This window comes from Chlorocebus sabaeus, chromosome 8 (genome assembly GCF_047675955.1).
Source record: "Chlorocebus sabaeus isolate Y175 chromosome 8, mChlSab1.0.hap1, whole genome shotgun sequence".
Lineage (NCBI taxonomy): Eukaryota > Metazoa > Chordata > Mammalia > Primates > Cercopithecidae > Chlorocebus > Chlorocebus sabaeus.
This window is the reverse complement of record NC_132911.1, coordinates 61141758-61213846: the sequence shown is the minus strand read 5'-3', so window position 1 is coordinate 61213846 and position 72089 is coordinate 61141758. Positions and strand designations below refer to the sequence as shown.

Here is a 72089-nt window from a genome sequence, read left to right as displayed (position 1 = left end):
CTTAGAGCTGCCATTAAAAAATACCAGTCTAGTGAATTAACCTCTCTATCAGCATCTCTCTAAGCTTGCCTGTACTAAAGAGAGTTTAAAAAATGGATTATTAGCAAATTCAGCTATTAACAAATATTTGATTGCTTGTTACAGACCAGATACTACTAGTGTTAAGTATCACAAAGGTAAATAAGAAACGTTCCCATTCCGAAGAGATTACTGGTTTAAAAGGAGAAGAATATTGTCAGAAAAGGGCTTCTTTTTCCCTTCGTACCTTTCACTCGCTGGTAGCAGACCAAGTATTCTAAGCTAGTGCCTCTCAAACTCTAGCAGGGATAAGAATCACCTAAAGTACAAATTCTAATTTAGAAGGTCTGCATTTCTTACCGGCTCCCAAGTGATGCTGATGCTGTTGGGTCTGTGGACCACGCTTGAATAAAAAGTTCTAGGCCGGGCACAGTGGTTCATGCCTGGAATCCCAGCACTTTGGGAGGCCGAGGTGGGTGGATCACGAGGTCAGGAGATCGAGATCATCCTGGTTAACACGGTGAAACGCTGTCTCTACTAAAAATACAAAAAAATATTAGCCGGGTGTGGTGGCAGGTACCTGTAGTTCCAGCTACTCAGGAGGCTGAGGCAGGTGAGTGGCGTGAACCCGGGAGGCAGAGCTTGCAGTGAACCGAGATCACGCCACTGCACTCCAGCCTGGGCTACAGAGTGAGACTCCATCTCAAAAAAAAAAAAAAAAAAATCTAGCAGGTACTCTTTCAAGTTGCGGAGAATTTCTTTGGTATTGTGGTATTCTGATTCAAACATTTTAAAGTGCTCCACTTTAGGAATCTAGTTACATATGTTATATTTTCTAAATTGACAGTTCTGTTTGTTTTATAAAAGTATGTCTGTTAACTTTAACAGTTCACCTATCCAATAGAATCGACAAAATCCACAATTGGATTAACACAATGTGGATTGTGTCAATTTGACTGGATAGGTTAAGACATTTTCTGGAAACTATACTGTTGGCTAACAAATAGCAAGTGATCCTCTCGGCCTCAGAGTATAGTGTGTTTTCCTAATTATAATACAGGCCCAAGCTACAGCAAGTGTTTCAATAGCAACATTCAATAGGAAGGATGTCAGCCATATGCCTAACACATAGAAATGAAAAAAACTGTTTTGTAAAAATTACTCTGTCCATCTTCCTCTCAACTTTTCTGTCTTTCCTTTTTTTTTTTCCTTTTTTGGTAAACCCTTAGAGCCAGAGTGTCTTTTCTTAATGGCCTCTGTTTTAGACTCTTATTCATCCTCCTCCATTTAGTTTACTGGGAAGGAAATGCAGACACTTTAAATCTTATTTGAATTGTTATTCACTTATTTTTAAAAACCTTGCTATAAAACAAAAGCCACATTCAATGTTATTCACTTATGATCATATTATTGTATCAAACCAGAATGTTTATTTTCTGCTTGCCTCTATGCTCAGAATATCCTGGAATTACTTTTTTCCTACACATTTCCTATTGTTTTCCTCTAGGTTAAACCAGCTATTTAGCAGTGAATTTTAGTGACAAATTTGGCTTATGACTCATATTTTTTGGTTAAAATGTAATCTGTATATTCTATTGCATGGAAGGTTAAATTATATGTTAATATGCTTTCAAATGTAAGCTAAGCTATAACAATCACAATGTCTAGTAGGAACTTTCCCAAAGGATGAGTACATCTTCAACAAAAGAGTACTAAATTTGTTTCTATCTAGATTTCTGTAATTTGACTCTGTCCTATATCCATGCAGCATCTATATAAGCATAGTAATAACAAATACATTGAATAAAAGACAGTGTTGCTCCACAAATACAGCAGGACTGAGTGGGGTCTGGCTTTCCTAGGGAAGAGCTCAGATTGATGCAGATTAGAGGAGATGCAGGTCAGAGGATACAAAGGAACAGATATGGAGGATGAACAAGTCTAGAGATCTAATGTATGATTTAAAGGCTTTAGGTAATAAAACTACACAGTTTTAGGTTTCATACTAAATAAGTAGATTTTAACTGTTCTTGCCACACAAACAAAGGGTGACTATGTGAGATGATAATCTGCTCCACTATAATAATGGTTTTAACATCTACATGTAGTCCACAGCATCACATTGTATACCTTAAATATATACAATCAAATGTATTATAAAAAATTAATACAAATTAATGGAAGCCACCTGAGTAATGTATAGTGACTCTAGTTTGTAGCAACTCATAAAAAATTAAGACTTTAGGCTGGATGTGGTAGCTCACACCTGTAATGCCAGCACTTTGGGAGGCCGAGGTAGGAAGATTGCATCCAGGAGTTCAAGACCAGCCTGGGCAACATGGCAAGACCCCTATCTGTACAAAAAATGTAAAAATTAGCCAGGTATGATGGCTTGTGCTTATGGTCCCAGCTACTTGGGAGGCTGAGGTGGGAGGATAACTTGAACCCAGGAGGTTGAGGCTATAGTGAGCTATGATCATGCCACTCTACTCCAGCCTGAATGACAAAGTAAGACTCTGTCTCAAAAAAAATAAATAAAATGGAAAGAATTTTAAGAGAAAATAATTTTCAACCCAATCAAGCTGTTATGTATAAGAGTTCAAAGCTGAAAAAAGCAAGATTAAATACTTCAGTAATTCAGAAATGTTAGAAGTCACCCTTTTATTAAAAGCTACAAAGATTTTATTAAATGAGATAATTTTTCTCAAGTTCTTATTCAAGGTCTAGATATGAAGTAAATGCTCAAAAATGATAGCATTATTTATAACTAGCTAAATGATTTTCTTCCTTTTTCTATTTAGTATTTGTTGTTTTAAGATAATGTATTTTTCATCATATACTTGTTTTTATTATATATGAAATTATAAATATTTAATAAGCATCAGTGGAATTAGACCACATAATTCCCATGAGTCTTAGATTTCTATACATAAGCCTCTTATCTGGCTTTCTTTTTTTAAGAAAAGTAACTCATTAATATAACCTAAGAGCCTGGTAACAAGAAGTAAAAGTAAAGATATAGTCTATAGCAAGAACTAATCTCATGAAGCTCTAACCCAAATCTTTGAGCCATGGCTGTCATGGTGCACATATAATTAAAAAGCGATGAGTGGTAGTGGCTTGAGTGATTTTTTACATTTTGAAGAAACAGCTTCAAAATGGACTATATATCTGTATATCTATCTATTCATCTGTCAATCAATCAAGATATATTCTAGATCCATAACCCATGAGCTTATTCCTTCTGTGTACACACACACAGAGGCACATACACACACACACATATATATAATAGATATATAGTATATATATACACACACACACACATATAGATAAATGTAGATATATGTATCCCAATTCCATCTGAGATTTCATTAGAATGGCCTTTACTGACCATATTTCTATCTGCATTCTGGTGTGACCACTTAACCAATCTCTAAGGAATTCCAAACTTTCCCTAGTCTTCTTGCCTTCTAAGGATCTCTCCAGAACCATCTTTAATGTTCCATTTACAGAAATATAGGCTTTTTCTAGCCTGCTTTCCCAAATTCTTCCAGCCTCACTCCATTATCTGGTTCCAAAGCTGCTTCCATGTTTTGAAGTATTCATTATCATCAACACCACATTTCTCAGTACCAATTTTCTATCTTAGTTTTCTGTCGCTTATAACAGAACATTGAAACAGAATAATTTATAAGGGACAAAATTTATTTATTACAATTCTGCCAGCCCGAAAATCCAAGGTTGAGGGGCTGCACCTGGTAACAGCCTTCTTGCTGGTGGGGACACTCTGCAGTCTTGAGGGGGAGCAGAGCATCACATGGTAAGGAGGATGAGCATGCTAATATGCTAGCTCAGGTCTCTCTTCCTCTACTTTTTTTTTTTTTTTTTTTCAGAATATTTCTTTTTTTTTTAATTTATTTATTATTATTATACTTTAAGTTGTAGGGTACATGTGCACAACGTGCAGGTTTGTTACATATGTATACTTGTGCCATGTTGGTGTGCTGCACCCGTCAACTCGTCATTTACATCAGGTATAACTCCCAATGCAATCCCTCCCCCCTCCCACCTCCCCATGATAGGCCCCGGTGTGTGATGTTCCCCTCCCCGAGTCCAAGTGATCTCATTGTTCAGTTCCCACCTATGAGTGAGAACATGCAGTGTTTGGTTTTCTGTTCTTGTGATAGTTTGCTAAGAATGATGGTTTCCAGCTGCATCCATGTCCCTACAAAGGACACAAACTCATCCTTTTTTATGGCTGCATAGTATTCCATGGTGTATATGTGCCACATTTTCTTAATCCAATCTGTCACTGATGGACATTTGGGTTGATTCCAAGTCTTTGCTATTGTGAATAGTGCTGCAATAAACATACGTGTGCATGTGTCTTTATAGCAGCATAATTTATAATCCTTTGGGTATATACCCAGTAATGGGATGGCTGGGTCATATGGTACATCTAGTTCTAGATCCTTGAGGAATCGCCATACTGTTTTCCATAATGGTTGAACTAGTTTACAATCCCACCAACAGTGTAAAAGTGTTCCTATTTCTCCACATCCTCTCCAGCACCTGTTGTTTCCTGACTTTTGAATGATCGCCATTCTAACTGGTGTGAGATGGTATCTCATTGTGGTTTTGATTTGCATTTCTCTGATGGCCAGTGATGATGAGCATTTTTTCATGTGTCTGTTGGCTGTATCAATGTCTTCTTTTGAGAAATGTCTGTTCATATCCTTTGCCCACTTTTTAATGGGGTTGTTTGTTTTTTTCTTGTAAATTTGTTTGAGTTCTTTGTAGGTTCTGGATATTAGCCCTTTGTCAGATGAGTAGATTGCAAAAATTTTCTCCCATTCTGTAGGTTGCCTGTTCACTCTGATGGTAGTTTCTTTTGCTGTGCAGAAGCTCTTTAGTTTACTGAAATCCCATTTGTCAATTTTGGCTTTTGCTGCCGTTGCTTTTGGTGTTTTAGACATGAAGTCTTTGCCCATGCCTATGTCCTGAATGGTACTACCTAGGTTTTCCTCTAGGATTTTTATGGTATTAGGTCTAACATTTAAGTCTCTAATCCATCTTGAATTAATTTTCGTATAAGGAGTAAGGAAAGGATCCAGTTTCAGCTTTCTACTTATGGCTAGCCAATTTTCCCAGCACCATTTATTAAATAGGGAATCCTTTCCCCATTTCTTGTTTCTCTCAGGTTTGTCAAAGATCAGATGGCTGTAGATGTGTGGTATTATTTCTGAGGACTCTGTTCTGTTCCATTGGTCTATATCTCTGTTTTGGTAACAGTACCATGCTGTTTTGGTTACTGTAGCCTTGTAGTATAGTTTGAAGTCAGGTAGCGTGATGCCTCCAGCTTTGTTCTTTTGACTTAGGATTGTCTTGGAGATGTGGGCTCTTTTTTGGTTCCATATGAACTTTAAAGCAGTTTTTTCCAATTCTGTGAAGAACCTCATTGGTAGCTTGATGGGGATGGCATTGAATCTATAAATTACCTTGGGCAGTATGGCCATTTTCACGATATTGATTCTTCCTATCCATGAGCATGGTATGTTCTTCCATTTGTTTGTGTCCTCTTTGATTTCACTGAGCAGTGGTTTGTAGTTCTCCTTGAAGAGATCCTTTACATCCCTTGTAAGTTGGATTCCTAGGTATTTTATTCTCTTTGAAGCAATTGTGAATGGAAGTTCATTCCTGATTTGGCTCTCTGTTTGTCTGTTACTGGTGTATAAGAATGCTTGTGATTTTTGCACATTAATTTTGTATCCTGAGACTTTGCTGAAGTTGCTTATCAGCTTAAGGAGATTTTGGGCTGAGACAATGGGGTTTTCTAAATATACAATCATGTCATCTGAAAACAGGGACAATTTGACTTCTTCTTTTCCTAACTGAATCCCCTTGATTTCTTTCTCTTGCCTGATTGCCCTAGCCAGAACTTCCAACACTATGTTGAATAGGAGTGGTGAGAGAGGGCATCCCTGTCTTGTGCCAGTTTTCAAAGGGAATTTTTCCAGTTTTTGCCCATTCAGTATGATATTGGCTGTGGGTTTGTCATAAATAGCTCTTATTATTTTGAGGTACGTTCCATCAATACCGAATTTATTGAGCGTTTTTAGCATGAAGGGCTGTTGAATTTTGTCAAAAGCCTTTTCTGCATCTATTGAGATAATGATGTGGTTCTTGTCTTTGGTTCTGTTTATATGCTGGATTATGTTTATTGATTTGCGAATGTTGAACCAGCCTTGCATCCCAGGGATGAAGCCCACTTGATCATGGTGGATAAGCTTTTTGATGTGTTGCTGAATCTGGTTTGCCAGTATTTTATTGAGGATTTTTGCATCGATGTTCATCAGGGATATTGGTCTAAAATTCTCTTTTTTTGTTGTGTCTCTGCCAGGCTTTGGTATCAGGATGATGTTGGCCTCATAAAATGAGTTAGGGAGGATTCCCTCTTTTTCTATTGATTGGAATAGTTTCAGAAGGAATGGTACCAACTCCTCCTTGTACCTCTGGTAGAATTCAGCTGTGAATCCATCTGGTCCTGGACTTTTTTTGGTTGGTAGGCTATTAATTATTGCCTCAATTTCAGAGCCTGCTATTGGTCTATTCAGGGATTCAACTTCTTCCTGGTTTAGTCTTGGAAGAGTGTAAGTGTCCAGGAAATTATCCATTTCTTCTAGATTTTCCAGTGTATTTGCGTAGAGGTGTTTATAGTATTCTCTGATGGTAGTTTGTATTTCTGTGGGGTCGGTGGTGATATCCCCTTTATCATTTTTAATTGCGTCGATTTGATTCTTCTCTCTTTTCTTCTTTATTAGTCTTGCTAGTGGTCTGTCAATTTTGTTGATCTTTTCAAAAAACCAACTCCTGGATTCATTGATTTTTTGGAGGGTTTTTTGTGTCTCTATCTCCTTCAGTTCTGCTCTGATCTTAGTTATTTCTTGCCTTCTGCTAGCTTTCGAATGTGTTTGCTCTTGCTTCTCTAGTTCTTTTAATTGCGATGTTAGAGTGTCAATTTTAGATCTTTCCTGCTTTCTCTTGTGGGCATTTAGTGCTATAAATTTCCCTCTACACACTGCTTTAAATGTGTCCCAGAGATTCTGGTATGTTGTATCTTTGTTCTCATTGGTTTCAAAGAACATCTTTATTTCTGCCTTCATTTCGTTATGTACCCAGTAGTCATTCAGGAGCAGGTTGTTCAGTTTCCATGTAGTTGAGCAGTTTTGATTGAGTTTCTTAGTCCTGAGTTCTAATTTGATTGCACTGTGGTCTGAGAGACAGTTTGTTATAATTTCTATTCTTGTACATTTGCTGAGGAGTGCTTTACTTCCAATTACGTGGTCAATTTTGGAGTAAGTACGATGTGGTGCTGAGAAGAATGTATATTCTGTTGATTTGGGGTGGAGAGTTCTATAGATGTCTATTAGGTCTGCTTGCTGCAGAGATGAGTTCAATTCCTGGATATCCTTGTTAACTTTCTGTCTCGTTGATCTGTCTAATGTTGACAGTGGAGTGTTGAAGTCTCCCATTATTATTGTATGGGAGTCTAAGTCTCTTTGTAAGTCTCTAAGGACTTGCTTTATGAATCTGGGTGCTCCTGTATTGCGTGCATATATATTTAGGATAGTTAGCTCTTCCTGTTGAATTGATCCCTTTACCATTATGTAATGGCCTTCTTTGTCTCTTTTGATCTTTGATGGTTTAAAGTCTGTTTTATCAGAGACTAGTATTGCAACCCCCGCTTTTTTGTGTTCTCCATTTGCTTGGTAAATCTTCCTCCATCCCTTTATTTTGAGCCTATGTATGTCTCTGCGTGTGAGATGGGTCTCCTGAATACAGCAGACTGATGGGTCTTGACTCTTTATCCAGTTTGCCAGTCTGTGTCTTTTAATTGGAGCATTTAGTCCATTTACATTTAAGGTTAAGATTGTTATGTGTGAACTTGATCCTGCCATTATGATATTAACTGGTTATTTTGCTCGTTAGTTGATGCAGTTTCTTCCTAGCCTTGATGGTCTTTACATTTTGGCATGTTTTTGCAATGGCTGGTACCGGTTGTTCCTTTCCATGTTTAGTGCTTCCTTCAGGGTCTCTTGTAAGGCAGGCCTAGTGGTGACAAAATCTCTAAGCATTTGCTTATCTGTAAAGGCTTTTATTTCTCCTTCACTTATGAAACTTAGTTTGGCTGGATATAAAATTCTGGGTTTAAAATTTTTTTCTTTAAGAATGTTGAATATTGGCCCCCACTCTCTTCTGGCTTGAAGAGTTTCTGCCGAGAGATCTGCTGTTAGTCTGATGGGCTTCCCTTTGTGGGTAACCCGACCTTTCTCTCTGGCTGCCCTTAAGATTTTTTCCTTCATTTCAACTTTGGTGAATCTGACAATTATGTGTCTTGGAGTTGCTCTTCTTGAGGAGTATCTTTGTGGCGTTCTCTGTATTTCCTGGATCTGAATGTTGGCCTGCCCTACTAGGTTGGGGAAGTTCTCCTGGATGATATCCCAAAGAGTGTTTTCCAACTTGGTTCCATTTTCCCCCTCACTTTCAGGCACCCCAATCAGACGTAGATTTGGTCTTTTTACATAATCCCATACTTCTTGCAGGCTTTGTTCATTTCTTTTTCTTGTTTTTTCTTTTGGTTTCTCTTCTCGCTTCATTTCATTCATTTGATCTTCAATCGCTGACATTCTTTCTTCCAGTTGATCGAGTCGGTTACTGAAGCTTGTGCATTTGTCACGTATTTCTCGTGTCATGGTTTTCGTCTCTTTCATTTCGTTTATGAGCTTCTCTGCATTAATTACTCTAGCCATCAATTCATCCACTTTTTTTTCAAGATTTTTAGTTTCTTTGCGCTGGGTACGTAATTCTTCCTTTAGCTCTGAGAAATTTGATGGACTGAAGCCTTCTTCTCTCATCTTGTCGAAGTCATTCTCCGTCCAGCTTTGATCCGTTGCTGGCGATGAGCTGCACTCCTTTGCCGGGGCAGATGCGCTCTTATTTTTTGAATTTCCAGCTTTTCTGCCCTGCTGTTTCCCCATCTTTGTGGTTTTATCTGCCTCTGGTCTTTGATGATGGTGATGTACTGATGGGGTTTTGGTGTAGGTGTCCTTCCTGTTTGATAGTTTTCCTTCTAACAGTCAGGACCCTCAGCTGTAGGTCTGTTGGAGATTGCTTGAGGTCCACTCCAGACCCTGTTTGCCTGGGTATCAGCAGCAGAGGCTGCAGAATATAGAATATTTCTGAACAGCGAGTGTACCTGTCTGATTCTTGCTTTGGAAGCTTCCTCTCAGGGGTGTATTCCACCCTGTGAGGTGTGGGGTGTCAGACTGCCCCTAGTGGGGGATGTCTCCCAGTTAGGCTACTCAGGGGTCAGGGACCCACTTGAGCAGGGAGTCTGTCCCTTCTCAGTTCTCAACCTCCGTGTTGGGAGATCCACTGCTCTCTTCAAAGCTGTCAGACAGAGTCGTTTGCGTCTGCAGAGCTTTCTGTTGTTATTGTTTACTGTGCCCTGTCCCCAGAGGTGGAGTCTACAGAGACAGGCAGGTTTCCTTGAGCTGCTGTGAGCTCCACCCAGTTCGAGCTTCCCAGCAGCTTTGTTTACCTACTTAAGCCTCAGCAATGCCGGGCGCCCCTCCCCCAGCCTGGCTGCTGCCTTGCCGGTAGATCACAGACTGCTGTGCTAGCAATGAGGGAGGCTCCGTGGGTGTGGGACCCTCCCGGCCAGGGGTGGGATATGATCTCCTGGTGTGCCTGTTTGCTTAAAGTGTAGTATTGGGGTGGGAGTTACCCGATTTTCCAGGTGTTGTGTGTCTGAGTTCCCCTGGCTAGGAAAAGGGATTCCCTTCCCCCTTGCGCTTTCCAGGTGAGGCAATGCCTCGCCCTGCTTCAGCTCTCGCTGGTCGGGCTGCAGCAGCTGACCAGCACTGATCGTCTGGCACTACCCAGTGAGATGAACCCAGTACCTCAGTTGAAAATGCAGAAATCACCGGTCTTCTGTGTCACTCGCGCTGGGAGTTGGAGACTGGAGCTGTTCCTATTTGGCCATCTTGCTCCGCCCCCTTCTCTTCCTCTTCTTACAAAGCCACGAGCCCTACTCTCATGATAGCCCATTAATCTATTAATTAATTAATTCATAAGTGGATTAATTCATTCGCCCCTTAAAGGCTTCACCACTCAAAACTACCACTTCAACATGAGTTTTTTTTTTTTTTTTTTTGAGACAGAGTCTCGCTCTGTTGCCCAGGCTGGAGTGCAGAGGCCGGATCTCAGCTCACTGCAAGCTCCGCCTCCCAGGTTTACGCCATTCTCCTGCCTCAGCCTCCCGAGTAGCTGGGACTACAGGTGCCCGCCACCTCGCCCGGCTAGTTTTTTGTATTTTTTTTAGTAGAGACGGGGTTTCACCGTGTTAGCCAGGATGGTCTCAATCTCCTGACCTCGTGATCCACCCGTCTCGGCCTCCCAAAGTGCTGGGATTACAGGCTTGAGCCACCGCACCCGGCCTCAACATGAGTTTTGAAGAAGACAAATAGGTGAACCACTGCATTCTGTTTCTTGACTTGATCCCCTTTTTTCCCTCCCTCTTTCTTTTTTATTTTTATTTTTTTACTTTTTCTTTCTTCTAAAAAAATCAGGTTTCTCAAGGTTTCAATTATATACAAAAGTGCACCAATTTTAAGTGGTCAACCCGACAAGTTTTGATACGTGTATAGAGTCAGATAGCTACCTCACAATCATGATGTAGAACACTCCTGCCACTCTAGATGTCCCTTCAGAGGCCCTTGTAGTCAATCCCCTTCTCCTGGCCTTGTCCCTGGGAAACTTGTTTCCTATCTTAAATATGAAGAGGAATGTTGACAGTCTAAAAAACAGCTTGGTAATGTAAATGTTCCCTATGGCATCTTGTTCTTAATCTACAGTGATTGCACGTTGTTGGTCATTTCCTAATTGGCATCTGAAAGAACTGGAAATCATTAAAATCTGCCTACCTTCTGCCCACTTCCAGAGCCACCAGCTGGACTCATTATCTTTGCTGATTTGCTCCATGTATATCAAAGATATACTGGCTCCATGTTTCCAAAGATATGTCATGCTAATTGGCATCTCCTCAGAGGCTGAAAACACAGTCTGTGCTTAAAGAGAAAGAGATGCACAGATGCAATTAAATGTAGTAAACTCCACCTCCTACTTATTTTTCTATTACCCTTGGGCTAGATTTTGATGGAGTTTTGTTTCTGAAAGATTATCATGTTATTAACCTGTGGAAATAGGAAAAGATAAGGAATAATGAGTGAATGAGGCTCAAGCAATGAATCTAGAGGATGGACAATGGTAGCATAAATATGGTGAGATGAATAAAAATGCATTAAAAACCATTTGTTGAGCATGTGTCAAGCACAATTCTGAGATACTAAACCAGAATATGCTGTGAATCTCACCCACAGGCTTACATCCAAGTAGGGGAGACAGCCAGGTAATCAGGCAAAGATGATCAGTGATGCATGCAATGAGAACAGCAACACTATTTACTATGGGAGCACACACACAAAACAGGCTGAGATATTGTGAGAGAATACACTGAAAGTGGATGGAAAGGTGATAGAGACACTGGGGCTGAAGGAGAAGGAAGCTCGGAACCCTGCACAGGATTGCCCAAGCACTAGGACTCATTCCTGGCCCTAAACACCTTCTTTTTTTCTTTTTCCTTTTCCTTTTCCTTTTTCTTTTCAGATGGAGTTTTGCTCTTGTCGCACAGGCTGGAGTGCAATGGTGTGATCTTGGCTCACGGCAACCTCCGCCTCCCGGGTTCAAGCGATTCTCCTATCTCAGCCTCCCAAGTAGCTGGGATTACAGGTGTGTGCCACCATACTTGGCTAATTTTGTATTTTTAGTAGAGACAGGGTTTCACCATGTTGGTCAGGCCAGTCTAGAACTCCTGATCTCAAGTGATACACCTACCTCAGCCTCCCAAAGTGCTGGGATTAGAGGTGTGAGCCACTGCACCTGGCCCCCTAAACAGCTTCTAAGGAAAGGGTAAGTGAAGTAACTGCATTGTGGCTTACTCTCACCATGGACCTTTGGGATCCCAGCTGCAGGAAATCTCACAATACCCATGGACATTTGAGTTGACAGGGGGACCTGCCCAGACAGTCAACAGAGGCAGAGCTTGAGGCTGCACACAACCTAGGAAGTTTGGTGCAGAGACAGCTGCAAAGGAACACAGCCATAGACACCCATTCCCCAAGGCTCTCCATACTCCTCTAGGTGGCTCAGGCCTTTTGTAACTGCCAGACCTAGAAAGATCAGGGCTGTCTTCCCCCTGGAACTAGGGCAAATTGGAGCTACATACCCCCTGTCTACTGGCCCCTCCTAGGGTTCCTGCCTGGCTGCTTGCAATGGAATGAGCACATAGACAGCCTCCACTGCTCTGCTGGTGTTCTGCCAAAGACCACTACTGTAGTGCTTTTACTGATGGCCCCCACCACTCTACTGGAGCACTTTTGTCAACAGCCTCCTGACAGAGTGCCCTCGCTAGCAGTCCTTACCACCCCAGGGAGTGCACCACCAGCAGCCTCTGCTGTCTCCAAAGGAGTGCTTTAGCTGGTGGCCCCCCAATGGAGTGCTTTTACTAGCAGCCAGAGAGCACCTCGGCACCCCTAGCACAGTTGGTGCTTGACTTTGAGGGGCCAGAGAATAAAACCACAAGACTGGTGCCAGCCCCCAGGGTTAGAGAGTGCAGCCTAGGAGTGTCAAGCTGAGCCAGAAACAAAGTCAGTAAACTATACCCAATTTACACCAGTCAAACCCTAGAGAGAAATAAAGAACAGTTTTATTAAAATTGTTTCAAAAATCAAGGAGGAGGGACTCTTCTCTAATGCATTTTATGAAACCAGCATCATTCTGATACTAAAGTTGTACAGAGACACAATGAAAAGAGAAAATTTCCAGTCAATATCCCCGATGAACACAGACACAAAATTCCTTAACAAAATACTAGCAAACTGAATCCAGCAGCACATCAAAAAGCCAATTCAACATGATCAAGCAGGGTTTATTCCTAAAATGGAAAGTTGGTTCAAAATAACAAGTCAATAAATGTGATCACCACATAAACAGAATTAAAACAAAAGCCACATGACCATTTCAGTAGAAGAAGACAAGGGCTTTTGATAAAATTCAACATCATTTCATCTTACAAATTTTCAACAAATTAGGCATCAAAGGAATACACCTCAAAATAATAAGATCCAAACCCACCACCAAGATTATAACTGATGAGCAAAAACTAGAAGTATTATCCCTGAGAACTGGGACAAGACAAGGATGTCCACTCTCACCACTCTTACTCAGCATAGTACTGAAAGTCCTAGCCAGAGCGATCTGGTAAGAGAAAGAAATAAAAGGTATCTAAATAGAAACAGAGGAAGTCAAATCATCTTTCTTCACAGACAATATGAGTCTATACTTAGAAATCCCTAAGCACTCCACTAAAAAGCTCCTTGAATTGACAGATAATTTCAGTAAAGATTTAGGATACAAAATCAACATACACAAATCAGTGGCATTTCTATACACCAGTAATGAGAGAGCTGACAGCCAAATTAAGAACACCACTTACAACAGACACAAAAAGAACAAAGTATCTAGGAATACAGCTAACCAAAGAGGTGAAAGAACTCTATAATGAGAATTACAAGGCACTGCTGAAAGAAATCAGAGATGACAAAAACAAATAGAAAAACATCCCACCATTCCATGCTCATGGATAGAAGAATAAATATTGTTAAAATGGCCATACTGTCCAAAGCAATCTATAGATTCAATGCACTTCCTATTAAATCATAAACATAATTTATCACAGAATTAGAAAAAACTACTCTAAAATTCACATGGAACCAGAAAAGAGTCTGAACAGACAGAGCGATCCTAAGCAAAAAGAACAAACCTGGAGACATCATGCTGCCTGACTTCAAACTATACTGCAAGGCTACAGTAACCAAAACAGTTTGGTACTGGTACAAAAACAGATACATAGACAAATGGAACAGGATATAGAACCCAGAAATAAAGCTACATATCTGCAACTATCTGATCTTCAACAAAGCTGACAATGACAAGCAATGGTGGAAAGGAATCCCTATTCAATAAATGGTGCTGAGGCCAGCTCCGTCAGGGAGACCCTAACCCAGTGGCACTAGAAGAATTAGACACACACACAGAAATATAGCATGTGGAGTGGGAAATCAGGGGACTCACAACCTTCAGAGCTGAGAGCCCAAACAGAGATTTACCCACATATTTATTGACAACAAGCCAGTGATAAGCATTATTTCTACAGACTACAGATTAACTAAAAGTATTCCTTACAGGAAACAAAGGGATGGGCGGAAACAAAGGGATGCCTTCTGGCTAGTTATCTGCAGCAGGAATGTGTCCTTAAGGCAAAGATCGCTCAGCTATTGTTTGTGGCTTAGGAACGCCTTTAAGGGGTTTTCTGCCCTGGGTGGACCAGGGGTTCTCTGCCCTCATTCCAGTAAACCCACAACCTTCAGCGTGGGCATCATGGCCATCATGAACATGTCACAGTGCTGCAGAGATTTTGTTTATGGCCAGTTTGGGGCCAGTTTATGGCCACATTTGGGGGCCTATTCCCAAAAATGGTGTTGAGATAACTGGCTAGCAGATTGAATCTGAACCCCTACCTTTTACTATATATCAACTCGGCAGGGCGCGATGGCTCATGCCTATAATCCAAGCACTTTGGGAGTCTTAGGTGGGTGGATCACCTGCAGTCAGCAGTTCGAGACCAGCCTGACCAACAGGGTAAAACCCTGTCTCTACTAAAAAATACAAAATTTAGCCAGGCATGGTGGCGGGTGCCTATAATCCCAGCTACTTGGGAGGCTGAGGCAGGAGAATTGCTTGAAACTGGGAGGAGGTTGCAGTAAGCCAAGATCGCACCATTGCACTCCAACCTGGGCAACAAAAGCGAGATTCTGTCTCAAAAAAACAAACAAACAAACAAACAAACCAAAAAACTCAACTCAAGATGGATTAAAAACTTAAATGAATTCCTTACACTATAAAAATCCTAGAGAATACCTAGGAAATATGATTCTGGACATTGGCCTTGGCAAAGAATTCATGAGCAGTCACCAAAAGCAGTTGCAACAAAAACGAAAATTGACAAGAGGAATGTATAAACTAAAGAGCTTGTGCACAGCAGAAGAAACTATCAACAGAGTATACAGACAACCTACAGAATGGAAGAAAATATTATCAAACTATGCAGCCAACAAAGATCTAATATCTAGAATCTATAAGGAATTTAAGCAATTCAACAAGCAAAAAACAAGCAGCCCCATTAAAAAATGAGCAAAGGACATGAATAGACACTTTTCAAAAGAAGACATACATGTGGCCAACAAAGGTATGAAAAAGTGCTCAACATCACTAATCATTAGAGAAATGCAAATCAAAATTAGATACCATCTCACACCAGTCAGAATGGCTATTATTAAAAAGTCAAAAAATAACACACACAGGCCAGGTTGCAGAGAAAATGGAATGCTGACACACTGTTGGCAGGAAAGTAAATTAGTCACTTTAATTTAGAGATTTCTCAAAGAACTTAAAACAGAACTACTATTTAACCCTGCAACCCCATTACTGGGTATGTACCCAAAAGAAAATTGTACCACCAAAAGTACACATACACTCCTTTGTTCATTGTAGCACTATCCACAATTACAAAAACAAATCAACCTAGATGCCCATCAGTGGTGGAATGGATAAAGAAAATGTGGTACATATGCACAGTGGAATACCACACAGCCGTAAAAAGAATGAGCCATAAAAAAGAATGAGATAACACTCATTTGTAGCAACATGAGTGGAGCTGGAGGCCATTACACTAAATGGGTTAATGCAGGAACAGAAAACCAAACACTGCATGTTCTCACTTGCAAGCTTTGAGCTAACCATTGAATATACATGGATACAAAGATGGGAACAACAGACACTGGGGACAATTAAAGGAGCTGGGGAGTGCGGGTTGAAAAACTACCTATCAGGTACTATGCTCACTACCTAGGTGACAGTATCATTCATACACCAAATCTCACAAATCTCAGCAATACACAATATTCCCATGTAACAAACCTGTACATGTACCCCTAAAACTAAAAAGTTAAAAGAAACAGAATATGTACCATATTTTAATTTGAAATAAGTATTTTGTTTATTTAAATACCAAAAATGTTACACTGATTGGAGTTTTAAGACCTTTAGAATGCAGGAATGTTTTTATTATATTTTATACAGAATAAAATTTGTATTTACCACACACAAAAGCAAAAGCAAAACACAAAATGGTCTTGTGGTCAAGTAGGCTTCTCAAAGATTGTGATATCTAAAACCAGCCTTGAAAAATATGAGGCATATAAAACTTGAGAATTTGTCAGGGTTGGTCATAGCAATAAGTGACTCATAAAGGAGAAATAGGAGAATATTTAAAATTAAGTTGTATCAATCAAAATCACTCAAGAAGTGAAGAAAAGTAAAAATACAATCTGAATCAAATCATATGGAAGTCAAAAGTGGTTCAAAGAAATTTTAAAAAATGAAAAAAGAAAGAATGAGAAAGAACACCCTGCACCCACTATGGAGCAGGCACCATAGCAGGTGCTGAAAACTTGGGCTCTGCATTTGAGGGGCTAACACACTTACTGTGTTCCCAAGGATATTTGTATCATCCATATCTGGGCATTCGGTGGAAACCATGCTAAATGGGAACTGGGAGACCACGTTTCTCAATTTGGCCTAGCCTTCAGGGAACTCAGTTTACTCACCTATACAATCAAGAGATTGAGCTAAATTATTGCTCTAGCGCTCTAACCTCTAAAATTTTCTGATTTGATGTGCACTCAGCAGGTGTTTGTAACTTTGTCCTGAGGTATAATGACGTTATTTCTTGAGGAACTTTGTTAGAAGGGTTCCTCAAGTGGCCATATCTGCTACAGTCCTCTGCAAAGGAAAGTATCATCAGGCCATTACAATTCTTCAGGTTGCTATGGCTTTTCCCATGTGTGTGGATGTCAAATAAAAATAACCTTGCTACTCTGGCTGAAATGATTTGGCCAGATGCAAGACACCTATGTGAATGTATGTGAGAACTACAGAGTGATAAGGAGCTTGGGGTGAAACATGACCAGTATGAATGACCCAACGGGAGCTCTTCATGCCAGTGTGAACACTGATACATGGAAGAAAAAGGCTGAGCATGGTGGCTCACACCTGTAATCCCAGTACTTTGGGAGGCTGAGGCGGGTGGATCACTTGAGGTCAGGAGTTCAAGGCCAGCCTGACCAATATGGTGAAAGCCCATCTCTATGAAAAATAGAAAAATTAGCTGGGCTGGTGGTGCATGCCTGTAGTTCCAGCTACTTGGGAGCCTGAGGCATGAGAATTGCTTGAATCTGGGAGGCAGATGTTGTAGTGAGCTGAGATGGTGCCACTGCACTCCAGCCTGGGTGACAGAGGGAGATTCCATCTCAAAAAATAAAAAAAAGAAAGAAAGAAAAAGTGGGTCACTAGAATTGCTTTTGTATTCTACATGACTATGAGTCATTCTTAAAGAGCTTCAGGATCTGCTGAACATGACAGTTTTAGAAGCACTGAGAGACAGAATGACTCTACAGTTGCTTGCCTTCCTGGGCTCCTCTTTACTACAGATATTTGTTCACAAACTCCCATCACCCAGAGAAATATGAGTGTGTCTCATCTTTTACAACTGTGAAAACCTCAGGGGCAGGCAGGAGGTATCTCCATCTGAATGGGGCTTATACATGAAGACAGATGAGTAAGCAGCTAGTTCTACGCAAAGAATGGGTTATTCAGGAAGACCTTACAGCATAATACAACTTTTAGCAAGTTGATGTGGCAAAACTATATATTTTCTAGTTGGTTTAGGACTAAGATAAAGAAATAAATTGGGAAAGTTGGTTTTACCACTTAATTAATTTGGGTTGTTTTATTTATTGAATTATGATTAGGATTTTCTTCAAATTCATAAAAGCAAAAAAGATTTTTTTTTTTGCTATTAGAAAGACTGGCTTTATTATTAATCCTTTTTAGGTCAATTTCTGGGCATGCTAACATTAAGTATATGAAATAACATGACAAGGAAAAATTTATAGTTCAACTTTGCTTAAAAGTTATAAGAAGTTATAAAGACTCTTTAAGTCATCTCTGAAAAAGTTTGAATCTTTAAAAAATGTCCCTTTTCATATGATTATCCTTTAATTTTCAAGTTTTCTTTTTAACTTGAGGGTGTAGTGAAATCTCAATGTGGACAAAATTATAATTCTGTATATAAACTACAAGAGTTTTTTCCAAAATGTGGGGATTGTGACTATCAAGAGTGTGAAGGTTCTGAGATTTTACTCTGCTTGCAGCTAACAAGTGAGTCTGCTAGCCACATGGATGCTGACAGAAGTCACTAGACTCTAGGCTCAAGACAAAGCAATTGTGGCATTTACAGTGTCAGCATTTGCACTTGTTCCTCAAGCCCCAATTTCCACAGGGTAACAATAAGAGGGTCTCAACTTGTGAACACACAATTGGATGCATTCCAGGAAAGGAACTCTGAGTTGAGGAACCCTAAATCTTTTATGATTAGCAATAAACCTGCCCTACCTTTGCCCCAGAGCGAGCCATCATTTACATTACAATGTAAATAAAACAACTTGTCCTTTGCTCTAGAGGGAAACACCATCTGCGTCTTCCAAGGCTGTTTCTGTATAAACACCCTTGAAAAGATAACATTCTTGAAAAGGAAGATAGTTCCTCTGAAGGAAAGACATTGAGAAACACAAGAAATCACAGAGATTTGTCTCTCAACAGTGACCCATTAATGGAACTGAGAGAAGAGAGACAGACCCTCCAATATCGTCTTATACTGTTTTATATTCAGAAAAGGAAAGAGAAGCAAAACTAAAGGCAGATAGCCTGGCGCCTAGGAACCAGACCCAAAACTAAGGAACTAGACCCGAAACCAGGCCTGGGCCTGCCTGACCTAAGCCTGGTAGTTAAAATTCGACCCCTGACCTAACAACTGATGTTATCTATAGATTATAGACTGACATTGTGAAACTTCCTGGTCTGTTTCACTCTGACAACTGGTGCATGCAGCCCCGGTCACGTACCCCCTGCTTCCTCAATTGCTCATGACCCTCTCACGTGCACCCCCTTACAGTTGTGAGCCCTTAAAAGGGACAGGAATTGCTCACTTGGGGAGTTGGCTCTTGAGACAGGAGTCTTACTGATGCTCCCGGCCAAATAAACCTCTTCCTTCTTTAACTCAGTGTCTGAGGAGTTTTGTCTGTGACTCGTCCTGCTACAGAACCATCAAATCAGTTTGAAGGGTAAAAAAATATACAATAATATGTCATACATCAGGATAAGTATTGTTTAGTGAAGCCTTTGTTTGCTATGTCTAAATGTAAAACCTATTTTAATTCTCAAAAAGTTTGAGAAACACTTGCTAGGATATCATGGCTGTATTGAGTTCTTACATTCTAGATGACACAATTTGTCTTGTTTTATGTCTAAATCTATGTAATAGCAATATGCATTATGTTGAGAATTTTATGTAATATAAATTATGAACAAAATTCCATAAAGTACATATTCTAATCATGATTGATGAATAGCACTCAAATGCTACTTTCTGCAGATGAGAAAATTTTAGATATTTTTATATATTTTTTTTTAGAGACAGGGTCTTGCTCTGTCACTCAGACTGGAGTGCAGTGGTGGGATCTGGGCACTGCAGCCTCAACCTCTTGGAGTCAAGCAATCCTCCTGCTCAGCCTCCCAAGTAGCTGGGACTATAGGCATGCACCACCACGCCCGGCTAACTTTTGTATTTTTTGTAGAGATGGGGTTTTGCCATGTTGGCCAGCCTGGTCTCAAGCTCCTGAGCTCAGGCAATCTACCTGCCTTGGCCTCCCAAAGTGTTGGTATTACAGGCGTGAGCCATTGTGCCAGGACTATATATTTTTTTAATAAATGAAATTTTAAGATGATAATTTTACCTCAGGTTTTAGATAGGTAGTGAGCAAAATGTATATGTCCAGATCACCTAGAGAATAAAATATGTGGGAAAATTTACATTACTCACTGAATTGATGCTTTGTAAGCAGTAAGATTTAATGAAGAGTACAAACAAAAAAGTTAAGAAATATTTGGTATCTTAAGGATGCCAAAGCAAATAAATAAATATATATATTTAGGCTGATTTGTATGCTGGTGAAACAAATGTTTCGAATAAGCAAAATGAATGTTGGGTCTTTAATGTGTTTGTTAAATTCATTTTTTTTGAGAAACACTTTACAAAATACACAACATTTCATTAAAAAGTAGCTTTTAAAAGTCCAGTTTCATAAATACTTACTGAGTTCTTGCTATATGCATAGGATCTGAGTTAGGTCAGAAGATATAAAGATATGTAAATTACTTACCTGGCTTTATGTCGTGCATATGGATCAGAGTGATTATAATTTCAAAGGGTTGCAACTATTTCCACTTTTCTATTGTATATATAGTGGTCCCTCTCTATCTGTGGGTTCCACATCCATGCATTCAACCAACAAGATCAAAAATATTTGGAAAAAAATACCAGTAAAAATAGCAATGCCATGGTAAAGATAATACAAATAAGCAATACAGTATAACAACTATTTATATACCATTTATATTGTATTAGGTATTATAACTAATCTAGAGTTGATTTAAAGTAAATGAGAGGATGTGTGTAGGCTATATGAAAACACTATATCATTTTTTATAAGGAACTTGAGCATCTCAAATGTTGGTATCTGTGTGGGTCTTGGAACCAAACCCTGCAGATACCAAAGTATGATTATACCTACAGAACTGTCTCCAACAAGAATTCAATATTACTATTGCTAGGATTGGGGCCATAGTAAAATGCTATAATGCTAACAAAATTATTTTACATTAATTTTAAAAGTTACACATTTAATTGTTTATTTCTAAATCTGGGGGAAACAATTTTAAGAATAGATGTAGATCCTGTTTTAGAAAAAGACTATCCACAATCTTGATATATGAAAGCCACTTTTCTGAACTTCAATTATCTGCCAAAGACGGAACTTTAATGGCAGAAGCAAACATTGTATCACTGGATCTATTAAAAAAACAGAATTATTGTTTCTATAGGATAGAATCACTTAAGGAAAGAATATGCAAATAGTAATCTTCTTGGAAGTTTTATATTTTAAACATGTAAAATGCCATCAGTTCATTGTTTTCTTTCTCAGAAAGGTAGTAAAACCACTTTTAATGAGGGTTCAACTAAGCTGAACCTTTCTTTAATTACAATGTACCCCTCCAATGCATATTTAAAGGAAAAAATACAAGGAAACTAACTGGCAGAGATTAATTTTTTTTTTTTTTTAGACAGAGTCTCGGTCTATTGCCTAGACTGGAGTGTAATGGGGCAATCTCGGCTCACTGCAACCTCCACCTCCTGGGTTCAAACAATTCTCCTGCCTCAGCCTCGCAAGTATCTGGGATTACAGGCCTGTGCCACCGTGCCCGGCTAATTTTTGTATATTTAGTAGACACGGCATTTCACCATGTTGGCTAGGCTGGTCTTGAACTCCTGACCTTGTGATCCACCCGCCTTGGCCTCCCAAAGGCGTATGGGTGAGCCACTGCACCCGGCCAAGATTAATTTTTATAAAAATGTTTTTCCAGGGTAAATTTGAAGGTCAGGAGTCATTGAAAGGAACCAAAATGTCCTCAACATCTCAGATGCTAATAATGTTTCATAAATTGATATTATTTATTCTGTACACATGGAGACTATCAGGGAAACTGGTATTTGTAGGAAAGGTAGCAATATGCAGACATTTAGAAGAGGTCCTTTGCCTGAGGTAATCAGAACTAGTGTGAGCCAGTTAACTGAGAAAACTGAATTAAAGTGGGGAATTACAGAAAAAAACTAGTCATCTTAACGATTGAACCTAAAACAAGTAAAAATATATCCATTTGTCTATCTTTTATTTTAAGGCAGGGTTTTTCATTGGGTATAGTTTCTACTTGCAGATTCAAGTTGTCTTACTTGCATCAGCCTACATAATTATTTTGCTTTAATTTAAAAAGTTAACACATTTAATTGTTTATTTCTAAATCTTGGGGAAAACAATTTTAAGAATAGATGTAGATTATGTTTTAGAAACAGACTGTCCACAATCTTAATATATGAAAGCCATATAATTTTCATTTGTATGTATGCATTGTTTGAAGCTTCTGACAACTTGACACTAAAAAAACAAGTTTCTTTCAATCAAATTCCTATAAAGGTTTTATGATATCACTGTACCACATGTAATTAATCAAATGTTTTCTTATTATCATAACTTCTCTTGTTGATTACATGTTATCTGTTAATACCGATTCTCTATGATCAATTACCACTTGAGTGCTAGAACGCTTCTTGGGGCTACAATCTTTAAAGTGACTCCTTCTTTTCACATACCTTCGCATTTTCTCTCTCAAGTCTTAATTCCCTTTTTTGCAGTAGAAATGCTCCAGAGCTTTTAGTATTTGCCTCAGTGGTATACTGTGTATACTGCCACACTGAATGTGACCCTATATTATTCGCCAATATCCTTGGAAAATATTATTCCGTTTATTTTGAGAAACCTCAGTTAGACTTCCCAATGATGCTTTTTAATATTGACATGACTACTATCCAACTCATCTTTTTGTTGCTCTCATAATTTAGGTTGAGGTGGTTCCATTTAACTTAAACCTTTATATTTCAACCCTGATCTTTATCTTTATCTCTGGGATGGGTTTTGAGAATTACTCTGTGACATTCGCTTTCAGATATTTGAAAGCAGCTTTGCTTCATCGCAAAGTTGCTCTCAAAAGCTGACAAGAAGGTAATGCTAGTTCTTTAAGTTCTGGTGCTGTCAATACTCTAGGGATTGTTCTTTCATTGATTTGTATTTGTACTTGATTTTGTGCTGTGATTATTTTTAAGCTACTTAGATTGCTGGCAGGGAAACCAAACAATCAATAGTCAGTGCTTTTGTTGTATCTGTATTATCACATGCAAATTCTACCGATGCCCTGAACTCTAAGTAAGCGGTAAAGGTCAGGCTCTACATGACTTGCTTAGCAATGGATGTTTAGAAGTTTGGTATACTTGTAGTTTTTCAGGTGGTTAATTCTAAAGTCCACTTAAAACCAATGCTGTTTTGCTATGAACAGTAAAACAGGCTACATTTTAAGTTGATTTTATATAGATATTTTAACATTTAAGAACGATACTTAATGTTACAATCTTAAGATTAAAGATAAACTTTTAAGATTAAAGATAAACTTATGAATACTTATGAAGTATTCACTATGATTCTAGCTAAGATCGGTGTTATAGTAGAAGGTAGTTATTTCTGTCAGATTCTTAGAGGGCCTACACTGACTCAAAGATTACATGTTCTAGATTGACCATCTCCAGATAACCTCTATTTTAAGTGGACTCTGTCAAGCAATTCCTTTTCTCCTCAAGCTCTGGTAAGAGAGCCAGGCTCGAGTACCCTTGGAAATGAGAGAAGCCCCTGGTTTGTTTTCTCTCATTATGAAAAACCAGGATCAAGGCATGTTTTTCAGCTGCTTCGAGGATGGTTTATTTTGGCAGGTGGAGGAGGGAAACTCTATACACAAAAAAGCATTTAGGGCACGACAAAGATGTCAAACAGAATAAAGAGCCAAGTACAATTCTTCCCCTCACCGCCCAGTCCCCCGTCCTGCGGGAAAAGCGCGGAGAAGCGACTTAAAGGTACAGGCTGCCTACACCCCCGCTAAAAAAGCTTGCAAATCAATCTTTTAAAATGGTTTATTGTGTTTTCCTCCATTCCTCAATAATCTGAGTAATGAGAAGACTAGACCGTTACTGTGACTTTATTACAGCCATCCATAGTCGTACAATGGAATATTTAATTTAAATATCCACAAGGCACTCAGCACAGCACACTTTCCTGCGTGGATTGCTGCTCGCCACTTCCAGGAATACCTTCCCACCCAGACCAAGTAAGGCAGCTCAGTCCAGCGCCTCTCGTCCCGCCCCGCCCCAAGGGGAGGTGCCCAGCTCTCCCCGCCCCTCGTCCTCGCCCCGCCCCGTCGCGTAACCCGGATACACACCCACGCTCCCCTTTCACCTCGCGGCCGTAGGCTAACGTGGAAGTCGGACCGGCAGGCCGGCGGAAGAGCCTAGCCCGTGCTGCCTGGCGAGTCAGGCGCGCGGGGCGGCGTCCGTGCTCTCGGCGGCGCGGCTCGGCCTTTCCTGGGAGGGAGTGATGGGGCGCACCCGGGCGGGGGAGCGGACGCCGGTGTAGCCCGCGCGGCGCCTGGCCCGGAGCGCTGCAGCGGCGGCGGGCGCGGGGAGGCCTGTGAGAGCCCAGCCCGGAGCGCCCGGCCTCCCGCGCCATGGCCCCCATGGGCATCCGCCTTTCCCCACTGGGGGTGGCCGTGTTTTGCCTGCTGGGGCTCGGCGTGCTCTACCACCTCTACTCGGGCTTCCTGGCTGGCCGCTTCAGCCTCTTCGGCCTGAGCAGCGAGCCTGGCGGCGGCGCGGCGGGACCCGCGGCCGCGGCGGACGGGGGCACCGTGGACTTGCGCGAGATGCTGGCTGTGTCAGTGCTGGCCGCAGTCCGCGGCGGCGACGAGGTGAGGCGAGTCCGCGAGAGCAACGTCCTCCACGAGAAGTCCAAGGGGAAGACGCGCGAGGGAGCCGAGGACAAGATGACCAGCGGCGACGTGCTGTCCAACCGCAAGATGTTCTACCTGCTCAAGACCGCCTTCCCCAGCGTCCAGGTGGGAGCCCACGGGCGGAGCGTCCACCCGAGCCGGGAAGCGCGTCTCGGCCCGTCGACTCTGAACAGTATGGGGTGTGGAGCTTCTGGTTCCCATTTTGTAGATGTGGAAATTGAGACACAGAAGTTAACGTGCACAAGGTCAGACAAACAGCAGAGGAGCTGGGTGAGGTTGCATGTAGTCTGACTCAGGGCCCGTGCCTTTTTGGCTCGTCCTGGGTCGGGTGTGCGCCGTGTGTACTTAGGATCAGGAGGCCTCAAAACGAAAAGGCTGAGAAAGTTAATTGCACCCGCGGCTTCAGGCTCTTCCTTAGAATGAAGGGGTTGGCTAAAATCCCCCAAGACCCTCTATCCTTCCTTGATTTCATCCCTAGAAGGGTCGAAACTGGAGTACACATTTTCTGGCTGGCTGGCCTGTAGCCAGCTGAAAGACGGAGTCTTGTTGCAGAGCTATTAGCGTGCGGGGGTGGGGATGGGGAGGGTGGGGGTGAGTATGCTCATTTCGCTGTCGTTTTGTCTTGACGCTCTTAAGTTTATAGTTTGCGGGCCCTTTAAGGAGGTACTTAGAAATATACCAGCTGTTGATCCTACCTGGCCCTTGATTAAAGATCCATGTTTACTCCAGAGAATAAGAACTAAATAACATTTGCCTTTTCTTTGGGTAGGTTTCTATGAAGGGAGTTGACATTTTCTTAGGGAAATCCAGACCTTTTGGATTTGTTATTAATACTTTTTGAATTCATAATTTCAGTGGAGCTGCTGTTGAGTTGAATAAAGCATTTTTAAAATTTGCAGTTCCAGGAACTGCAAATTTTGTTGAGGAAGAGCTGGACATAGTGTAGTAGCACCTTATTAATGTATATCTTAATCCCCTAACTGTAGTTTTGGCTACTGGGAAGAAAAATTGTCTTTACTGAAATTTTAGATAAACAGTGATGTGCAAACCCAGGCTTCTTTGGAAGGTGACTGACCTTTTACTGCTGATCTTCAAAGAGGAGAATATTGTCATTGTTTAGTTAATGTATTTTGTGTAAGGCTTCTTCCAGTCTGTCGTAATATTGCTTTGGTTTTGCTTTTTATTCTCCTCTCTTCCTCCCCTTTCTTTCGTCTTTTTCTTTTTTTCCGGTGGAAAGGAACATTGGATTTCTTGTCATGAGCTACTGGATACCAGATGTAATTAACGTTAGAATTTTTTTTTTTTTTTCAAATTTCTACCTAAAACCCAGAATATTTCCACTTTTTCTTTTTCCTCTACTCTGTTTTTATCATCACAAATAACACTTATCTTTTTTTGCATCTAGATGTAAGATATGTTTATGAACTATTTTACCGCCTTTCCAAAACATATGTGTTTCCTTCCCCAAGAATGTATAGAGGAAACAGGAGATTCAGAGAAGTTGCTATTTATTAGTTTTAACAGTACTAATAATAACCATTTATTGAATATATTTTACGTGCCCAAATACTGACTACACAGGACTTCATTTGATCGTTACAGCAACTTTAAGAAGTAAATTTTATTTCTGCCTACTTTACAAATGGGAAATCTGAGGCTCATGACACTCCAGCTTATATGAACTATCCAACATTTTAGCTAGATCTTTAGAAGCCTGCTTAAAACTTATAATTTTAGAAGCTTAAAAGCAATAATAGTGAAATGTAGCAAGCAGAGTTGATTTTTTTTTAAGTAAAAACAAAAGTTTCTTAGATGTTGAAAACACATCTGTATGTGTGTGCATTCTCATTTATTAGCAAACAATAAGGGAATGGCTGCCAAGGGTAGTGAGCTGCATTTTATTAAACACAAAAGCTAAGCTTTTGGAATTGCAGATGTTGAAGTCTCTGGCTTCATATAAAACAACTTTTTGTTTTCTTGTGACTATTTGAATGTTTGCATGTGCTTCTGCAGTATTCCTGTTGGGTCATGGCTGAAGGAATAGAGGAGGTTTGTGCTCATTTATACAGTGTCAAAGTGGAGATGGTGTCATGTTGAGCGATCTTATACCCCTGTGTTATAGGCTAGAGGCCAAATATTGTAGCCATCTAAGTGGAGAATCAACCTAAAAGAGTCTTTCTCCTTTTGTGCCTTCCCCTCTCCTAATGCCCAGAAGTACCGTCTTAAATGCCTGGTTGATTTTGAAGCCTCACCCCAAATTTCTTGGTAAGAAACTTAAATTATATTCCACTTACTTTACTTCCTAGTGGAAAAAGACCTTTGAGAAGCATCAGATACTTCTTTCTTTTATCCTAGTGCCCTGTGTAAATATAGAAAGATCTGTTTTCTCCCGTTACTTTCCTATGTAGAGTCTAAAGTCTGAGCTTTCATATCTAGTGTTCACTCCTCAGTAAAAGGATATACCAGGGATTTTTCTGGAGCACTCAGCTGGAGACAGTTTGGTCCCCTAACTGACATTTGACAACATCGGAAGACATTTTTGGTTGTCACAACCAGGGGTGGGATGCTATTGGCATCTAGCAGGTAGAGGGTAAACATCCTATAATGCACATGACAGCCCCCTACAATGAAGACTTATCTGCTCCATTAGTCAATTGGTGCCCAAGTTGAGGAATCATACTCTAGAAAAGTGAGTGCTGTCTTAACAAAACTCAAGTTTCACCTAGGCTCCCTGGGTTTCCTTTTGTCTTCAGTTTTCTTCAGGTTAGAGATCCCAGAGAGTCCTCCAGGCAGCTAGTCTCCTCTTCCTAAACACTTTGGCAATGCTTATTTCATTGTGTCAAAGTAATAATAACTCCAGCCATTTGTATGGCACTGTCTCTTTATCCTTGCAAGTAACAGTGAAAATGAAGGCTGAAGATACTTTTGTGGAGTGACTTCGCAGCCACATAACAGATAAACTTAGATTTATAGTTTTGATTTAATGTACAGGGGACCGTCTGTTTGAGGGGCTCCTGTCCTCAACTTGATTTGTTCAAAGTTCTGACAGTGACTTATTTGAAGGTAAAGCATGGTACTCCAAGCTGGTAGCAGCAACTTGGGTCTTTGTCTTCCTTGACCTATAAGATGGAAGTTATGCTTCTGTCTTTCAACAGAAGTATATCCCAGAAAAGTTTGAGAAGCACTAATATAGTGCACAGAACACTTGCATTGACATCTTGTGCAGTCATCAGCCTAGGTAATACTGGCCAGTCATTTAACTTTTTTGAACCATAGTGTCCTCTTTTGTAAAATTAGAATAACTAGTAGTTGGTGTAGACATAAGCACTGAAAACAGAGGCAAAGAAACTAGTTCAAAGGAACAGGCCCAAGAGAGATAGTAGGACAGCTAATTCATGTAATCTAATGAGTTTGAGTAAAATGCACTTGGGAGAATTATTGTGGAAGAGACTGGGAAGGTAGGTAGGGGCTAGGTCATATTCCAAGCTCAAAGGAATTTGGACCCAATCCATAGTTTACTAGTAGAATACTAAAAGAAGGCCAGATTTAGCTGACTTTTCTTGAGGCCTCAATAAGCCATACTTTGGGCTTTGGGCATTTGGAGGTAGATGGGGACTAGTTAGAGACTGTTAGAACAGGCCATGTGAGAGATGAAGACCAGGACTCAAGCGGTGGGGAAGTTTTGCTGAGCTTGTTTTACTAGCTAACATTTGCATAGCCCTTTGCAAGCCACAAAAATTGAATTAAACTTCTTAATGACATTATTAATTTTATCTTCACAACAATAAAGGAGGTTAAGTACTACAGCCTCTTTTTCAGATAAAGGCTTGGAGAGGCTAAATAATTTGCCAAAGATTGCCCAGCTAGAAAAAAGTCTTTTTTTTTTTTTTTTTTTTTTTTTTGAGATGGAGTCCCACTCTGTTGCCCAGGATGGAATGTAGTGGTGCGATCTCGGCTCACTGCAAGCTCTGCCTCCCAGGTTCACGCCATTCTCCTGCCTCAGCCTGCCGAGTAGCTGGGACTACAGGCACCGCCACCACGCCCGGCTAAGTTTTTGTATTTTTAGTAGAGACGAAGTTTCACCATGAGAATAATCTTAGACTCGCTGAGATTCACTTAATGGTCAGAGAATCATCTCAGGTCTGTTTAATTCTCTATATAAGGCAGTATAATAAATGTAACAGAAGTATACTCTTAACTATAATGTTATAAATGAATGGAAGGACTCAGAGTAGTTGCTTGGAGGATGGTTTGGAGGGGAGGAAAGTAAATACTGGGAGACCAGTTAGGAGGCTTTTTCAGGTGAGAGCTAATATCTTTTGAATTAGGGCTATGGTTGTAGAGAAGATAGATGTAGAAGGAAATGAAATAATTTTTAGGGATATGTTAGAAATAAGTCCTCTATTTATAACTTTCACAACCGGGGTTTTGTTGCTAGTGAAGGGGAGTGGTGGTTAAGTTGGGGGGCAGATTATGAATGCCATTTTAGACTTGCTATGTTAGAGATGCCTTTGATATGTGCAAGGGGAGCTGTCAAAGAGGCAGTTGAATATATGAGTCTGAAGCTCTGAAGAAACATCTGAACTGAAAATACAAATCTGCGAGTCATCTGTGTTGTGATGTTAATTGAAACTGGTTGTGGACAGAATTGGTTAGGGAGGGAATATAACATGAAAGGAGAATATCAGGGCCTAGAACCAAGGATAATGAAGACTGAAAACAATCATTTAACAAGAATAGTAGCAGCCAGCCTTTATTAAAAGCTTACTCTGTGTTAAGCATTGTACTAAGTTTGTTTTACCTTTTCTGTTTCATTCTTCTTAAGAACCTTACAGGGAGATAGATCATTGTCCCTTTTTACCAATGAGGTAATTGTAGCTCAGAAAGGTTAAGTGAGTAGCCTAAATTATTCACATACCCAATAAATTGAAGAGTTGGCATTTGAACTCAGGCAACCTATGATTAGTAGGTGAGGAAATGGAGACAGTGAGTAAAGACAAGTCTTTTGAGAAATTGGGCTTTTGGCTGGGTGTGGTGGCTCACGCCTGTAATCCCAGCACTTTGGGAGGCTGAGGTGGGCGGATCACCTGAGGTCAGGAGATTCAGGCAATCCTGGCTAACATAGTGAAACGCCGTCTCTACTAAAAATACAAAAAAAAATTAGCCGGGTGTGGTGGCGGGCACCTGTAGTCCCAGCTACTCAGGAGGCTGAGACAGGAGAATGGGGTGAACCCGGGAGGCGGAGCTTGCAGTGAGCTGAGATCTCACCACTGCACTCCAGCCTGGGTGGCAGAGCAAGACTCTGTCTCAAAAAACAAACAAACAAACAAAAAAACAGGAATTGGGCTTTTAAGGAAGTTGGCTCAGGTGTTAGGTGTATTATGTTTCCTAAGAGAAGATTCTGTGCTTTCTTTTTGGTATATTTGTTTTTAAGGTACGAGACACTACAGCATGTTTAATTGTTTATAGAGATATATTTGAGAGAGAGTAGTTGATAGTAAAAGGTTTCTGTAAAGGTGAGAAGAGAATAGGACAGGTAGAGGGATGTTTATTTATATGTTTAGAAAATAGTTATTGAGGGCAGGTGTGGTGGCTCACGCCTGTAATCTCAGCACTTTGGGAGGCCAAGGTGGGCGGATCATGAGGTTAGGAGATGGAGACCATTCTGGCTAACACAGTGAAACCCCATCTTTACTGAAAATACAAAAAATTAGCTCAGCATGGTGGCGGGCGCCTGTAGTCCCAGCTACTCGGGAGGCTGAGGCAGGACAATGTCATGAACCTGGGAGGTGAAGCCTGCAGTGAGCCAAGATCACACCACTGCACTCCAGCCTGGGTGACAGAGCAAGACTCTGTCTCAACAAAAAGAAAGAAAGAGAGAAAGAGAGAAAGAGAGAAAGAGAGAAAGAGAGAAAAGAGAAAGAGAGAGAGAGAGAGAGAGGGAGGGAGGGAGGGAGGGAGGGAGGAAGGGAGGAAGGGAAAGAAAGAAAATAGTTATTGAATGCCTACTGTATTGGTCAGGGTTCTGCAAAGAAAGAGAACCAATAGAGATTTATTATAAGGAACTGGCTCGTGATTATGGAGGCTGAGAAGTCCCTTGATCTGTCGGCTAGAAACCTGCAAACTGGAAACCCTGGAAAGCAAGTGATGTGATTCAGTCCAAGTCCAAAGGCCTGAGAACCAGAGAGCTGGTGGTGTTAGTCTCAGTTGGAGGGCGGGAGAAGACTGATGTTTCAGCTCAGCAGTAAGGCAGAAGAAGGGGCAGAGTTTTTCTTCTCCCTCCTTTTGTTCTATTCACACTGTCAAAACATTGAATGCTGCCCACCCACATTAGAGAGGGCAGTCTATTTTATTGAATTCACTGATTCAAATGCTAATCTTATCCAGAAACACACTCACAGATACAACCAGAAATAATGTTTGTCCAAATCTCTGGGTATCCCATAATTCAGTCAAGTTGCCATATAAAATTAACTGTCACACCTATAGTATGATAGGCAGGCACTGTGTGAGGTTAGGATATAATGATTTATGGAGAAATGAAGTAAATGATCGATTCCTTCTTAAGGCATTAACCAAAAGTCCCTTCAAACCCCAAAGTAACTGAACTAGCATAGTAAGGGCATTGATTGTATTTGGGGGCCTTGAACTTTGACAATACCTATGGAGAATAGTTTCCTTCCCCTTTCTGGAATTTAAAAGACACGCCTAAATACACATATATGTGTGTATATGTATGATATCTATATGTATATGTGTGTGTATATGTCCATATAATTAAATAAAATCTTTAAATAGACCAACTTGTCTTAAGAACCTTTGTACAGATGATCCCCAACTTAAGATGGTTCAACTTGGGATTTCTTTACAATGGTACAAAAATGATATGCACCATTCATTGTAAAGAAACCATACTTGTAGTACCCCTACAACCATTCTGTTGTCCAGTTTTAATAGTCAATAAATTACATGAGATAGTTAATATTTTATTATGAATTAGGCTTTGTGTTAGATGATTGTGCCCAACTGTAGGTTAATGTTAGTGTTCTGACTACATTTAATTAAGGTTGGCTTGGCTAAGCTGTGATGTTTGATAGGTTAGATGTGTCAAATGCATTTTTGACTTCAGATATTTTCAACTTATGCGATACAAATGCTTCTCAGTTCACAATGGGTTTATGAGGACGTAACCCCTTCGTAAGTTGAGGAGCATCTGTATTACATAAGCATTTGATTCCTGATCCCTGACTTGGTTGTACTAATTTTAAGGTATTGTTTAGCATATAGATTAAACATTTTCTATCCTCACAATTATGGAACACTCCTACTGTTCTGTACCTGTTCTCCTATCTAATGCTGCCTCCTCCTTTAAGCTGTGCTTTCCCTTCAGATCTGCACCTAGGTATTACTGTTTTATCCCCCAAATTATTTTTCCTATTTCCCCTACCTCCCATCCAGTAACAACAACATTTTTTTTTGTTTGTTTGTTTTGTTTCGTTTTGTTTTCTCAGAGTTTCTGATGCAAGGTTGAGGTTTAAAGGAAGAGACTCAAATTGATTCACACGTGTGAATTTCTTCTGGCGCTTAAACTACTTAGGAGTATTTACTTTTATAAAAGGAACGATGCATTAGTCAGGGAAGACTGAGTAGGCAATGCTGTAGTAATGACATCCTCCAATTCTCAGAAGCCTGACACTCTCCAAAGCAGTTGTCCTCCATGAAGTAACTGTGACCTAGTTGATGTTGATGTGTGATTCTGCCATGTCAACATAGCAGGGAAAGAGAAAAGATAGGAGAATTGGGCAGGAGCTTTGTTTTTATTGCCTAAGCCAGAAAGTGATGTGCATTCACATTTTTGTTCATATTTTGTGCATTTACATTTTTGTCCATATTCTACTGGCCACAATCACTCTCATGTGCCTCTGACTACGAGGCAGATGGGAAGTATAGTCTCCCAGAGGTTCAGGAAGGAAAAGAAAAGTGGACGTTGTGAGTACTAGAAATGCCTACACAGGAGGCAAGTTAACCTAAAGAAATCCATACTTGCTATACATAGAGGCTAACAAAAGGATCCGAGAGTGTTTTGATAGTTGCCAGATGTAGGTGGAGACTGCAAGATGAGCTATTATGTATCAGCATAGACCAAGATCGGTTTAGTGTTTTCTGATTTCTAGAACCTTTTTTAGCTTACCGTTCTAAAATTACAGGTTCTCTAAAAGCTGCATTGTTCATTCCCACCATAATGGGCTTCTTTGGGAGTGATTGGCTGGGTGTTGGGAGGGGGCAGGGATTGGCCAGGGCTGTTCGTAGGTTTGAGTTTTTGGAGCTTGGGTTGATTTCTTATGCTTCCATTCCCCGTTGATGTCTTTGACAGGCAGTAAGGATGAGGAAGGAAGAGTAGGTTGAGTGGAAGAGGATTATGGGGAAGAAATTAAAAAACTACAGTGGCTAAGAATAATATTGTCAGTTAAGGTATATTTATTGAGTACCTACTTTGGTTTAGACAATGGGGATGGAGCTACAGTAATAAAGAAAATTTGTGTCCTTGCACTCACAGAACTTACATTCTAGCTGATCAAGATAGTAAATGTAAACAGGCAACATGGTTTCTGATAAGGGCTTTGAAGAAGAAAAACAGGGTCATGCAGGGAGTGTGTCTGGTGGTCCCGCTTTGTCAATGGTAGTCAGGAAAGGCCACTTTGAGACAGTCTTATTGGAGCCAAGACCTGAGTAAGAACCATGATGTCATGCAGAGATCTGGGAAAGTGTGTACAAGCAGAAGACTGCAGTAAGTACAAAGGCCCTGAGGCTGAGTGATCATAAGAAGACTAGTAAGTGTGGAGTACAGTAAATAAGAGTGCAAATAGAGAGAAATTACTGGATAGCATTTACTACTGTCATTACCCAGATCATCTAGGACTTAACGTTGTAGATTATGATAAGGAGTCTAGATTTTATCTCTGCATAATGAGAAACCATTGGAAGATTGTAAACTAGAGTGCCATGGTCTGATTTGGGAAGATGGCAGTTGCTGGGTTGAGAAGGGAAGCTCTGTAAAAGCAGTGATTTTGTCTGTTTTGTTCATTACTGTATCCCAATGCCTAAAACAGTTTAGAGTATATAGCCATTAGATGTTGAATGAATGGGTGAATGAATACACTGTAGGAGGCAAGAACAATTGAGGATTATTGTAGGAATCCAGGTGAGAGATGGTGGCCTAAACTAAGATTTTCTTGGTAGACATGGTGACATATTTACATATTTAGAATTGGGAGGTAGAATTTCCAGGACTTACTGACTTGATTCGATGTGGCATGTGAAAAAGGATTGAGGAAGACTTTCTGGTGTTGACCATAGCAACTATTGATAAAATTGTTTATATTGGTGGGTAGTAGATTTTTCAAATTTGTAGGTGTGTAGTGTGTGGCAGTTTATAAATAGCAGTTACACAAAAGCAGATTAGGTACTTGTGCTAACGTTCTTGTTCTCCTGCTCTGTTTCTCCCTAACCCGATTCTCAGTGAAGATTTTTTCAAATACTGTTCTATAATGTGTTTGCTCATACTCAGTTGCAAGTATATGGAGAAACTGACTTGAATTCTACAAAAATCAGTGAAGCTCCGTAGTTGCCGGACTTGGCACTGCCATTTTTGTAAGCTACAGTGGTTAAGGCCCATAAACTACTTTGTCTTTTCTAGGAGTCACGTTTCTTTTTTTTTAAAGTTTATTCCTTTTTGCTTGGTGTTACTATTAACCATCATTGATCTGAAGTAGTCTGGCATTGTTGTTAAGAGTTGTTTCTGAAGCCAAAATGCCTCACCAGTGTTACACTGTCTTAATTATTCTGTCATTAAAATAGGTCTTGATATCTGGTAAGGTAAGTCACCACCACACCATGATGGTATTTTTTTTCCCCTCTTCCCAAAATGTGTTGCTTCTTGACTTTTTGTTCTACCAGGTAATTTTCAGAAATGGCTTGTCCAGTTTCCAAGGAGATGATTAAAAAACACCACTATCAACAACAAAAAAACACCTGTGGGGATTTTTATTGGAGTTGCATTTATTTGCAAGTTCTTTTAGATTTTCTCAGTGTTCAATAATCAACTTCATATTACGAATTTGTTTCTTTCTTTCTTTTCTTTTCTTTTTTCTTTTCTTTTCTTTTCTTTTCTTTTCTTTTCTTTCAACTTTGTACCTCCCCACTTGCTCCTCTCCCCCTCCCTTTAGCTTACTGCAATGACTAGGACCCCTCTGCACATTGTTGATAGTTGTTATGATGAAGGGCAACTGGCTCTGTGTTACAGCCTGCAAGGTCCTTCACCATCTGGCTTCCATTACTCTCTGACCTCAACTTTCTCCTTGGCTCAGTCTGCTATAGTCTTGCTGGCCTCCTTGCTGCCTTCTGAACACACCAGGCATATTCCCACCTTAGAATCTTTTCATTTGTTATTTATTGGGCTAGAATGCACTTCTAGCTGCCTGCCAGGCTTATTTTCTTTAGATCTCTTCACTCAAATACCACCTTTTCAGTGAGGGGCTTCTCTAGCTACCTTACCTTTTTTTTTTTAAACAACTTCATTGCAGCGTAGTTTATATGGCATACAATTAGCCTATTTCAAGTATACAATTCAGTAATTTTTAGTAGAACTGCCAAATTGTACAACTATCATCATTAATCCGTTTTAGAACATTTTCACCACCCTAATAATACCCCTGTCCCCATTAACTATTTATTCTTGTTTTTAATCCCTTATCCTGGGCAACCACTAATATGTCTTTCTCTGTAGATTTGCCTTTCTGGACATTTTACATTAATGGAATCAAACAGTATATGGTCTCTTCTGTGTTGATGCTTTCACAAAGCAAGGGGGTTCATCCATGATTTAGTATCTTCAATACTTTATTCCCGTATATGGCTGAGTAACTTTCCATTGTGTGGATATACCAAATATATTTATCCATTCATCAGGATAATGGATAAACTACTAATTGATAGACTTAGTAGTTCTCTGGTTTTAGCTAGTATGAATAATTGCCTAGCCACGCTTTCTTAATCTTATCTACCCTTTTTCTTAAAGAATAACCCTTCCTCTACTCTCTAACAATCCTTTCTCTACTCTCCAGCACTCTTTCTGTCCTTTTTTTTTTTCCTCCTCCTTACCACTATCCAACATACTACATGTTTTTTTCATGTGTCTCGTTGTTTATCTATACTAGAATCTGAGTTCCACAGGGCAGAAATTTTTGTCTCACATTGATCACTGTGGTATCTTTAGGACCTGTAACTGTGTCTGTCATATAATAGGCAATCAATAAACGTTTGCTGAATTAATAAAGACATAAGTGAATAAATTGAATGTTTACTTTGCTCTGTACTAAGAAATATTTAATGATTTGCTAGGCGTGGTGGCTCATGCCTGTAATCCCAGCACTTTGGGAGGCCAAGGCGGGCTGATCATGAAGTCAGGAGATAGAGAGCATCCTGTCCAACACGGTGAAATCTCGTCTCTACTAAAAATACAAAAATTAGCCGGGTGTGTTGGCGGGCGCCTGTAGTCCCAGCTACCCAGAGGCTGAGGCAGGAGAATCGCTTGAACCTGGGAAGCGGAGTTCCCAGTGAGCAGAGATGGCACTGCTGCACTCCAACCTGGAGAGCGAGACTCCATCTCAAAAAAAAAAAGAAAAAAGAAAAAAATAATGATTTAAGTGGTTTGATGTTTCTAGACTATTACTATTTTTAACCTCTCCTGTGATAATTTGGGGTGTTTCAGGGTACCTTCTGAAGATTGCTGATAGTTGTGGTATTTTTTAAAATCATGTCTGTGACTTTCTGAAGACTATTCTAGGAATCCAGGTGAGAGATGGTATATTGACAGAACTCATGTATTGTCAGTGCTGTGATCACTCTGGCACTGTAGCATGGGGTCTAAGCATGGCGTCACATGTAGCATAAACATGACCTATTCTGGAAAGGGAACTTGTCAGAAAGCACAGGACCCAGCAGCCTGTCGTGCTGAGGGTGTAAGTCCCTAACTAAAATCCACATTTTGGGGACATATTTTCTTGTGTGCGTGTGTATTACTATGTGATAGAAGTCTGGTGGTGAGGTGGTATTCAAATAAGATTGATGATCTGTTATTAACTTAATTCTTAACACTCAATTCTTAGATTTAGTCCATTGGTATATGCAAGTTTATAAAAGTAAATGCAGTTCTAAAACATTGTTTTTTATTATTATTACTATTATTTTTTTCTTTTTTTGAGATGAAGTCTTGCTCTGTCGCCAGGCTGGTGGCGTGATCTCAGCTCACTGCAACCTCCACCTCCAGGGTTCAAGCGATTCTCCTGCCTCAGCCTCCCGAGTGGTTGGGACTATAGTCACGCACCACCACGCCTGGCTAATTTTTGTATTTTTAGTAGAGATGGGGTTTTACCATGTTGGCCAGGATGGCCTCTATCTCTTGACCTCCTGATCCACCCACCTTGGCCTCCCAAAGTGCTGGGATTACAGGCATGAGCCACCACACTTGGCCAAAACATTATTTTTAAAACACTGTTTTACAAATTAGACTATATTTTAGCATGCATTAAGAAGTATACTGTTAAAAAGTGTTTTTTTCATAGGATGGGACAGGGGCGTACTTGACAATGTCTGGAGACATTTTTGTTTGTCACACTTGAGGGTGTTGCTGCTGGCATCTAGTGCGTTCTAGTGGCATTTAGCCAGGAATGCTGTTAAACATCCTACAATGCACAGGACAGCCCCACGGCAAAGAAATACAGTCCAAATTTTCATTCGTGCCAAAGTTGAGCAATCTCAATTTAAAGGAATCTGTAATGTATTTGTGAATGCATAGAATACTTATATAAAGTATTATACAAACACATGTATATATAGGTTATATATAGAAATAATATGTAGCATATATAGGGAGAGTATATATATGTAAGGGGGTGTGTGTGTGTGTATACGTATGTAAGGGTGTGGGGTAAGGAGAGAATATATTCCTCTCTTCTCATAACAACCCTTCCTCTACTTATATTTGTCTCCTTACTCCACATCCTTACATATTTGTATGGTAAGTTAAATTTATTTTATGTTTTAATTTTGTTTCTTAGTTTAAAAAAAAAAAAGGTAGACAATTGACTGTACCTCCCTGTTCTGTGATATGTCTGTCTTCTAACTCTAGTTGCTTGTGTTGTGTTCCAGAATATTGTCTATTTTAACACTTTAGAGCTATTCTTTTTCATAAAGCGTTGTTAAGGTTTAAGTAGCTTGTTTCTTTGATGCTCAGTTTCTCTATATTTCTCTATGTCTGAATTATCTGTCTTGATTAGTCAACAAACCAAGTTTGAATATTAGATTGGGAAGCATTTAAAGACCTGATGTCATGGATTTTTTTTTTCCTTTTTCATTTTGCAATATGGAGCATCAAAAGAAATAAAAATAGGGATTTACTTATTTATAATTTGTGTGATTTTTGTCTGTAATACTTTCTCTTTTGTAGTTTATCAAATAGTGATTGTTTTTCTTTCTTTTTTTAACTGTCACCTGTTATTAATGCAGATAAATACTGAGGAACACGTGGATGCAGCTGATCAGGAGGTTATCTTGTGGGATCATAAGATTCCTGAGGATATCCTAAAGGAAGTAACTACTCCTAAAGAGGTACCAGCAGAAAGTGTTACTGTCTGGATTGACCCACTTGATGCTACACAGGAATATACAGGTAATTTTTAAACTGAACTCAAAACATTTGATTGACATTTAGTAGTAGAGAACCAGAACCAAGGCATACTTCCTATAGGTGATAGTGGCTCACTGATTATCAGTAAAGAAGCATTTTTAACAGTAGTAGCAAAATGTTTTATATTGGACACCTATAACTGAAGAAAGTTCTTTAGCCCGAATTTGATATTTACTCAGGATATTAGGAATTTAAGTTTTAATGCATGTACATCTGACTTTGGAATTCAAAAGAGTAAACTTCTAGGTACTCAGAAAGCAAGTAAGTAATAAAACAGAACTACTGCCCCTCCAGTCCCCTTTTTTACCTAGTCCTAGTCAAATTTTATTTTTGTAGATCCCCTCTCAGGCCTTATTTCTTACCCAGAGGTAGCTAATTTCTGCCTTTCGCTCTTCCTTTGGTTTATATGTTAAAGTTAATCTGTTTATCCTGCTAGATGGTAAGTTCCCTAGATGTGGAGGCTTCTACCTTTTTACCTTTGTATTTCAGTGCTTTTGCACTGAACTTGAACCATAACAATCAATATATAACTTTGGAGAACAGGGAGAAGACACTAGATGTATATATCTAATAGTAACTGAAATTACAACATAGAACTTCTCAGGAATAGATAATAGAAATATGGAATATCAAGGAATTTGTTCATAAAAAGTTCTTCCTAAACTGAGATTGGCCTGTTCTTATAATAATAACATTTAGTGAGCACATCCCCTGTGCAGGGATTATTTTAAGTGTCTAATTTGATTTTTTTAATTAAAAGTTATTTTAATTTATACCTAAAGATGAGTGCTTAGTTGTTGTTTATATTATACAGATAAGGAAGCTGAATTTAAGTAATTTACTCAAAGACATTCGGTTAACAAAATGGTGGGCTAGGAGAATAACCCAGGTAGTCTGCCTTTAGAACCAGAACTCTTTTGTTTGTGTGATTTTTATAATATAAAAGAGTTATGACTCTAAATGCAATTGTTTTTAACTTTTATTTTAAGTTCAGGAGTGTAAGTGCAGGTTTGTTACATAGGGTAAACTTGTGTCGTGAGGGTTTGTTGTACAGATTTATTTCAACACCCAAGTATTAAGCCTAGTATCCATTAGTTATGGTTCCTGATTCTCTTCCTCCTCTAACTCTCTATCCTCTGAAAGGCCCCAGTGTGTGTTGTTCCCCTCTACGTGTCCATGTGTTCTCATCGTTTAGCTCCCCGCTTAGAGAACACGTGGTATTTGGTTTTCTGTTCCTGTGTTAGTTTGCTAAGGATAATGGCCTCCAGTCCATCCATGCCCTTACAAAGGACCTGATCCTGTTCTTTTTTATGGCTACATAATATTGCATGGTGTATATGTACCACATCTTTTTTTTTAACCTGGTCTATCATTGATGGGCATTTAAGATGATTCCATGTCTTTGCTATTGTGAGTAGTGCTGCAATGAACATACACATGCATGCGTCTTTGTAATAATAGAATGATTTATATTCTTTTAGACCAGTAATGGGAATGCTGGGTCGAGTAGTATTTCTTTTTTTAGGCCTTTGAGGAATTGCCACACTGTCTTCCACAGTGGCTTAACTAATTTACACTCCCACCAACAGTGTATAAGCATTCCTTTTTCTCCACAACCTCACTCACATCAGTTATTTTTTGACTTTTTAATAATAGCCATTCTGACTGGTGTGAGATGGTATCTTATTGTGAACCAGAACTGTTAGCCACTCCTTTAAACTGGCTCTTGCCTTGGACTCTGTTTGCTTGAAGGGATTGTTGTTTTGGAAAGACATTTCATGTATATAAATTTTTTAATGAACTAAAGTGTAGTATCGTATCCTGAATTTATGCACATTACTTTGACATTTGTGTGTGTTGTTTTGTTTTTTTTCTCGTAGAGGATCTTCGAAAGTACGTCACTACTATGGTGTGTGTAGCTGTAAATGGTAAACCTGTGTTAGGAGTTATACATAAGCCATTTTCCGAATATACAGGTATGAAATTTGCTAGAGCTTTCAAGAATTATTGTTATGGAACCATTTGTCTCTAGTATTTACTGTCATATACCCAAATTTGTGTCCATTCCTATATTAGTTTCCTAGGGCTACTGTAACAAAAAAACACAAATCATGTGTCTTAAACAACAGAAATGTAGTGTCTGACAGTTCTAGAGCCTAGAAATCTAAAATCGTGGTGCTGGCAGAGCCATGCTCTCCCTGAAACTTGTAAGAGACAATCTTTTTTTCTCTTAGCCTCTGGCATTTTGCCAGCATTCTGTGGCATTCATTGGCTTATAAGTGTTTATTCCAATCTCTGCCTCCATCATCATATGGCATCCTGTGTGTCTGTGTCTCTTCTCCTCTTACAAGCACACCAGTCATTTTGGATTAAGCGCCTACCTTACTCTAGTGTGACTTTATCTTAACCTAGTACATCTACCATGACCATATTGCCAAATAAAGTCAGATTTCGAGGTGCTGGGAGTAAGGATGTCAGCTTATCTTTTTGGGGGACACAGTTTAACCATAACAACAGAATGTTAAGGTAAGCATTGAGATGAGATTATACTGGATTAGAGAAGGTTCTTAAGCAAATTAGAGTGTTTTTATAAGAAATAGAAAGGACACAGACATGTGGGATACGATGATGTGAAGGTGGAGGCAGAGATTGGAGTGATGTCTTTAATAGGCTAAGGACTGCAGTCACCAGAAGCTAGGAGAGAGCCATGGAAGTTATTTTCCCTCAGAGCCTCTAGAAGAAACTAACCCTGCTGACCCCTTGATTTTAGACTTCTGGCCTTTAGAACTATAAGAAAATATATATATTTTTATAAGCCACCAAATTTGTGGTACAGATTCAGTATCCATTATCTGAAATGTTTGGGGACCAGAAGTGTTTCACGTTGCAGATTTAATGTATTTGCATATATATAATGAGATATCTTGGAGATGGGACCCAAGTATAAACATGAAATTTATTTATATTTCATATATAGCTTGTTTACATAGCTTGAAGGTAATGTTATACAACATTTTAAATAATTTTGTGGTTGAAGCAAAGTTCTATCTGTGAACTATCATGAGGTCCAGTAGGTAATTTTCCACTTGTGACATCATGTCAGTGCTTGTCCTGGATTTTAGAGCATTTCAGATTTTGGAATTTTGGATTAGGAATTCTCAACCTGTAGTTTTTCATGGCAGCTTTAGGATATGGACACAATGGGCATCCTATACTACCATCATTTACTGCAGTCATCCCCATTGTGTCTTAGGGGCGTGACTGATAATTAACATAAAAAGGCTGTCTGTGAAGTGGGGAGAAGCAGAAAGACAAAGTTAATTTTTGATTACTCTAAAATTATGTATTTGCTTTGCTGCGTAACTCTGAATCCCAAATCCTGGCTGCTCTGAGATTGGCTAAACATCTATTTGAGTGTTGGCTCTGTGTTTCAAAATCAAGTCCACTTTATGCTATCTGACCTTTTTTCTTCTTTTCATAATTCAAATAATTTTTAAAGTTGATGGTTTGATAAGCTACAAAAGATTTATGCCATTACTATGACAATGTACTGTAAGATTAATATAGTTGCTTTATGGCTTATGGATTACCTTCACATATTTTCCTTAATCCTTACTGAATTAGTTGGAATACACACTAGGCTGTTAATTTAGACTACTGTAATGTACACCAAAATATATGAGGTTGAATACAACCTCTTTAACAGATAGTATATAAGCAGCCCATGACTGCCAGGGTGGTTCCCTGGTGCCAGGCATGCAGTTCTCTCTCTATTATTGTTGCTTTGCTGTTGTCTTCCTCTGTGTGACTGAGGATGGCTCACCACTTCGGCCATATTTCACCCGTGGAAAGGGTAAAAAGGGAGACATAGAGGACATTTCCCATTAAGGGTTTGACTTGTGAAGTCAAACATGCATCTCTTCACCTCACATCCTATTGATCAAAACCTATCTAGAACCCAGTCGCAAAGAAGGCAAAAAAACGTAGTCCTTATTTTCAATGACCATCCAAACTAAAATTTAGGGATTCTGTCTTTCAAGGAAAACAGGGAAAGTAGATGTTGGAGTACAGCATAGTACTGCTACACAGAGAGAGGGGCACAGTTACTAAAATCAGTACTCTCACTTAACAAATGAGGAAATGAGACTCAAAAATTTAATACCTTCCTCAAGGTCATTCATGTAAATTAGTGGTGGAATCAGCCATAGAAATTTTATTCGAATCAGTATCACACGACTTTCAAAATAATAACACCATAATTTCTAATATTTATATAGTGTTTAACAATTTGCAGTATACTTAATGTTATCTCATTTGAACCTTTCAGTAACTATGTGACAAGGAAAGACATTATCCTTTTTTATAGATGAAAAAATGGACTTAGGAGCTCCTATCATGAAAACCATAAGTTCAAAATGTTACTATAAGAACTAACCACTCCTTAATAGTATCTTACAATTATTTTGTATTTTCACAGTTTATTAAGTGCATTGACATAAGTTTTTTCAGTCTTCAGTAACTTTGGAAGGAATATAAAATGGAAATTATGGTGACCTTTTTTAATTAAAAAAAAGACATAAAAGTTAAATATAGAGCTTAAGTCTTTGAATCCCTGTTGTTCTTTTGACACTGTCCCTTATTATCTCACTATATCAGTTAGGATGGCATTTAGCTACACACAATGTAAATCTGATTGCAGTGGTTCAACAAGGGTTTCTTTTTCTCAACTAACAAGAAGGCCAAAGCATAGGTGTGCTTTAGTGACTCCATAATATGTTTAAAGATCTGAGTCCTCTCTTTTTACTTTTTTTCTTAGAATGTAGCTTTTTGTTTGCATGTTCACAAAGGTGGCTCCTCTCATTTACCATGGTTCTCTGTTCCAGGCAGGAAGAAAGGAGAAAGAAGAGAGACTAAAGGTCTAACCTATATTCTTTGTATTAGGAAAAACATATCTTGAAGTCCTATCCATTAAACCTCTGCTTCATTTTATTGGCCGAATGTCACATGACACCCTTAGCTGCAAACAGAGCCTGCTATTCCAAAGGGAATTGGAAGCTAAATAAAGGAAATGAAGAGGAAATTGATATTAGATTGGCAAATAGATTCACATTCTCTGGGCGTTGATTTTCATATCTGTAGGTATTAGGGGGAAGAATAGGGATAATAAAATTCTCCTTTTTAGAAGCTTTTATTTAATAAGAATATATATTCCTCTCGTCTGTAGGCTTACCCACCTTAAAGAAGCCAAACGTCCCTAACTTAGCAAAAAGTGGTTTCTAAAAATGTCTTTTAAATTAGTAATATAATACCCCATTCTTCTGTAATGCAGCTAACTTGCCCAGTGTGCTGGAACACAAAGGTGCTTGCTAGTCTGCAAACTCTCTAACATAATAAGTTCAGAATTACGTTGGGTTGACCTTCCATTCCCACACTGAATGTTTGCTTGCCTTGTGCCCTTCTCTTGGAATGTTATTTTCAGATCCAGACGGTATGTTGATGTTGGAGGAATACCAGTTAAGTACTGGGTATGTTTACCAGAATTTAGCTACACTTGTCTATAGTGGGAAGTAGATATTATTATTGTTGGCAGTAGTTGGAGCAAAGCTTATAAAAATTTTTATCAGACTTAATTAGAATTAAGTCCTTGAGTTTGAAATTCTTAGAATCAAGAGATACTTGAATAGTATTTTAATGAAGTAATATATAAATGTATAAGTAAGTATAGTACAGTAGACCCATGAACAGTGCAGGGGTTGGGCACTGATGGTTGAAAATCTGTGTATAACTTTTGACTCCTTAAAAACTTAACTGCAAATAGCCTTGTTTTGACCAGAAATCTTAATGAATAACATAGTTGATTAACACATATTTTGTATATTTATTATGTACTGTATTCTTACAATAAAGTACGTAGAGGAAAGAAAATGTTACTGAGAACATCGTAAGAGCAAATATATGACTGAATAAGAGGGAAATGGCTTATAAAGATCTTCATCCTCTTTGTCTTCACGTTGAATAGGCAGAGGAGGAGGAGGAGAAAGAGAAAGGATTATTAGTCTTGTCTCGGGTGGAGGAGGTATAAGGAGAGGCAGGATATACTTGATGTAACTTTGTGAAAATATGTTGTAATGTCTGTTTGACTTTTTTACTTTTCATTTCTCTAAAAATTTTACTGTATAGTACCAATCCTTCCTTATTTGCTTTAGTTTCAGTGACTGTATCTTAAAATGGTCCATGTCATAAAAGAAGTCAAAAGCAGTTTTGAATAATGAGAACCTTTCTTCCGAATTGTCTAATATCAATTTATTTTCTGGCACTGCTTCTTCTACATCTTCCTTCTCATCATCTAGCCCTGGTTTGAAGCACTCATCTCCATCAAGTCATCTTCTGTTAATTCCTCTGGTGTGGTGTCTTTTTACTCTTGAATGTCTCCAAGATCCTTATTTTGAAACCCTTTACCTCCCACCTTTTAAAAATAATATCCACACTCTTTCATGATTTTCTTGATTGCCTCTGTTGTAAATCTTGTGGAGACATGCACAACATCTGGACAGTTTTTTCCAGCAGGAATTTATTATTTTCGGCTTGATGAATTCATGGGTTTTCTATAACAGTGGCATCTTTAGTGGTGTAATCCTTCCAGACTTTGAATGATCTTCTCTATCAGGGTTCACTACTATTAGTATTAGCAGTCCTTTCCATAGAGTACTTTGTATAATGAGCCTTAAAGGTCCTTATGACCTCCTGCTCTAGAGGCTGGATTAGAGACATAGTGTTTGGGGGCAAGTAGACCACTTGATGCCTTTATTGCTGAACTCATGGGTTTCTGGGTAGCCAGGGGTATTGTCCAATACCCAAAGAACTTTAAAAGGCAGTCCCTTACTGGCAAGGTACTTTCAGACTTCAGGGTCAAAGCATTAGTGGACTCAATCCAGAAAAAGGATTCTTGTTGTCCAGGCCTTCTTGTTGCAGTCAGAAGACTAGCAAGCAGCTGGTGTTTTATCTTTTCCTTTCAAGACTCAGGGTTTAGCGGTTTTGTAGCTAAGGGCTGTCCTGGTCATAAAGCTGACTGCATTATACAAAACAGTAGAGTTAGCCCATCCTTCGTGTCTTAAATCCTGGTGCTCATTTCTCTTCTTTACTAATAAATGTCTTTTGTGGCTTTTTTTTTTTTTTTCCAGGGTAGGACACTCATCTGCATTGAAAACCTGTTGAAGCAGACAGAACACAGTAATTTTCTTAATAGCATCTGGGAACTTATCTGCCTCTTGATTGGTAGAAGCTACTCCTTCTGTTATCTTGGCATTTTTAAAAACCAGATGTTTTAAAATTATCACACCATCCTTTACTGGCATTAAATAATCCAGCTTTAGATTCCTCACCTTCCTTTTTTTTAAAGTTGTCATATGACTTTACTTTTTCTTGAATCATACTACAGTCTTTAGGCATATAGCAGTTTTGTACCCACATAATAGCTGCATTTTCATATGAGATAAAAAGGTATTTCATAAAAAGTGTTAAGGTTTTTGCACCTGTTGGTGTAGCTTCAGCAATGACTCCGTGAGTTTTCTTGTTTGTTTTTTTCACAATTATTCTTACGCGGTATTCGTTTATCTTCACCTAGTAGGCAGCCACAGCTATAGACCTCAATCTGTGGTGTATATTAAGCAGTTCAACTTTTTCTTGTAATGTCATGATTTTTCTCTAGGTGGGAGCACTTCTGGCATCACTGGTGGCTCTTCAAATGAGTCTCATGGTGTTATTCAAAGTTTGCATTAAACACTATGAAATTGTACTAAACACTATGAAAAATATGCAGAAACCACAAGAGATCACTTTTTACCATGATAAGCAATTTACCAGAGAGACAAACTGCTCACACAGAGATGATTACATCACATAGGGTTTTAAGTGGGTGCTCATGACACTTGGGCTCACACAATGGCATTGGGGGGTGGTACAAAATTATTTCAGTAATATGTACTATAATTAATTTTCTGCAGTTTATGATTTTATATCTGTTTACATTTCTCTTAACTGAATGGTGCTATGTATATGTATGGTCTGTAAGTGCTTGTGTGCTTAAGTTTTCGTAAGTTTTAACATTTTAAACTTTGTATATATTTTATGGTAGTAAATGATAAAATAAGCTAGTACCACATACATTTCATGCATTCATGACATACCTAGCTTTTTCTTAATTTTTTTTTTTTTTTTTTTTGTATTTCTAGGCTACATAGTTTGTCCGTGAATTTTTTTCAAATCGTCACAGATCTCCAAAAAACTTACCAAAATATTTATTGAAAAATATCTGGGTGTAAGGGGAGCCACACAGTTCAAACCCATATGTTGTTCAAAGGTCAAGTGTGTATTCACTCAGTGGAAATTTGTAGCTATTAATAAATAAATTGTAATGTCTGAAGTTGGTGTAGGAACATACCAAACACTTTTTATTTCCTACTGGGCTTTTTTTTTTTTTTTTTTTCCTTTTTTTTAAGCATATCTTACAGGTAAGATAAACACATTTTGCAGCTACTCTTCTACCTTACCACTATACCTCAATATCATCCATCATTTATATTTATTTAAGCATCTACTGTATTAGGCACTTGAAATAATTGTGTTCATGTGTTACTAATGAATGTATTGAGTTTATGTAACATGAACATTTTTAAAAATATGAAGTCAGCAATTCTTACATTATTCTGGTAGTATGTACTGAGATATGCTATAATATTTTTATTCTCTTACACAACAATACTGACCTCTAGAGATAAAGCATTGTAAATTCACTTCTTAGTAAAACTGGTTTTGGGAATATTTATAAAAAGGAGGATTTTTTTGTTTTTTTCTCTTTTTTTTTTTTAACTTTTATGAATAATTTCAACAAACATAAAATTATAATGAATGCTTATATACCGTTTCATCCTGATTTAACAGTTGATAACAGTTTTACATATTTGCTTTCCTATTTTTTAGCCTGTGTACCTTAAAGAAAATTATAAGGATCATAATAAACATTTTACCCTTATACTTCAGTATGCATCTCTAACAAGTTAGGAGATTTCCTACAAAAGGGCAGTATATTAATATAATAAAATTAACAATTATTTCCTAATGTTGTCAAATATTTACATTTCCCCAATTGTTGCTAAAGTGGATTTTACAGCTGGTTAGTTCAAACCAAGATCCAGTCAACCAACAAGCATTTATTTTGGTTGACAGGTTGTTAAGTTAAGGTTTCTTAATCTAGAACAACCCGTAGGCCCCCTTTATGCCCCCCATGACATTGATGTTGGGAAGCTTAAGTCATTTCTCCTTTAGAATAGTCCGTCTTTTGGACTTGTCTGATTGTTTCCACAGGGTATCATTTAACTTCTTTATTTTTATATCCTCTTATAAAGTGTAGATTAGATCTGAATCCTTGATAGGATTGAGGTTAAGCATTTTTGTCATTAATACATTGTAGGTATTTTTCACGTACTTCCTACTGCATCATATTACATAATACTTGTCTTGCCATTAATGATGCTCAGATGATTAAAGCGTTCGTGACCTGATCTCTTAGTTACAAAATTTTTATTTTTTTTGCTACTAGCAGGTAAATCTGGAGAGAGATTTTGACATCATTTGAGATCCAGTTCTATTAAACCTTTTGCATAATCATTTTAAGATCTCTTAAAGATGTTATAAAATGGGATTTTCTATTTCTGTTGTTTCTACATATATTAGCTTGAATTCTTCTATAGAGAACTTTCTGTATTAATTGGAATTAATTTGTTTATCCTGAAATGTTTCTTCTAGAAAAGCAGGATAAATGTTTAATTATTTACTTTATTTACCAATTTTCAGAGTAAGGAGTTAAAGTACAGAACCCTTCCAGCAGGAACATGTTTTTCCAGGAAGGAACAGGCTCTCTCTCTGTAAAATATTCTTATGATCTTAATGAATTTTATATGTTCAGTGTGGTTCAAACAACTACTGTTATTATTTTTAAGTTAAATTTGTTCTTTTTGTTGCTTTTACTAATGCCTTTATCCTTTTTTCCTTACATACTCATGTACTCCTTTTCTGTAGATATTGTCTCATTGTCTCTTGGTTCACTACTATAAGTGGCGATGAAATTAGCATATTTTAGCCTTGACCATCATTTCATTTTAGACAGTTACATTTTTTTGATGTTTACTTTTCGACTCTGCTGTTCAGCTCGTCAGAGTTAAATGGTGTCCTTAAACTTTGATCAGCCAATTATGAAATAACCATTTATACACCTTTATTCTTTTACCTTATTCCCATCTTTGGTTTCCTCTTAAATCCACAGTTAAATTTGTTCAATGGTAACCAATAATGCATTTGCTAAGAGTTTCTCAGTCACCCCTTGGTTTGATAAAGCTTGTCTTCTAATAGATTACCTTAGAAGAGCTAACTCATGATATGATCTTCCCTGAGTACACGCTAACAACTTTGTCTATAGTCTTGAGACTTAAAAGACTGCTTGGCTAGTTACTACAGTCTTTGGTTCACTCTGTATTAGTTTTCTTGGGCTGTTACAACAAACGAAACAACGGAAAATTATTCTCTCAAAGTTTTGGAGGCCAGAAGTCTGGTATCAAGGAGTCAGTAGGACCATGCTTTCTTTGCAGGCTTGGAGGAAGTTTTCTCTTGCAGCTTCTGGTGGCTCCAGACATTGTTGGCATTCCTTAGTCAATAGATGCGTCACTCCAATCTCTGCCTGTCTTCACATGACAGTCTCCTTTATGTCTCGTCTGCTTATAAGGACACCAGTCATTAGATTTAGGGCCCACCTTACTCCATGATGACCTCAGCTGAACTAATTACATTTGCAAAGATCCTATTTCCAAATGAGTTCACAATCTGAAAGTTCGAAGTGGACAAGAGGTTTGGTAGGACACTGTTCAACTCACTAAACTTTAATGATATAACTGTGATGTCTTTTAGAATTGGCCTTCTGGGCAGATTTCCCAGGTACTCGGTATGTCTCTCAGGGTAGATATTTAGATCCTCTCCTAAATTTTTTATTTTTTTAGAGACAAGATCTCACTCTGTTGCCCAGACTGGAGTGCAGTGGCATGATCATAGCTCACTGCAGCCTCGTCAAGTGATCCTCCTACCTTGGCCTCCCAGAGTGCAAGGATTATAGGCACAAGCCACTGAGCCCAGACTAAGGTTCTCTTTTGTTTTTTAGGGACATTTTCTTGAACTGTAATTTTAAAGATTAGTTCCATCCCATTAATTTTTCTTTTTCAGGGATTCCTTATATATGTATGTTGACTCTTTTTTGGTTTTTTTATCTGTCACTTTCTCTGTAGTCCCTTTTATCTGTTTACTTGTTTCATTTTCCTTTTTGCTTTTCTCATTGCTTGCCATATTTTGTACAAGTCTGTTGCCCTTTGTCCTGTGATTTAGTGCTAAGCCTGCAGTGATTTTGTTCTTTTTTTTTTTTTCAGTTTCTTTTTTGTGTTATGTGAGCGCCCATTTCACGTCTTCTTTATTGCCCATCTTTTCTGAGTTGTTGATCTTTTGTTTCATGGTATTTATTCAGTATATTGTTGTTTATTATTTTTAATCATGTTAGAATATTGGTTTATGGTTTTTCTCTGCATTGTGGAAATTTGAGTATCCTGAAATGTTTTCATCTGTGTTCTCTATGTTTTCTTTTTATATTTTTCAGTGCACATTGCAGTTTTATACTTCTTATTCCTGTTTGGGCCAGCTGTTGTGGGATTAATGGAAGGTTGGTGGCAGGAAGGGAGTTTGGATGATTCTCAGTTCAGGAGGTTTCATTTCTGTTAGTGTGGGAAAGGTATTATCTTCATTATCAGTATGGTTTTTGGTTTTCAGAGCTCTTCTTTCTTGTTTGATCTGACTTTGTTTCAATAAAGCCCCTATCTTAATCTCTTCCTTCTCTTCAGCTCTAGTTGCTACCTTCCAAATCTCAAAAATTGTCTTACGTCATCACCCCCTCCCTTGCCACCACGAGGGTGTTCTCAAGACTACAATTCTGGTCCCATATCTTCTCCAAGGTGCTTCTTGATGCTTTGTTGCCAAGTTTCAGGACTTTTTCAGTACTTCCCATTTTAGATGGAACCTTTTCCTTCTGGGGAGAAATCCTGGCTGCTGTTATCTGAGTCCTACAGCCACTGAGAGTTATCTGACCTCTTAGCACCTCTGTGAAGCTCTTGCTATAATCCCCATACTAGGGTCAGCTCCAGCGCTTATCCTGCTGATCTTCAGTGTTTACCCCTTACTTTCTCATACGTTTGTGTTGATAGCTCTCTTCTGTCTCCTACTTACTCTGTAGGTACAGAGCACGGGTATTTCTGTCTGTTGTTCTTGTTGCTGTGTATAGTTTTTAGAAGGAGGTATGAGAAGAGTCCAGGAGACTGCCATCATTCTTGGGGAACTCAGAAACCCAAACTCAGCTAATGTTTTTGATTTTTTTTTCTGCAGCCAGAAATAAGCTGGTGATGCAGCTGGTTTCATTACTAGCCATGGTGGACTATATCTTGCCCTGTAGTGAGTGACTGCTAAAACAACAATCTAATTGGGATAATTCTGAGTAAGTTTGTTCTCTTGTATAGTTTTATAGTCAGTGAAGAAAACTTCCAAACCAAGAAAATCATCTGAAGCCATCTATGGCATCCCCTTCCCTTTTAAAAATTCTATTCTATTTTTGAAATCTAAGGCTTTTTCTTTAATACTCTCTGATAAGGCTGATATGTAAACCTAACTCACCTCTTTCAACTATTTTCTGTTTATAAAGTCACTTAGGAGATTGAGCTAATATGCAAATAATTGAAACCATGAGTATATAGGAGTGGAGGCAGTATAGGAGAAAATGCATTTTAAAACTGGAGTTAGGGAAGTTAGTCGTGCTTATGTTGCAGGTTGGGTTCTCCAGGAATCAGACTTGGAGCTGGAGATTAGCTTCAGGATGTTTATTAGGGAGTGCCCTTGGGATCACAATTGTGAAAGGGAGGGAAGGAAGTGGTGGGATAGATGCAGGGAGAAGTGGAGTTGCAGTGTCATGCCAGTGGAGCATGGGAATCCTTAAGCTAAATATTTAATAGTCGTTGTCTTTGGCTGTGCAAGATAACATGACCTTTTTTAGTTTCATCTTAATACATGTCCATTTTAATGTAAAAATACATATATATTACTTTTGTATTCTGAAAATAAAGCTTTCTGTTTTGGGGGAAAATACAAATAACTTTTTAGAAGAGAGTATTTTGTCAGTCATACATGGCACTTTTGGTTCTGAAGAATATAACCTTTAGTTTTAAAGCTTCAGTGCCATTAATGGATATTATATTTGCTTTTCAGCTTGGGCAATGGTAGATGGTGGTTCAAATGTGAAAGCCCGCTCTTCCTACAATGAGAAGACCCCAAGGATCGTTGTGTCTCGTTCCCATTCAGGGATGGTCAGACAGGTCGCTCTTCAGACTTTTGGAAACCAGACTACAATTATCCCAGCTGGTGGTGCTGGTATGTTCCTCTTCCTGTGTGATCCCTGGAGAATGTTCCTGGCATGGTTAAGGCTGTGTTAGGAGACTGATTTGCTTGTCCATGCTTGGAAAGAAAGTGAGGAGGAATGGTGTACTTTTAAGGCAGGCTTGGTCTCCTGTTTGGTAACCTCGAGGGTGGGAGTTTCGTCACTCTGCCCTTCTTATTAGAAAGAAGCAGTCTCGGCCGGGCGCGGTGGCTCAAGCCTGTAATCCCAGCACTTTGGGAGGCCGAGACGGGTGGATCACGAGGTCAGGAGATCGAGACCATCCTGGCTAACAGGGTGAAACCCCGTCTCTACTAAAAAATACAAAAAACTAGCCAGGCGATGTGGCAGGCGCCTGTAGTCCCAGATACTGGGGAGGCTGAGCCAGGAGAATGGCGTGAACCCGGGAGGCGGAGCTTGCAGTGAGCTGAGATCCAGCCACTGCACTCCTGCCTGGGCAACAGAGTGAGACTCTGTCTCAAAAAAAAAAAAAAAAAAAAAAAGCAGTCTCACAACAGTGATTTCTCTTTCTTGAATACACAAAAGCATATTCCTCCCATTAGATCTACCACTGATTGCTTTTTATGCAATCTGATTTCAAAATAATTGTCTTATCTGTGGGAATATCACAGAGGGGAAGAAAGATCAAGCACTTAAGATGCTTCATATGGCAGAAAGACGCCAGGAGTCATCGTAAGTATTATTAGAAAGGCTAATCCCTGAGTCACTTTTAACACCCCTGAACTCTTTAACCTGCATACCTGGGATGAGCAAGAGAGGCTAGTGCCCACCCACCTTACTGTATATTCTGTACTATTATATTAGTCAGCCTAGTTTTTCGGAAAAGAAACCGATAATACAATTTCAAGCCTTGTGAGTCATATACAGTCTCTGTTGCATACTATTCTTTGATTTTCTTTAATGAACTTTTGAACATATTTTTTTAAAATTCTCATCTTAAGAGCCCTACAAGAACAGGCCGTGACCTGGATTTAGCTTGAGGGGCTGTTTGTCAGCTCCTGTTATGGGTACTGTCTAACATGTCAGAAATGTTTTAATTCAGGTTAACAGCAAATTATGGTCAGCAAACAAATGTGTTGGAAAATCTTCTCAGCACTTAAAGGGAGAAGTAATACTTCCCTTTTTTTTTTTTTTTCTGTCTTTTTTGAGATACGGTCTCATTCTGCCTCCCAGGCTGGAGTGCAGTGGTGTAATCTAGGCTCACTGCAACCTCCGCCTCCTGGGCTCAAGTGATTTTTGTGCCTCAGCCTCCCAAGTAGCTGGGACTATAGGCATGCACCACCATGGCTGATTTTTTGTTATTTTTAGTAGAGACGGGGTTTTGCCATATTGCCCAGGTTGGTCTTGAGCTCCTGAGCTCAGGCAGTCTGCCTGCTGTGGCCTCCCAAAGTGCTAGGATTACAGGTATGAGCCACCACACCTGGCCAATACTTTTTAACTTTTAAGCTTAATAATTTTAATTTTCTTTTCTATATATCTGCCTTCTTTAATATGGCTTCATTATTTTCTTAGAGGTTCTCTGTTAGGTTGGTTAGGAAAAATGTCCAGAATACCCAGTAGGGATGAGATAACTAGATTCTAGACCCAGTTTCTTCTGCATTTTTTATTAATTTTAAAATTCTGCCTCATTACAAAAAGGCTTTAGAGTGGTAGTGTTACTGTTAGTTCTCTTTCACGTGAGGCCTACTTAGACATTTAGGTGAAACTTGTGTGTTTAATATGTCATTCCATAGAAAATGGCACATACTGAATGTGTCATTCCATAGAAAATAACCACAATGTATATTTAAAAATTTTAAATTATAGGTATATATTTAGTTACATTTTAGACTAGCTTAATAAGTTACTTTGTAGGCCGAGTGCGGTGGCTCACACCTGTAATCCCAACACTTTGGGAAGCCAAGGCAGGCAGATCAGGAGGCCAGGAGTTCAAGACCAGCATGACCAACATGGAAAAACCCTGTCTCTACTAAAAAATACAAAAAAAACTAGCAAAAAAACTAGCAGGGCGTGGTGATGCTCACCTATAATCCCAGCTACTCGGGAGGCTGAGGCAGGAGAATTGGTTGAACCTGGGAGGCAGAGGTTGCGGTGAGCCAAGATCACGCCATTGCACTGCAGCCTGGGTGACAGAGCGAGACTCTGTCTCAAAAAAAAAAAAATAAATAAGTTACTTTGCAATGTATTTTTGTTCTGAGTTTAATGTTTATACTGTTACTTTAAAATTGTTTCAATTTGAAATAATTTTAAACTTAAGCAGTTGCAGAGACTGCAGCAAACTCCTGCACACCCCGTCCTGTTATTTTAACAGTATACTTAATCAAAAAAGTATGCTACTTTCTTAAAATTTTTTGAATAATAACCTAAATTCTTTGTTTATCTTTTAGGTTATAAAGTTTTAGCACTTTTGGATGTGCCTGATAAGAGTCAAGAAAAAGCTGATTTATATATCCATGTGACATACATCAAAAAGTGGGATATATGTGCTGGTAATGCCATCTTAAAAGCCCTTGGGGGGCATATGACTACCCTGAGTGGTGAAGAAATCAGTTACACTGGTTCAGACGGCATTGAAGGGGGACTTCTTGCTAGCATTAGAATGAACCACCAGGCCCTGGTCAGAAAACTCCCAGATCTAGAAAAGACAGGACATAAATAAGCATAACTGATTACAGGGTGCAGTTCTTCACAGCTGAAATGGTTAGCCTGAAATGCTGGAAGCTTCGAAGGGTTGGTGGAGACTATGCATGGTTAAGGCCATCCCGAACTTTTTAAAGTATTTATGAAGCATCAGAGACTTATTTTCCCTGTAATAGGATGCAAGATCAGGGAAAATGGGTTGCTTTGTGTCTCAAGTATTGTCTTTATTTTTGAGACTATTTTCATACAGTTGTCATACACAAGGCGCATATATATATTTGTGAATTAAAATCTGTAGCTGAGTCTACATTGTTATGAGTCACCATTTTCACACAACATCATGAATCTTCACTGTTAGTACTTTCATATAGAATTCGGTTGAAGGAAAGATTGATTTTTGTGTAGATGTTTAATATAACTTTACAACTCTATCTCATTGAAAATAAAGTCATTGGGGATTTTTACCTCTAATTTGGATGGAAAGCACAAGAAGCCACACATTCATTAATATGCAACAAATGTTGTATTTATGTTACTGAATATTTCTATGGATTAAAATAGAAAAAGTTTAATTGATTTTTTTCTTTGAAATTTTAATACCAGGTTCACCAGCTGATAGAAAATAGAGATACATGATGGTTTGCATTGTAATAATTTCTGTGTGTATGTGTGTGTGTTGTTTTGTTTTTATAAAGATATAAATGTGTTTGTACTCATGAGTTCAGCATTTCTGCTCTCTTGCTGTCTATTTTCATTTTCCCTACGGAAGATGCATGGTTGCATCCTTTTCCTTCTGACCAACACTTAGTCTTTAACTTTGTGAGGTTTGGTTTAAGGATGCAGGGTTAGCACTATAATTTTGGTTCATTTTCTCATAAGGATAAAATATGCTGTAAGGCACTATAAGAATATAAATGATTCTATTACAATTGAAAGTTACTTGACATTACATGAATTGAACTAGCTTTCATTATTTTCAGACTTTGTTTTAGTATTGTTTAATTTGCCAGGTTTGTATATAGAAGATTCTCTCATTATCAAGAATGAGTATGGTTGCTTTTGCCATGGTTGCTTTTACTATTAATAAATGTATCTAGCCTAACCAAACTGAAAGTGTAGTAACTTTTGAGATTCTCTTAACTTCCCTTCAGATTAAAATAGAGAAGTTTGAAGGTACTTTTTGATGAATTTTTTTTCTATTCAGTCTGGTTAGAGAAAAAAGTTGTGATATATTCATTGTGTTACCGTAACTAGAACCTTGCTTTGTGAACTATCTTTCATTGGTTTGTGTGGTTTCTCTCAATGTGATATCTAGAAACTTCATGTAAACTATCCATGCCATTATTTCATGTGACTCCAGTGCCCTTGTATTCCATAACATACTGATAAGGAGAGGGATTTCTCATGGTTTCTTCCTTTGCTAAATTTTTTAACCATAATGCAACTTTCCCTTTATTTTCTTATCTTGGAAGTAAAATTGACCAAAGAATGTACATTCTAGCCTGGTGGAATGTGCATACTTTAGGTTTGTATGTTACATTGTCCAAAGCCCTTTACTTTCTTATTAGTAAACTGAGTCTAATATGACACAAATGTTTTCACCCAATCTCTTACAACTGGCCAAATTCAAGAAGGTGGTGGGCCTCATTAGTGCACCTTTTCAGTGAAAATTCAAAGTTTTGGTAGTTGGAACACTTGATATTTAAATAGGACTTGAGAATTTTGAAAAGAGTCAGACCTCATCTTTTTTACTTTGCAATAAGCTGAAGAAACTTTCTTTTTCAGGAGAGATGGCAAGATGGCAAAGGTATATGCTGTTGCCAGAGTCCTGTGGTATAAGCATCTGTTTTTATTGTAGTATGTCAAACTTAGGGAAATGGGACTGGCAAGTAAAAAATGGAATTTAATTTCAATGTTATATGGGAACTCTGATTTAACTGGAAGCAAACTAGTTCAAATTAGCAGGAATTATTTTATTTTATTTTTTCGAGATGGAGTTTCGCTCTTGTTGGCCAGGCTGGAGTGCAATGGCATGATCTCGGCTCACTGCAACCTCCACCTCCTGGGTTCAAGTGATTTTCCTGCCTCAGCCTCCTGGGATTACAGGCATGCACCACCATGCCCGGCTAATTTTTTTGTATTTTTGTTAGAGACAGGGTTTCTCCATGTTGGTCAGGCTGGTATCGAACTCCCGACCTCAGGTGATCCGCCTGCCTCGGCCTCCCAAAGTGATGATTTTATTTTTATTTTAATTTTATTAATCTGCATATAGATAATGACTTTGTGAAGAGTGTGTGTTGTGTGCAAAACTTAAGATATTGGTTGAGAGTTAAATACATTATTTTTATAATATGTTGGGTATAGTCTAGTTACTAATGATTTTTAAGTACTTTTATAAAAAGTCCATTTTTAAAATTGTTTGTTTTTAAAAGCCAATATACACTGCGGAATTAGGAACAGTATTTATATTTATTTATACAAGACATTGTGCCAGAGCATACTAGTAAAACACCTTCATGAATGGGTAATGTAATCTCCCGGAATTACATTAAAATTATTTCTGAAAAGTAGCAGTCATTACATTTTACTTTTAATGACCCATACCTCACCAGCTCCTCGTCTTTTCTTCACTGTTGCCCTTATTTTGAGGCAATTTTTCCTTAAAATATAACTTACACACCACATTTAGTAGAGGCAGTGACAGTGATCTCAGTACCCATCAGCTGTCCCCCTCGTCTGCCCCTCTTCATCTCTTCTACCTTGTGACCATTTCCCTTGCCCATTCATGTTCTCCTTTTTCTCTGCTTTTCTTTCTTAGCCAGGATGCTTCCCCCACAACTCTCACTCCCAAATTCTTTTAGGTATACATTTTTCTGGATATTGGCTGCTGAAATCTGAAGCTCTGGTAAAGTTCCTAGTATGGGGGGAGATCAGTCCTGGAGGAGGCCTAGTTAACTATTACATTACAAAGACTCCTCAGAAAGTAAAGGAAAATCACCTTCAAAACCACAAACCTTTACGTTGTCAAGTCTAACATGAGTGTTTTTACAAAGTATTTCTTTCTACCCATTGTTCAAGAATGTAAATGTAGAAAAAAACACAAGAGAGTTGGGTAGATACGCATGCTTGAGGAAACTTGCTTTTACTGTTTTCCTACTTGTATCCCCAGTTGAGTTGAATTTACAAGGACCTACAAGATGGTCATGTTTGTCTTGGTATGTGTCACCCTAATTTTAGTGTTTCTTTTTTGATTTTAAATCAGTAATTATTCAGTGGATTGTTTATACTGTATAATGAAGTAACAAAAACATTTCGGTTTGTATGTTTTAATTAACAGTTGTGCAAATTCTTCCTGTTTGTTAGGTGCTCCCTTTGAATATTTTGTGAACTGTGTCAGAGGGAGAGGGGTGGTGGCTAGGAAGAGGGTCAGAAAGAAGCTAGAGGGAGGTCAGGTAACAGGGAGGATGCAAAGCAGACATCTACCCTGGTCACCCCAGGGTCAGGGTATCTGTCCTTGTCTCATGTTGAATTCAAAAATTGGATATCACTTAGGCTTTGAAGGTGACAACCATCTCTGATAGCTGAGCATGAGTAAAGAAAGAGTGCCAGTGCAGAAAGGAAAATATTCAGCTTTCCTCTCTTAGATCACACTTTGAAGATGGCCTTCTGGAGACAAACTGACGGGTTAAAACAGGAACTGTTGGAATTATTCTAGCTGTAACTACCTATCAGCTATGTGTTGATTGATCCTAGAAAGAAAAATAATTTTTCATTTTAGATCTTGATTGAATTTAAGATGTATTTATATGCCTACAAAAAGTCTGTCTTGTTACTGTTGTATAAAATAAACCTAATCTATGGTTTCATTTTTAATCTAAAAAAAGTTGTGCCTTAACAATAGGGCATTGTATGTTAATAAGGGAAAACAATCTTTTTAGTAGATGGGGAAAATAGGAACTTTTTGCCATTAAAACTTAAGTTCTTGTGATGTTTTTAATATTATAGTTGGGGGAAGTTCATTAAAATTAAATTGAAATAAAATTATTTTTGCATAACCTAGCATTTACAACTAAAGTATGTTTTTTATAAGAACTGGCATCTTGATGTATATAGGTCTGAAATAATATTTCACCTTTTGATTTTTAATTTTAATAATATTAGACCAGGATAGATCACATTTTTGCAAATCTTAGTTTTAAATAAATTATTTCAGTGTGCTGTTAGTCCTCTACAGTCATTTTGGTTTAAAAAGTGACTATTTATTTATGGTAGCATATCAATAATTTATTAATGTTAAAAAATACTTGTATATGACATTACAAACTAGTACAGTTCCTAGGGGGAGAGGATTCTAATTGATAGGCAGTTCTGAGAGGGCAGGAAGAATGGAACTTTATACTTCAAAAGGAGGTTTTGGTTTTATGAGGTACTGCTTATGTAAATTGTTTATTTTTATTTCATCAAAGCCTGGCAGGTATATGCATTCCAATTGACCATTGGCAAAGCTTTATTTTTATTTTTAAGGTTGGATGTTGAATTAATGTGGGAAAATGAGATTTGTAAGTAGTTTACCTTCTAGATAAGATAACATAAGCCAAACTTTCAGAAGTTAAGGATGATAATATTAAAATGACTTGTTATATATTGTGTTTGTAAGGGTTCCCTTAAGTATCATAACTAACAATTTGTGGAAATTGAAAAAGCATAAACTGTGTTATTTGATCAGTAACATGTTCCCTTAAAATTCATTTTGAGGTGTATGTTATACACATAGTAAATTTTTGTTCAGAAATGACTTGCTCATTCTGTATTTTTAAAAATAGGAAATAAGGCATAGTGAGTCATCATTACATCAGTTAACCAAAAGTGTTTCATCCCCTCCATCACTGAAATTATCTCCTGTAGCCACCTTTCTTATTCTTGCATTATGAGGGCACATTTATGGACTTATATTTCCATGTGCCGTATTGTCCATTACCGGCAGTAGCCAAAGCTAGCTGTTTCGGTCCCACAGAAGAGACAGTGCTCTGCCATGATGACAGGGCACTGCTAGGACTGGTTTTTCTTGTTTTTCCCTTTTGGCGATGTGGACTTCAAGAACTAGATGTATATGCACAAGTTGTGAGTTTACACTAAAACTAGGAAGTGAAGTTTTCAATCTGTGTTCCTGCCTCTTCATACTTTTATTTATTTTTTGTCATCCTGCCTTATACTGGGCTAACAATGAGATAAATTAAAATGCCTTTGAATACTCTTCTCTTTCATGTATTTAAAGCCATGGAGGAACTAGACCATTAGCTGTTGCCGTCACATGCTTAGACACCAGTTTACTTAGCGTGTTATGGCCTTCCTCAACCACACTACCAAATTTAAGTGGGTCCTGACTTCACCCTCTGGGAGGAAGTAAACTCTTCTCTCCCCATGGTTTTAGAGCAGTTTTTACCTGCAAGCACCATCTCTACATGTGTTCTTACTCGATTATACAGTTCTTGAGAGGGATTGCATCTTGGTGATTTTTGTATTTCCACCTCAACCCCAGCACCTAGCCCAGTCTCTTGCACAAATTAAGTACTTAATGTGTGTTGAATCAAATTGAATAAAGGATTATTAGCATTAGCATGTTTCGTGCCTTGGTTGTATAAGCTGGTTGTTTGTTTTGTTACATTTGCAAATATTTATGATTATCACCCCCCCCCACATACTAAGTTTTTAAAAGTTTTGCCTTTCCTTCAGATACTACCCCAGGCAATTTGCTGTAGATAATGTGATAGCTTCCAATGACATAATTATCCCAAACTCTCTGCCCCGATATACTTTGCCTAACGAAATTTGAATTCTCTGAATAAATTGGTCATGTCTAAAAGAGATGGTGTGCTGCATCTCCTTTTTTTGTGTGTCCCCAACCCCCACCCCAGCCTTTTTTTTTTTATTGTAAAAAGCACAGAAATATTTAACATTTTAACCATTTTTAAGTGTACAATTCAGTGGCATTCCATGTGTTTTCAGTGTTATGCAACCACCTGGAACCATTTCCAGAACCTGTTCATCATTTCTAAACAAACTATACTCATTAAATAGTAACTCTTCATTCTCCAGCATCCTCACCAGCCACTGCTAAGATCCCCGACCCCACCCCTGAGCCAGCTCCTAGTAACTCTTCAGCTTTCTGTCTCTACGAGTTCATCTGATTTTCAACTCTTAAGTCATCTGTTTGAGAACAGATGTACGTGACTTACATAGTATAAAACTAGCTTGAATCCTTTCTTAGATTTTTAAAAAGTAAGATGGAGGATAGAGAAAAGAACAAAAGAAGAAAAGAAAGAATTGTAGAAAGGTGGTACTGTTATTGAACACCGAGGTTTTGGTCTAGATCTGTTTCTTTGCCACACAGAAAGCCAATCACTGAGACAATGAGTATTGCCAAGGAAGAAAGGCTTTATTTATTTGGGTGATGTTAGGGAGACGGGAGATAAGTCTCAAATCTCTCAAATCTATCTCACTGAACCCCCCAAATTCCTGACTAAAGTTACAGGTTTATATAGCAGAGAAGGAAAACAGGAGGGTCAGTTTCTATGTTGATTGAAAAAAATCCCATAAACATCAGTTTTATGGGTTAATTGGGCCAATTTCACTAATAAAAAAGGTACAATGAAAAGGCTACACAGGCTTTTGTTCTTAAGTTTTGTAGGTGTTAGGCCTCTTTAAAATTTTTCAAGTTTCTTCTGAAGATCAATAAAGCAAGCTCAAAAAAGCAAGACCTTTCATTCCATCACTGGCAAACTCTTTAAGTCCATTGAGTGCAAGTTTTTATTACCCATAACGTTATCTTAATTTCTTCAGCTATAGTTCTTAAGTATAAATTGACATTCCTGACCAGGTGCGGTGGCTCACGCCTGTAATCCCAGCACTTTGGGAGGCCAAGGTGGGCGGATCACGAGGTCAGGAGATGGAGACCATCCTGGGTAACACGGTGAAACCCCGTCTCTACTAAAAATACAAAAAAATTAGCCGGGCGTGGTTGCGGGCGCCTGTAGTCCCAGCTACTTGGGAGCTTGAGGCAGGACAATGGCGTCAACCTGGGAGGCGGAGCTTGCAGTGAGCCAGTTCATGCCACTGCACTCCAGCCTGGGTGACAGAGCAAGACTCCGTCTCAAAAAAAAAAAAAAAAAAAAAAAAAAATTCAAGTTTCTTTTGAGGATCAGAAAGCAAGCTTCAAAATAGCAAGACCTTTCCATCACTGGCAAACTGTTTCTAAGTCCATTGAGAGCAACTTTTTATTACCCACAACATTATTTTAATTTCTTCAGCTATAGTTCTTAAGTATAAGCTGACATTATTTCCAATATTGCGTGACTGAAATTTTGCACATTAAATTTCCTAAGGACTTCTTGGAAAAAGTACTTACTGACTTGGCAGGTTAGTACTTCCCTGACAAAGCTGCGTGTAAAGATGGCAGGGTTGGGGAGACTGTGGGCTTGCTGTGAACGCTGGTGAATTCTGCCCCAGCCTCGATTGTCTAGGTGGCCGGTGTGCTGGAATTCACTGCCACCCCTTCCATATACTTCCAAGCACACTCTCTGGGCTACAATTGAATATAAAGGCAGAAAATGCCTGAGTATTACAAGAAGTTTATGACTTCTTGATGCTTTTTAGAGGCCTAAGTAATTTTTTACTGTCTGAGTCCATTGGAGTATCGGGTTTGTATTTTTAAAATATTGTAATTGCCTCACGCTTATAATCCCAGCACTTTGGGAGGCCGAGGCTGGCGGATCGCCTGAGGTCAGAAGTTTGAGACCAGCCTAGCCAACGTGGTGAAACCCCGTCTCTACTAAAACTGCAAAACTTAACTGGGCGTGGTGGCAGGCACCTGTAATCCCAGCTACTCAGGAGGCTGAGGTAGGAGAATTGCTTGAACCTGGAAGGCAGAGGTTGCAGTGAACTGAGATTGTGCCACTGCACTCCATTTTGGGTGACAGAGCAAGACTCCATGTCGATTATCTATCTATCTACCTATCTATCTATCTATCTATCTATCTATCTATCTATCTATTTAATTGCATTTATTATTTTAAGCACACACTCATGAAAGGGCAGTAGGTGAGTGGTATACTTTACCTACCTTGTCTTCAGTTAATCTTTCTTTCTATAACCATTGGTGAGATAGGGGAATTTTAAACTCCTGGCATCCTCTTTAAATTCATGCCATCTACCCAAAAAATATTAGGTGTTTGTATGGTTGCTGGTGAGTTTTTTCACAGTACATTTTAATTTCATGGAATTAAATCGCCTCTGTGGCTCTCCTTTGGTGATTCTATTTTCATTGCTGTCATATATCCTGACACGAAATAAGATTTTTCCGTTCCTTGTAAACACATTATAAGCCAGCATCCTTTGCTATGGCCCTATGCTCCCACCAGAATAGGAGAGGCTAGCTTCTTGTGTTGGAACACCTTTGTTCATGGATTACATAAAAACAAGTAGTACCTAGAAGAGTCAGGATCACAGAAGGTAAGCTGGTAAAAAGCACAAAAGAGTACAGTGGATATTTGATAACTACTTGAGGAAGATAAATGTAATGTGTCCACATAAAAGGGTGGGGAATTGGATTATGTGCATCTGAGGATTGTTAGATAATTTGTATAATATTTTTGCATTTCTTACATCAACCTTACTTATAGCCCATGGAGGGGAAGGCAAATATTCCCGTTTTAGAGATGGTCTTCCATACTGGCCAATAGTGACTTCTCAAACTGCCTAATGGGTTGCCTGTCTGGCTGTCTGGCTTGAACTTTGCTGTCGTTAATTAATGCTTTCTGGGAACTGTTTTTCCCACTTTGATTTCAGTGACCTTGTTTTCTTCTGGTTATCCTCCTACCTCTTCGACTTTTCAGTTTCTTTACTCTGTCCTCTGCTACAATTCACACTTCAATGTTTGTGTTTTCAAAGGTACCATTTTTGGGTCTCCGTTCATCATATTCTCCCAGAGCAATTTTCAAATATTACTTATGTGCTGATGACCGCAGATTTATATGTCCCTGCTTTAAATTTATCCTACACTTTAGACCAATATTTTCAAATGCATGTCTTTAATTGACTATACTGCATGCTCCTCAAATTCAGTATATTCAAATCTAAAGTAATTATGTTGCAGTACACAACCTCTGGTAGTCTCCTTAGCTAAAGACAATAGTGTCCAAAAAGTCTCCCAAACTAGGAAACTTGGAGATATGTTCATCACCTTTTTCTAATTGTCTGCCTCTATTTTCACCCCATCTTCAAGAACTTATACCCACCAATGTCTCTTGAAACTATTTTTTTTTCATTTGCCATTGAACAGTTTTAGATTCTATCATTAAATTGGTTTAGAAGATTTAAAAATATGTTGAGGGGGTAGAACTGAAAGTAATTTTTTTTTTTTTTCCAAATAAGTTTTTTTCCTGTTCTTTTGTTTTTATTGAGACAAAGTCTCACTTTGTCACCCAGGCTGGACTGGAGTGGCACAGTCTTGGCTCACTACAACCTCTGCCTCCCGGGTTCAAGCAATTCTCCTGACTCAGCCTCTCGAGTAGCTGGGATCACAGGCATGCAGCACCATGCCTGGTTAATTTTTGTATTTTTAGTAGAGAAGGGGTTTTGCCATGTTGGCCAGGGTGGTCTTGAACTCCTGGGCTCAGGTGATCTACCTGCCTCCCAAGGTGCTGGGATTACAGGCATGAACCACTGTACCCAACCGTCTTCCTAATTTTAAACAATGCATGCTCAAAAAGAAAATGAGTACAATACAGATAAATGCAATGCAAAAAGTGAAAACCACCCTAATCCCGCTATCCAAAGAAAACTGTGATTCACATTTTTGTGTATTTTTTTTCTATATTTTCCTGTGGAAATATAAATTGTATTGTGTATTTCAACAATAATAGAAATACGTTTTTTCTCTGCTTTTTAAACTTAGGAATATAGCTTTTATTTCTTATGTCAGTAGATACTCATTATAGCATAAGTTATAAAACAATATTCAACTATACAGATGTGTATGATTTACTTAATGCATTCTCTTTAGGTTATTTCCCATTTTAGTTATTACAAATAACATTACAGTGATCACCCCTGGGATTACTTCCTTAAACTACTTCTATATCAAATAATACACACATTTAAAGGATTGAAGTAGTGGAAACATTCTTATAAAATCAGTAATATATGTTTATTGTAGAAAAATTACAGATCAGCCAAAATTGCAGAACCTCACCCAGACAAACACTACATAATGGCTGCAAGTTCTAGAGCTCCCCAAGACCACTCTTAGCTTCAATTTATTAGAAGGATTTACAGAACTCAGTAAAATTATTATATGGTAATTGTGTATTAAAGCAAAAGGATAAAGATTAAGATCAACAATGGGAAACGGGTCATAGGGCAGACTCCATAAGAGTTCTAGATACAAGCTTCTAATTGTCCTCTCCCAGTAGAGTCATGCAGACAGCATTTACTTCTGTCATCAACCATATGTGGCAACACACATGGAGTATTGCCACCTTGGGAATGTAAATGCCAGACAGGTTTATTTTGCCCACTCCCCAGATAAAAGCCAGTTTATCAAGACAGGGGAATTGCAATAGAGAAAGAGTTTAATACATGTAGAGCCTGTGTAAGGCTAAGTGGAAGATTAAAGCTTTATTATTACTCAAATTAGCCTCCCTGAAAATTCAGAGACTAGGGTTTTTCAAGAATAGTCTGATGGGCTTAGGGCTAAGGAATGAGCACTGCTGGTTGGTAGGGGATGCAACCAATAGGGGTGTGAAAATCAGTCCTTGTGCATTGAGTCTGCTTCTGGATGGGGGCCACCAGAGGAGTTGTTGGTCTGGGTGGGGTCATCTAGTCATCAGAAATGCAAAAGCCTGAAAAGACATCTCAAAAGGCCAATCTTAGGTCCTACAATAGTGATGTTATTTATAGGAGAAATTAGGGAGTTGGAAATCTTGTGACATCCAGAATAACAGATGGTAATCATTTAACTACTATTTGTTGCAGAATTCAAGCCTCCCTCCTCCTCCTAACCTGGTGGTCTTTAGTTTTACAAAGGCAGTTTAGTTTTTGCAAAGAACTATTATTTAAACTACAAACTAAATTTATCCAAAAGTTAGCTTGGCCCATGCCCAGGAATGGCCAAGGACAGTTTGGAGGTTAAAGGCAAAATGGAGTTGGTTAAAGCAGATCTCTTTCACTGTTAAAATTTTTGCAAAGTTTATTTCAGGAGGCTCACCTCAGGTGTCCAGGGTTTTTATTGGGATGGATACTTAAGGATGATCAACAGGCCAGATTACTGACTTTAGTCTCCAGCTCTTTAAGAGGTCAGGTTGATACCATGTGAACCAAAGTCACTGCCATAAATCATGTTGTTAGCCTAGACTATCTAGTGTGGCTCACAGCCCCCATGTAAACACATACTGTCCTATCAGGCAGGATATTTCAAGGATTAGAGGTTACTTCCTAGAAGTTTGTCAAGAGCCAAATATTCCTGGTCAAGGTTAATCCTTTACTGCATACTGGTGTATGTCCTATTAACCTAGATTTCTTTGTATGTGTATATATATACTGATGCAGGATTTTTGCTCCTTAGTTCAGCTAAATCCAGGTTCTTGTCTCACGACGAGGAAAAATATGGCACATGGACACATTGAAGGGTGAGGAGGGTGGAATTTATTAAGCAAAAGAAAAGCTCTCAGCAAAGAGAGGGGTTCTTCAAGCAGATTCCTTGTCACAGTTGAATACCAGGGCTACCACATACAAGCTTAAGAGGCCAGCCTCCTCCCCTGCATAAAGCATGAATTCCTGGTTGCTCCACCCCATTCCCCTAGTGCCTGTGGGCCTCCAGTCTGCTGTGGGCATACCCAGGCAAGTCCCTGTGCAGGTTCCCTTATCTGCACAAAACATCTGATGTAAACACTTGTGGGGAGGGTCAGAGATTCTCTGGGGACCCTTCCCTATCTGCCTAGGCCTTTGTCTGCCTCCTGCCTCTTATCAATATGTTTCCTATCATATTTATATTGTATTCTATTTACTTAGTCTTTCTGTGTCTAGAAATGCTCAACAGAATTTTTAAAAATAATTGTTGAATAGGATTCTATCATATAAATGTGATATGGTTTAGCTCTGTCCCCACCCAAATCTCATCTTTAATTGTAGTTCCCATAATTCTCACATGTTGTGGGAGGGGCCCAGTGGGAGATACTTGAATCATGGGAGCAGTTTCCCCCATACTGTTTTTGTGGTAGTGAATAAGTTTCATGAGATCTGATGGTTTTATAAGGGGAAACCCCTTTTGCTTGGTTCTCATTTTCTTGTCTGCCACCATGAAAGATGTGCCTTTTGCCTTTGCCGTGATTGTGAGGCCTCACTAGCCACGTGGAACTGTAAGTCCATTAAACCTTTTTTTCTTTATAAATTACTCAGTCTTGTGTATGTCTTTATCAGCAGTGTGAGAACAGACTAATACAGTAAATTGGGACCAGTAGAATGGGGTGCTGCTGCAAAGATACCCTAAAATGTGGAAGTGACTTTGGAACTGGGTAACAGACAGAGGTTGGGACAGTTTGGAGGGCTCAGAAGAAAACAGGAAAACATGGGAAAGTTTGGAACTTCCTAAAGACTTGTTGAATGGCTTTGACCAAAATGCTGATAATGATATGGGCAATAAGGTCCAGACTGAGGTCATCTGAGATGGAGATGAGGAACTTTTTGGGAACTGTAGTAAAGGTGACTCTTGCTATGTTTTAGCAAAGACACTGGTGGCATTTTGCCCCTGCCATAGAGATTTGTGGAACTTTGAACTTGAGAAAAGTGGTTTAGGGTAGCCGGTGGAAGAAATTTCTAAGCTTGATCAAAGCATTCAAGAGGTGACTTGGGTGCTGTTAAAAGCATTCAATGTTAAAAGGGCAAGAGTTCAGAAAACTTATGGCCTAACGGCATAGAAACAAAAAAAAAAACAAACATTTTCCGAGGAGAAATTCAAGACAGCTGCAGAAATTTGCATAAGTAAGAGGAGCCAACTGTTAATCACCAAGACAATAGGGAAAATGACTTCAGGGCATGTTAGAGATCTTTGCAGCAGCCCCTCCCATTACAGGTCTAGAGGCCTAGGAGGAAAAAAATGGTTTTATGGGCCGGGCTCAGGGTCCCCATGCTCTGTGCAATCTAGGGACTTGGTGCCCTGCCTCTCAGCTGCTCTAGCCATGGCAAAAAGGGGTCAAGGTATAGCTCAGGTTATGGCTTCAGAGGGTGCAAGACCCAAGCCTTGGCAACTTCCACGTGGTGTTGAGCCTGCTGGTGCTCAAAAAGAATTGAGGTTTGGGAACCTCTGCCTAGATTTTAGAGGATGTATGGAAATGCCTGGATGTCCAGGCAGAAGTTTGCTGCAGGGGCAGGGCCCTCATGAAGAACCTCTGCTAGGGCAGTGCAGAAGGGAAACGTGAGGTTGAAGCCCCCACACCGAGTCCCCACTGAGGCACTGCCTAGTGGAGCTGTGAGAAGAGGGCCACTGTCCTCCGGACCCCAGAATGGTAGATCCACTGACAGCTTGCACTGTGCACCTGGAAAAGTCACAGACACTCAATAACAGCCTGTGAAATCAGCTGAAGGGTAGGCTGTATCCTACAAAGCCACAGGGGCAGAGCTGCCCAAGACCATGGGAACCCACCTCTTGCATCAGCATGACCTGAATGTGAGACATGGAGTCAAAGGAGATCATATTGGAGCTTTAAAATTTGACTGCCCTGCAGGATTTCAGACTCACATGGGGCCTGTAGCCCCTTTATATTGGTCTCCCATTTGGAACAGCTGTATTTACCTGTACCCCCATTGTACCTAGGAAGTAACTAACTTGCTTTTGATTTTACAGGCTCATAGGTGGAAGGGACTTGCCTTGTCTCAGATGAGACTTTGTACTGTGGACTTTGAGTTAATGCTGAAATGAGTTAAGACTTTGGGGGACTGTTGGGAAAGCATGACTGAATTTGAAATATGAGGACATGAGGCTGGGTGCAGTGACTCATGCCTGTAATCCCAACATTTTGGGAGACCGAGGCAAGTGAATCACCTGGGGTCAGGAGTTCGAGGCCAGCCTGGTTAATATGGTGAAACCCCATCTCTACTAAAAATACAAAAAACTAATTGGGTGTGGTGGCATACACCTGTAATCCCAGCTACTTGGGAGGCTGAGGCAGGAGAATCACCTGGACCCAGGAGGCAGAGGTTGCAGTGAGCTGAGATTGTGCCACTGCACTCTAGTGGCAATCCAGTGCACTCCAGTGGCTCTGGGAAACAGAGCAAGACACTGTCTCAAAAAGTAATTTTTTCTTAATATGAACATTATTTTCCTGACTCTGCATGTGTAGTTCCTTTTGATTTCAAGCATCTTGAGCAATGAAAAGTTATTTCAACAAAATTTTAAATTTGTTTAAAAGGTGCATATTCTCCAGAACAGTGGTCCTCAATCTTTTTGGCATGAGGGACCAGTGTCATGAAAAACAATTTTTCCACAGACTAAAACAGGAAGGGGAGGATTTTGGGATGATTCGAGCACGTTACTTTTATTGTGCACTTTATTTCTATTATTATTACATTGTAATATATAATGAAATAATTATATAATTCACCATAATGTAGAATCAGTGGAAGCCCTGAGCTTGATTTACTGCCACTAGATTGTTCCATCTGAGAGGTGATGGGAGACAGTGACACATCATCAGGCATTAGAGTCTCATGAGGAGTGTGAAACCTAGATCCCTCGCATGTGCAATTCACAGTAGGGTTTGCACTCCTATGAAACTCTAATGCTGCCACTGATCTGACAGAAGGCGGAGCTCAGGCAGTAATGCAAGCGGTGGGGAGTGGCTATAGATACAGATGAAGCTTTGCTTCACCCGCGGCTCACCTCCTGCTGTGCAGCCCAGTGCCTAATAGGCCATGGATTGATATTGGTCCGTGGCCCAGGGGTTTGGGGACCCCTGCTCCAGAGGACATAATATTTACTAACATTTTTAAGCGTTTTGTTGAATATCAATCTTTTATCACTTGGTTGTTACAAAATATCAGAAAATAAAGAGAAAGTAAAGCATGATCTACAAATATAGTTTATTTACTATTTTTTCCTTTAAAACCATGAAGAATTTATAATGAATGAAATTTGATGATCACTGTCTTGAGAATTAATATGCGCTTTAAGGTTAAACATAGGTAGTCTAATCAAAATGTCAGGATTACTATAATGCTCATATTTAAACTGCTTAGTTATTGGAGTATAAGAAAATTTAAACTCTAGACTTTAGTTTGCTGAAAATGAACATTTTCTATTTTTGTAATTTGCATGAACTTGAGTCATATACTGAATTTAAAAGCTCTTTATATGGTAATAAAACAGAATAACAGTCAAGTTAGAGCATGAACTCTTTCATTTGCAAAGGCAATTAGAAGTCTTTCCAACCAGAAAAGAATAAATTTATTTTTGCACAGAAAATGTTTTTAGCTTTAGTTCATTCAGAGACAGTGTTTATTGACTACAACAGTTTCTTAGTTATTGAAGTCAGGTGGGGAAATTCTTCTCTGGGTATGTGAAGAGCACTTCAGTTCTACTTCTTGGGAAAAAATCTTCTTGTTTAAATGGAGAAAGAGATGAACAAAGCCTGGGATGCACTAGACCCATAAAAAAAAGTGTTTAGGGCAAATATTAACACAAATATTATGGTAAAATTTGGCAAAAAAAAAAAAAACAAGACATACTGTTTTAAAAAAGCCTTCAAGCTGTTCTCTGCTGCTCTTACACCACAGCAATCAGCACAGAAGACTTTTATGACCTTGTGTAGAAAATACTCTTTCTGTGTTTTTTCTCTGCTCTCACAGCATAACAATAATCAACACAGAAGACTTCTGTAACCAAATGTGTGGGGTTTTTTTCCGCACACACCGAGTAGTGGACACAGACTGGGTGTCCTCTAATTCAGTTCTGACAGTATTTGCCCAGAGACAGTGTCAGATCTCACAGACTGAGGGCTCAGTCCCTGTCTGCTCCTCCCCACACACCAGTCGCAATTCTGGGCCTCCAGAACTTCTGACTGACGAGCTTCAAGTTGGGGTCCCCATGTTACTGGTGGTGGAGCCATACAGGTCTGCAGCAACCTCAGTTCCTGCCTCCTCCAGAGAAAGAATTTGGCCAAGGGGCATAAGGCAGAGAGTGAGAGACTGAGGCAATTTTTAGAGCAGGAGTGAAAGTTTATTAAAAAGCTTTAGAGTAGAAACAAAAGACAGTAAAGAACGCTTGGAAAGGACCAAGTGGGTGACTTGAGAGATCAAGTGCATTGTTTGACCTTTGACTTGGGGTCTTATATGTTGGCAGGCTTCCAGGATCTTGCATCCCTTTCCCACAATTTTTCCCTGGATGTGAGCTTTCCACATGCACAATGGCCTGCCAGCACCTGGGAGGGGCTGCAGGCACAGTGTGTTTACTGGAGTTGTATGCCTGCTCACTTGAGGTGTTTCTCCTTACCAGTCTAGCATTCCTAGAGGAAGGTCGTAGAGCAGTGAAACTCCACCATTTTGCCTCTTGGTGCACATACTTGAGCCCACTTGCCCAACTCCTGAGATTTTATCAGGAAGCTGATCACCAGCTTCATGTGTTTCTGTCTATTGGGAGACTATATTTCCCTGGCACTGGCTGTAACCAATTCTTATTTTAGAGAGACAGCTTAACAACTGCCTGGCCATCACCAGATGGGTGCCTGACACCCCTGGTGTGTGTGTCGCAGGGAGAGGGAGCCCTCTCCTGCCCTGCTGATGCCTGTCTAGCTACCCAGTAACAACCACTCTTTGGGTTTGATTAACTTGTTGAAGCAGCTCACAGAACTCAGGGAAAAACTTATGTTTACTGGTTTATTATAAATAATATTGCAAAGGATACAGATGAAGAGATCCACAGGGCAAGGTATGGGGGAAGGAATGCAAAGCTTCCATGTCCTCCTCAGGGTACCACCCTCCAGGAACTTCCATGTGTTCGGCTATGGAAGCTCACTGAACCCTGTCCTCTTGGGTTTTTATGGAAGCTTCATGATGTCAGCATTCCTTTCCCAAGAGTATAGAATGGGACTGGGCATGGTGGCTCATGCCTAGAATCACAGCACTTTGGGAGGCTGAGGTGGGCAGATCACCTGAGATCAGGAGTTCAAGACCAGCCTGGCCAACATGGCGAAACCCTGTCTCTACTAAAAAATACAAAAATTAGCTGGGCGTGCTGGCAGCACCTGTAATCCCAGTTACTTGGGGGGCTGAGGCAGGGAGAATCACCTGAATCTGGGAGCC

The 72089-nt window shown here is 39.1% G+C and overlaps 1 protein-coding gene across 1 annotated transcript; it reads left to right on the top strand.

The window, feature by feature from the left end:
- Positions 1 to 24270: 24270 nt before the first annotated feature.
- BPNT2 (3'(2'), 5'-bisphosphate nucleotidase 2) lies at positions 24271 to 60605 on the top strand. The gene is made up of 5 exons (XM_008000697.3): positions 24271 to 24927; positions 38389 to 38551; positions 40450 to 40545; positions 51914 to 52075; positions 54488 to 60605. The coding sequence occupies exons 1-5, from the start codon at positions 24541 to 24543 to the stop codon at positions 54757 to 54759; spliced, it is 1080 nt and encodes a 359-aa protein (XP_007998888.1). The 5' UTR covers positions 24271 to 24540; the 3' UTR covers positions 54760 to 60605.
- Positions 60606 to 72089: the final 11484 nt, after the last annotated feature.

Bases quoted from the DNA above. Each gene is read 5' to 3' on its own strand.
- BPNT2 (XM_008000697.3), top strand. From the start codon at position 24,541: ATGGCCCCCATGGGCATCCGCCTTTCCCCACTGGGGGTGGCCGTGTTT. The intron at 24,928-38,388 runs GTGGGAGCCCAC...TTATTAATGCAG, and splicing joins CCGCCTTCCCCAGCGTCCAG to ATAAATACTGAGGAACACGT. The intron at 40,546-51,913 runs GTATGAAATTTG...TTTGCTTTTCAG, and splicing joins GCCATTTTCCGAATATACAG to CTTGGGCAATGGTAGATGGT.